This window comes from Amphiura filiformis, chromosome 7, assembly GCF_039555335.1.
Source record: "Amphiura filiformis chromosome 7, Afil_fr2py, whole genome shotgun sequence".
Classification (NCBI taxonomy): domain Eukaryota; kingdom Metazoa; phylum Echinodermata; class Ophiuroidea; order Amphilepidida; family Amphiuridae; genus Amphiura; species Amphiura filiformis.
The window spans coordinates 37827460-37899548 of record NC_092634.1 but is presented as its reverse complement, the minus strand read 5'-3'; the positions used below and the strand labels follow the sequence as shown (position 1 = coordinate 37899548).

General features: G+C 37.4%; 1 protein-coding gene and 1 long non-coding RNA gene across 2 annotated transcripts; one reads left to right on the top strand and one right to left on the bottom strand.

The window, feature by feature from the left end:
* Positions 1 to 18296: 18296 nt before the first annotated feature.
* On the bottom strand, positions 18297 to 18665 carry LOC140157830 (uncharacterized). Its single transcript, XM_072181077.1, has one exon. The coding sequence runs from the start codon at positions 18663 to 18665 to the stop codon at positions 18297 to 18299; it is 369 nt and encodes a 122-aa protein (XP_072037178.1).
* A 23847-nt stretch (positions 18666 to 42512) lies between these two features.
* Positions 42513 to 49085, top strand: LOC140157117 (uncharacterized). Its single transcript, XR_011859637.1, has 3 exons — positions 42513 to 43028; positions 48243 to 48320; positions 48653 to 49085. It is a non-coding gene; the product is annotated as an uncharacterized lncRNA (long non-coding RNA).
* The last annotated feature ends 23004 nt before the right edge of the window (positions 49086 to 72089 follow it).

Below are 72089 nucleotides of genomic sequence, written 5' to 3'. Positions count from 1 at the left end.
CAGCGCACCTAAGACAGAATATATGACTGCAAACTGTAATGCCCAACCAGCACTTGAAGTTTATGGTAGTTCCATCAACCATGTCACAGACTTTAAGTACTTGGGTTCCAAGATGGGCTCTAGTGCTGGAGACCTAAAAAGAAGAAAAGCACTAGCCTGGGCAGCTTTCTGGAAACTGGAACGCCTTTGGAGAAGCCCATCCCTGCCAATCGGAACAAAAATCAAGCTGTTTGAGACAACTTGTGTTACTGTCTTTCTGTACGGGTGTGAGTCATGGGTAATCACCAAGGACATGGAAAACAAAATCAATGCCTTTGCAACATCTTGCTACAGAGTCATGTTAAACATCAAGCGTGTGGATCGGATTCCAAATGAAACCATCTACAATCTGACCAACACCACTCCACTGGTTGCCAGAGTCAAGATTCATCAACTCAAATTTCTCGGCCATATACTGCGTCTTGAAGACGACGAGCCTGTGAAAGAATATGCCCTTTATATACCACCACATGGGAAGAGGAAACCAGGACGGCCGCGCACACTGTACTTACAGTATGTCCAGCACCTCCTGGGAGATACTGAAGGGATGTTGCAGCCAAACAAAATTGTTTCGCTTGCCCAAGATCGCAATAGTTGGAGAAAGCTTGTAGTCGCCTGCTCCGCAGCCGACTGATGATGATGATGATGATGGTTTATAGGCTATAATTTTGAAAATTGCATCTTGGACATTCAGGGTTACGGCGTATAATCTTTTAGCTTCTTGGCCAGCAGTATACTGTATAAAGCTATACACATTCTGGTAATTTTAAAATGATCTAATGCGGCATTTTAAGGTGCAGCTTTTCAATAAGTATACTAGTAAAACTGAGTGGTTAACAGTCGTTTTGATACAGCCTGTGATGTTATAGACATTATATTATGTTATTACTTCACACCAGTCTCATATCAGACAGGCGAATGAAAAATACAACGAGAGTCAAACATGACAAAGATATAAACTAGAACATAAAAGCTATATCAGATATATTATATGGGGAAATGGTGATGACATAATTGGATATAATCGTTACATGTAAATGACACTATTTCAAACCAATCCACGTATCAACCGACTCATCCCTTTTTAAATAATCTCACTATACCGTTCGTTTTCTCGCTTAATTTATTGAATTTCGATTGGAGAGTACTTGGCGCGTTTAGATGATTTTAATGCATTGATATTTAAATCTCTGGCGTAAAACACACAGTGTTGGTCACGATCTCGCCACACTGATGTGGTTACTCGGAAACGATTTGGAAAGAAAACTGTCCAGTGACGAGAGTGAAGGAGGAAATGCGCGGAGGTTGATCCTACTCAAGGGCCAGCTCTGCTAGCAAGCTTTTCTCTGCTGATGATCAAAATATTTCTCTCCAACAGTATAGTTCTGCTGCTGAACAAAGTATGCCCTTCTCAGAGGCAAGGTACGGTAAAACAGTAGAAACCGCGTTGTATGATGATGTGAATTATTGTGATTTGCTCGACATAATAGTCCATGCCAAGATTGAGATAGATCGGGGTCATATTCCCAACCTCTTTTTGGAAACCGACCCAGTTTCTTAAAAGTCGGACCACTCCCGATCCCGACCTCATGTTAAAATGGTGCCACATCTTATTCCAGGATAGTCATGATAGTCTTGCGACCCCATTGTTGTGAGTTCGCGCGTGACCCACTGTTTTTTAAAACCATGAGTTTGATGAAATATTTGCCTATTTAATGTTGTTTTTCAAATAAGATGCACGTCAAATGAACTTCTTCAGAGGAGAACAACACACAAAATATTATTGTCTATTTAACAGCGGTGCAAGTTTCCAAAAGTTTGAAAACGTTTGCAAGGTTTTGGTTTGGAAGTTATAGCAAGAGATGAAATATCAATTAGCTCGGGATTAAGCTAAGCTCATCTTGACAAAAAGGGCGTCTTTTTTCATGTTTGCACAAAGGTGCGTCATATTCATCAAGCGTGATGAAGATCACTTTTGTTTCTCACGTAAAAGATTTTATAAGAAAAAGAATAGACCAAGTGGTGTTGGTCATCGCCACGCCTTATGCATGAGAATTACAATTAAACGCAATTGTCTTCCAATTCAAATCTGACGCTGAGCTGGTCTCAAGTGGTCAGCAAACAGTCTTGGTCATTTCTTTGAAAGTGTTCGTCTTATGAAGAAAGCACTAATGAATATAATTGGGATGTGTTCAAGGTTTTGTCCGCCACAGTTCGTTAGGAGTTATACATGTAGAACAGTACACTTTGCAATCCATTCACAAGTTGCTCTTCCAACAGCCTCAACTCTTAGCGTTCAACTTGATAAGAATTTATGTGTGGTTCAACGATGGCATGTGTGGCAGCAAATGAAAATGTCTTGTCTTATTTAGCTTCAACTGTGGTGACACAAAACATAGGACCTATCATCATTTGGAAGTTATTGATAAACGTAGAAATAAACTTGTAACACTGTTAAAACTGATTTGTTTTTAAAATTTTATATTGCGCTGTTTACTAAATTAAGTTTTTCTTTAAAAAAAAACTTCGTTTTTGCCATTTTGAAAAAACGTCGTATTAAAAGAATTCTGGCCTCATGTGCCTTTATATATATATTAAAGGCTCCGTTTTACTAGTCATTGGACTAGAATGGGCAAGTGGACTACGGAGAAGTCTGTGGTGCATTAAGATAAAAATCGCTCTGGTCGAATTTTTTTTTCGACCATTTGAAGATTGCACAAAATCTGCCGCAATAGCATATATTTCGTACTGTATTGGCCTCCGTCATGTCTGTGAATACCATGTTGCCTTTCGCAGCACTTTTAGGTAAAAAGTATGATAATACACAAATTTGATGACCCGTCCGACATTATCTTTCGGTTATCAAGTGCTTACGCTTTGTCAGCATTATACTCAAGCACAAATTCGATTTCTGATCCAGATATAGCATGTCTAGTGAAAAATTATCAAATCTGTACTTTTGAAAGTTCAATAGTCATTGCAACTTTCCAAAAATTAAAAAAGTTCACGAATAATCCAAAAAGTATGATAACATTTAATCGATATTGATTTCATATGACGCCGTTGGCAATTCTCAATTTGTAAACACTTCATAAAATATTAAATTATTTCTTTATGATTATGGTTCAATCGCGGGTCGACAAACAAAAAAGGATGTTTTTCTCCTTCAATGTCTGTCTGTTCTCATACATACCTCAACATCTGTTAGATACAGGTGCGAGCCATTTAAGATTTATTCAGAAATCACGCCTATTTTTCTAGCTAACACCTATTAAAATTACTTGATCAAAAGTGACAAAAATAACCCATATTTCCGTGAGTTTATTCAATTCATGTATAATCAAAACAAGCAAATAAAACATGTTGAGGTCATATTTAGTTCCACATTTTTGTTCCAGTTGGTAAAAGAAGTAATTTAAAGACTCCCTTTCGTGCTGTATTTTGTTCATTTAAGAATGCTGGAATTTTGTTGTGTACTTTCATCATTTGGATAAACAACACTGTCTAGAAAACTGGTTCAAATAATTTATCAAATTGCGTGATTTTATATTAATCTGTCTGCCCTTATTATAATGGCAGTGGAAACAAAATAGTGTGAAACGACGCCTTTGCCTCTATATGGGGTACCTGTATCGATTTGGAAATCACTTTCCGCCCACTGCAATTTAATGACAAGGCGATGTAGTCCATGACAAAGACCTCGCATCCAGTTTCACAGCAAATTTACAACTGCGCGTCTCCAGGCACCGTAGACTTTGCCATAAAATGCATCTATATACATGATATAAGACGACCGTTGTTTCATATTTTCTTCAATTTCAGGTTCGACTTCCATATTTTCTAACATTGTTTCTTTTTAAAAACCTTTATAATCCTATAAAACTAAAATGATGAAATATACTTCAGCATTTTCAAGATTAAACTATTTTCTCCCAAATCGCACCAGCTATTTACTCGTACAAATAGAGCTTCAACCCTTGATACATTGCGTTTACACATGAACTTTTAATGACATCGACTAAGCTCTGTTTGATTTCAATTTTAAGTGATTCCACCACACGTTTATGAATGTCGCCACATGAGCGCCAATATGACTTGTCTTTTTAACAGGTTTTTCTTGCGACCTATTTTCCGTTTGTTTTCAGTTAATTTGGGTTGTGTGCCATCATGAATATCGTGAAAGTCTGGTTGAAGAGAGAGAAATGGAGAGAATTGCACATATGATAATAAAGAAATTCGAAGAAAATTGTGATTTCGGCGAGAGGAAAATGCTACAATCGTGAGCAACAAAGTTTTGTTTTAGCACTTTGCTTACACGACAATGGTCACTCTAACAAGTGTGCGTAACATGATATTGTGTGATACTCTGCTTTTGTGATCGCCAAGAAAACATGTACGAACAGGAAAATAAGGGGAAAACAAGCAAGAAACAGGGGGAAAGAAGAGGGCACTGACGAGACTTCAGTATGCAAATTGGCACAAGGGATGAATTGTTTTCATAAGAGCGAACAAAATGGGAAGGGCTAACTGTTTTCAGCAAAAGATGTTTTTTTAACAGAAGGAAAATGGACCTTTATTTCTTGTAACATTCTCTTCATTTGACCTTCATTTCTTGCAACTATACCGTATTACATGATAACTCTTTAGCTAGTGCCCAGCTCTAAAAATGTTTGCTAGGGCAGTCCGTTGAGCAAAGATCATCTCGGATCTCATTATTATGGACATTTATTGCAAGCTGCAACAATACATTTTTAGATCTGCCAGATGTATTCGACATTAGCATCAGCATGGAAATGGTTAAGGAAGTAACCGCGAAGAACTGTGGTTGCGATATTAGGACTACTAGTGAGGCAGTTTGTTAAATTTATGTGATTTTTGTTACAGTTTATCTTTTAAACAAACAATCATTCAAAAATAAAACAAAAGTTAGGGCTGTAAATTTGAATGTGATCCCACCTGTAGCGTTCTGTTACAACCTCTGTTCTCCGTAGACCTTTTTTTAAAGAATGATATATGCTTTATGCAAGCTTATCAAAATGATTGGTACCCACAAGTAATCTATAATTGTTTTGATCTTATGTTGAATTTTGATGTGTCAGACTCATCCATTATCAATTGATAATGGATGAGTCTGACACATCAAAATTCAACATAAGATCAAAACAATTTATAGATTAATTGCACAACAAGTCATAACCTACATTTTCTAGACATTTTAAGAGTATTCAATGTTGCATTTGGAAGAGGCAAGTTTTTCGTTAAACATCGAAATTGATGGGTACCAATCATTTTGATACACCCTGTACACAAGAATCAAGAAAGCTGTTTTGAACGTCCTGAAACTGTGTGAGGACAATAATTATGGTCACCACTATTAAAAATGTTCACCACTAATAAAATGACACCAAAGATTTAGAGAATCACACCCACAACCATGACAACTATATGCAATAGCATGATAAAGAATAATATAGGTGATTTGAGTTATCAGTAGATTTTTGAAGTATATTTCTTATGACGATCCGTTGGATATAGTTAGGTCCTATAACGGTTCATAAGTTTCATCTATAATACGGTGTACAAAAACTGGCCAAAATTTGCTATCATTAAGTACACTACAAGATTCCTATTGCTGGTACTGTGCAGTCAGGCGAGTACCAGTGCAATACCAGTGCAATACCACTGCTTGATGCTGGTGGGTCCTGTGCAACAGAAGCATTGGTACTGTTAGTGCAGCATATCAAACTTATTGAGCATTTTTTCGGAAAAGCACAGAAATTGGCACCACAGATACATGTAGCTCATTATGCTTAACAAATCTGCAGAAAGGGCCAAAATAATTTCTTTCCAAGATGGTGGGAAAAGGTCATCAAAGTCTATACAGGAGTCACATTCACTACTCATATCTGATAAGGTTTCGGCAAATAGTACAGTTTGACCTATCTGTGACATACGGTTCTCGGGGTTTAAACAAAAAGTTCAAAGGTCATATTTTGACCCCCACATGTGTCAAATCCTTTAAAATGCACCAATTTTAATCAAAATGGTTTCAAATTGATCCTCTTCCAAAAATAATTCAAATAAAGAATAGCTTTCCCATACTCAAATGTTTCATTATACCTATAAGTAACAGGGTAAATTCCCAATTCCCCATGATTTCTATTGACCGTCACCTATTTTGCGATGTTACATTTGTAACGACAAGCATACTAGATGGTACAAACTATTCTTCACTCGACTTGATTTTGCAAGACGAACAATTTGAGACAATTTTGGCTCAAATCTGAGCATTTTTTTGCAGATTTGACCACTGTGGAGGTCAAAATATGACCGTTGACCTTTTTTGCTTATAACTCAAGAACCGTACGTCACAGATAGATCAAACTATACTTTTTCTGACCAGAGAAGTAGTTAGGTGTGGTTTTCAACAAGATATGAGCAATATTTGAATGTAACCCCTGTGTAACTTTGATGACCTTTTGCCACCATCTTGCAAATCATTAAAATGGCCCTTACTCCAAATTTGTTAAGCATATCAAGAGATACCTTGGCGACGTTGTACCTATGCAGGTGGAAACAATAGGAATCTTGTAGTGTACAATAGAGGTTATCCACTTTACTCATGCATGACTTCTAACAAAAGGCACTGGTTCCCGTAGTATTCCTCATTCAAACTAATTCAATGCACGACCTCGGAATTACCTGCATGACTTTGGCGGGCTATTTTGAAATAGTCATGGTTGCACATGCAGGTACTTCTTTTGAAAGTCCTAAACAAGGTATAGGAGTCGCTGGTAGGATATGCAGCTTATAGAACACGGATAACCTCTATAGGTAGGCCTATAATATTTTTCCCACAAAGTGAAGGTTTGTCAAAGCTGTTACGACTACTATATATTTCAACTGACGTGTCTTGTTGTAGTATGTATGTTCTTCATTCAGCATAGAATGTATATAACAAGTAGACCTATGTTACAAATGAAAGTTGCAAAGTTTCAAATTATTTCTAGACAGTAACCCGATATGCAATAGACATGATAGACCCACACACATACCTAATCATTCACAATTCAAAAGGTGATTCCTAAATTAAAATTCTTCTAAGTCTGCCATCGAGCGGAATTTTTCTTCTTGAATTAATGTTAAAACATTGCACGCGATATAATAATGCAATTCATCCTGCAAATTAAGGTGCACCTGATGAGATGTTTATGCGATAATTATGTAGGCTATAATTTAGACCCAATACACTATGGATCACAAATGGCCTCATCCCAGGGGCATAGTTCAATAACCTCAATTAAACAATCATTGTGCAAAATTTGACCTCAAGTTGCAGACTATGAATTTTTGTACCCAAATTTTCAAAGGTCATTCAATGAATGTGCAAATGTATTGGGGTTAAAGAACTATGCCTTGGTAGATGAGTATGTTGTGGATCCTAGCGATAGCCCTATCCAAGCGGGTGCTGACTGCAGACGACAAGTCCCATATTTTCTTTAAAATAAAAAAAATGCCAGAATTGTATATTGGTATGACCATATTTGGAATCAGCATGATTAATGCATTAAAATGAGTACAAGCAAGCCCTGTATTGGTTCAGTGGTTCTTGAGATAGCTCTTGATATTTTGAGAAAATATCTCAAAGTTTGGGACTTCATGGCAGCACGCAAAGTATCACGTTATAGCTCAAGAACCACAGAACCAAAATTAGTCATGTTTATACTCATTAAGAACTCAAGTTTTACAAGATTCTAGATACTGTTACGGAAAATTTGAAAAAGAAATTGTGGAGAAATGCAATTTTATAGATGCCATAGATATTCGCGTGAAAAAGTTTATAAGTACAAAAGTTCAAAGATGTTTACTGGTAAAGTATATGCACCTTTATAAAATGATACTTCCCACGTGCGTCTTAACAGACAGAGTGTCCCCTGGTGTCAGGGATGACAGTAAATAGTTAACTATGATATATTACGAGAAGTTATAAACATTATCAGGGTCTGCATTAAATATATCTTTGTTTTGACATTTGGCAATTAAAATTATTTTCATACTTTTGCATATACGGTCAGACGGTGTGCCACGATGCAAAACTTCATTAATAAGCCAAGGAGGAATTTTAATTTTGTCTTTTCTTTCTAACATAAACAATGTATATTTTTGTACAAATATATTCGTATTATTTTACAGCAATGACATCTTCAACATGATCATTTTGCGAATGATATATAGTAGACATCAAAAGTAAAATTAAAACTGCACTGGTACGGTAAAGAACACTCTTATTTCCCGGGTCTCATAAACCTTGCAGAGAAACTATTCTCCGTTATCAGCGGTACAATAATGTTAAAAAGTTCGAAAAGTGAAAAAAAGCCATATACATAAAGCAAGAGACCAACCCACCCTATATAGGGACGGGTGCCGTGAACTTCCCCGAGTATATGATTGTCTACTAGAAACACCGTTCAAAAGGGCAAAATGGAGCTTGTCAACGTCTAGAAACACTAGTGGATCATCACTTCATCAGTCATTCGACCAATAGCATTAGACCACTGTTGACGGAGAATTGCTTTTCTGAAATATTGGGATAAAATGCAAGTGTTGTTGACCTTACTTTTGATAGCAAATTTTGCCAATGGTTGAACCTGGAGTTTTCTTAAGTACAATAATTTATTACTTAACATTTTACGCGACGGGTCATAGTCGGATCGCTTTCAAGAGCACACCTTTGTTTATGGTTCATTTTCAGTTGATATCATTGCTAGGATTTATGAGTAATACATCTGGACATAAATTATTTTAAGGTGATAGTTTAAGGCGCTTCAAATCAAAGATAATATATACTTAAACAGATGACCGCGCGGTATTTAGAATATATAGACCCAATATGAGAAGCATTTATCTTTTTGCAAGTCTATAGAGAGAAGAGGCCAGCGACCATGAGCGTCAATCAAATTTGAAATCATCTGCCCTGTCTACCAGACAGTCCGCAATAAAATACATTGTACCTGAAATTGACGGATACTGCGAGTCATCGATGACGGTTTCCCGTTCACTAAATAGATTCATCAGGTTTGTTGGTAAATATTATAAAAGACTAGTGCGCCTGTAGCTGTGGCCCTGTAGCTATAGGACTCCAGCTGCATGATAGAGATACTGCTTGATCCCTGATGACCCTTTATGACTTTATGACATGTTCCTGATATATCAATGATTCTTTTTACCATGTTTAAGCCCAGTGGACATACTCTATAGAACATTTGACCCCATGCGACCTTTGACCTCGAGTGACCTCAGTTTGATTTTGCTCATGCTCCCGTGATATGGAGAATACTTTTAGCCAGATTTGGTAAAGTTGGAAATTTTGACCCCAGATGACCTCGGATGTTATTTGTTCATGCTCCCCTCATACGAAGGATTCCACCGACCAAGTTTAAGCCCAATAGGGCAAAATTTAAATTTAGCCCCTAGATGACTTCTGACCTCGGTTGACCTTAATTTTGTTTCGCAGATATAATCCCCTCATATCAAGGAACCCACCCACCGAGTTTGAGCCCAATAGGACAAAGTTTGAAATCCATGACCTTTGACCTATGACCTCAGATGACCTCCATATAATGTTTTTCATGCTCCCCTCATACGAAGGATTCTACCCACCAAGTTTGAGCCCAATCGGACAAAGTTTGAAATTTGACCCTCCGTAATGACCTTTGACCTTGGTTGACCTCGATTTTATTTTGGGCATATATTCCCCTCGTATCAAGGATCCCACCCACCAAGTTTGGGCCCGATCGGCCAAAGTTTGAAATCCATGACCTTTGACCTTGACCTCCGATGACCTTTAAAACTACCCGGTACCCATCTATGTCTAAACTATCGGAACGATGCGTCGAAGCGCGGCGAAACGCATAGCCGGGCAGACAGACAGACAGACAGACACACAGAGCTCATTATTTTTATTAGTACTAGTGCACCTATAGCTGTAATGGACCTTTAGCTATTAGGGCACCAGGTGCATGATAGAGATACCGCTTGACCCCCGATGACCCTTTTTGACTTTATGACATGTTCCTGACATATCAATGTTTCTTTTTACCATGTTTAAGCCCAATTGGGCATACTCTAACATTTGACCCCATACGACTTTTGACCTCGAGTGACCTCGGTTTGATTTTGTTCATGCTCCCAGATGACCTTTGACCTCGGATGACCTCGATGTATTTTTTATGCTCCCCTCATACGAAGGATTCCACCCACCAAGTTTAAGCGCAATAGGGCAAAGTTTAAATTTAGCCCCTAGATGACCTTTGACCTCGGTTGACCTCAACTTTGTTTTGCACATAGATTCCCCTCATATCAAGGATTCCAACCACCAAGTTTGAGCCCAATCGGACAAAGTTTGAAATCCATGACCTTTGACCTCTGATGACCTCCATTTAATGTTTTTCATGCTCCCCTCATTCGAAGGATTCCTCCCACCAAGTTTGAGCCCAATAGGACAAAGTTTAAATATAGCCCCTAGATGACCTTTGACCTCGGTTGACCTCAATTTTGTTTTGCACATATATTCCCCTCATATCAAGGATTCCACCCACCAAGTTTGAGCCCGATCGGACAAAGTTTGAAATCCATGACCTTTGACCTCGGATGACCTCCATTTGATGTTTTTCATGCTCCCCTCATTCGAAAGATTCCTCCCACCAAGTTTGAACCCGATCGGACAAAGTTTGAAACTTGACCCCTCCGTAATGACCTTTGACCTTTGACCTTGACCTCCGATGACCTTCAAAACTATCCGGTAAACAGCGCCTGCCTGATACCCATATATGTCTGAAATATCAGAACCATGCGTCGAAGCGCGGCGAAACGCATAGCCGGACAGACAGACAGACACACAACGGCTATTATTTTAGTAGTACTAGTTCACCCGTAACTGTGAGAGCCTGGGTGTGAGAGTAACTAATAGCAATGCTGTTTGACCCCTGATAACCCTTTTGACATGTTCCTGTCATATTGAAGATCGTTTCGCGCATATATTCCCCTCGTATCAAGGATTCCACACACCAAGTTTGAGCCTGATCGGACAAAGTTTGAAATTTGACCCCTCCGTAATGACATTTGACCTCGGTTGACCTCAATTTGTTTCGTGCATATATTCCCCTCGTATCAAGGATTCCACCCACCAAGTTTGAACCCGATCGGGCAAAGTTTGAAATTTGACCCCTCTGTAATGACCTTTGACCTCGGTTGACCTCAATTTCGTTTCGCACAATATATTCCCCTCGCATGCATCAAGGATTCCACCCGCCAAGTTTGAGCCCGATCAGACAAAGTTTGAAATTTGATCCCCCTCCGTAATGACCTTTGACCTCGGTTGACCTCAATTTTGTTTGGCGCAATGTATTCCCCTGGCATCAAGGATTCCACCCACCAAGTTTGAGCCCGATCGGACAAAGTTTGAAATTTTGACCTTTGACCTTCACCTCCGATGACCTTCAAAACCACCCGGTCAACATGCTTTTCCCGATACCTATCCATATCCGAAATATCGGATCGATGCGTCGAAGCGCGGCGAAACGCATAGCCGGACACACAGACAACCGGACACACAGACAGACTTCGCTCATTATTTTAGTAGTACTAGTGCGCCTGTGGCTGTAATAGCCCTGTAGCTATTAGGGCTCCAGCTGCATGATAGAGATACTGCTTGACTCCTGAAGACGCTTTATGACTTTATGACATGTTTCTGACATATCAATGATTCTTGTTACCAGTGGACATACTCTAACATTTGACCCCATGCGACCTTTGACCTCGGTTTGATTTTACTCCCGTGATATGCAGAATACTTTTAGCCAGATTTGGCGAAGTTTGAAATTTTGACCCCAGATGACATAAGACCTCGGATGACCTCAATGTAATTATTTCATGCTCCCATCATATGAAGGATTCCACCCACCAAGTTTAAGCCAAATAGGGCAAAGTTTTAATTTAGCCCCTAGATGACCTTTGACCTCGGTTGACCTTAATTTTGTTTCGCAGATATATTCCCCTCATATCAAGGATTCCACCCACCAAGTTTGAGCCCAATAGGACAGTTTGAAATCCATGACCTTTGACCTTTGACCTTGGATGACCTCCGTATAATGTTTTTCATGCTCCCCTCATACGAAGGATTCCACCCACCAAGTTTGAGCCCGATCGGACAAAGTTTGAAATTTGACCCCTCCGTAATGACCTTTGACCTCGTTCGACCTCGATCTTGTTTCGGGCATATATTCCTCTTGTATCAAGGATCCCACCCACCAAGTTTGGGCCCAATCGGACAAAGTTTGACATTTTGACCTTTGACCTTGACCTCCGATGACCTTCAAAACTACCCGGTAAACAGCGCACGCCCATGTGTGAAATATCGGAACGATGCGTCGAAGCGTGGCGGAACGCATAGCCGGACAGATGGACAGACGGACAGACACACAGACAACGGCTATTATTTTAGTAGTATAGATAGATAGATAGATTTGTTTTGAACACAACCAAAATTTACGGTTTTCTCTATCATGGTCGGTAGACATCATCATAATGATGGTTGTTGATCTTTACTCCCGGTTGGACGTATCCCAACTGAAGAGGGTGTATAATTATAACCGTGTATTATTAGTCAAGAGAAGATCATAGACATGACTTAGGATCCTTTAATTCGTCTAGTACTTAGATATTTGCATCACACTTCTTACACAGGATTTTGGCATTGTCCAGTTGATGACATGTTTTGTTGGACAGCATCGTCCGCAATAGCTGACGTCAGACTGCTCGCTCACCGATCGGCGCAGGGTCCCACTTCATAAGGCATATGTATAATCCTCTCCTGGCTGATAGGCCCTAATACACCCTCTTCAGTCAGCATACGTTCAACGGGAAGTAAGGGTAAACAACCACCATCCTGGTCTACCAACCATGATATGCGAAACCGTCAAGTAAATGAAGTAAATATTAAAGGTCATCGGAGGTCAAGGTCAAAGGTCGTGGATTTCAAACTTCGTCCGATCGGGCTCAAACTTGGTGGGTGGAATCCTTAATACGAGAGGAATAAATTGCACGAAACAAAATTGAGGTCAACCAAGGTCAAAGGTCATTACGGAGAGTTCAAATTTCAAACTTTGTCCGATCAGGCTTAATTTGGTGGGTGGATTCCTACGTATGAGGGGAACACGTAAAAATATAATCGAGGTCATCCGAGGTCAAAGAACATCGAGGGGCTAAATTGTAAACTTTGCCTGATTTGGCTTAAACTTGGTGTAAGTAATTCTCCATAAGGGCGCATTACACCAAATCACTGCGCGAAAGGTACAATGGTGATGAGTTCCGGTTAAAAGTATATGGCTACTGGAGACAATGTGGTGTCCTTATGGACCATGTTCTTCGTGAGGTTGGCATGTTCTGATTTAAATGGAAGATGCCAACCTATTAATGACTAAAATAGATATGAAATTTACAAATCGATTTCACAAAAAAAGTAGGCCCTGTCCGAATTACTGCTAACGGCAGTTGAAATAGCGGCGTCGCTTTACAACAATTTTTAATAAAAAACTGAATCTGTAAAGTTTCCCAAAATTGAAGCTTAAATGAAATTTCAGTCCTTAATTAATACAGGGGTGACGTTAAAAAGTGAAAAATATTGTCTGGTAGAAAACGCCGCTTAAAAAGGTTGATTGTCAATGGAGAAGAATTGGTGGTTTACGCCCTTCAATGCAAAATCAAACCGAGGTCAACGGTCATATGGGGTCAAACGTTAGAGTAAGTCAGGCGGATGCGAGTTCATAAGGGCAATGTCGGGGATTATAGGTCACAATCGATGGGGAGAGATGAGGTCCGACCAGGTCCGACCGAGTCTCCTAAACAGGTTACGCTCCCTGTGGAGGGGCGGAACCAAACTGGCTGATGTGGAGACTAAGCCAGTTTGCGTCGGTCTGATACTCGTCTATCCTCATCTTTGACCATGCGCAGATCTGGCTGGTCAAGAAGATATTTAATATCCCGAATTTATAATATGCCTACCAGTTCCATCTATAACCGATTTGCTAGAGAATATTTGTTACCATGTTTAATAAATTCGTATTAATCGTATAATAAAATGTGGCCAAATGTATATTTGTGTACATAGTGTGTGGATCCACTCTTCTACGGACTTGGCTACTAAGCACGTCGGGAAGGATGTGGCGGTATGCTGACCTGGGTCAATATGTTCTGGGCAGATGATGTCCGACCAATTGCCTATACGACCTTGTGTGCGATCATGTGTGACAGGCAATTCCCGATAATAATAGAAGTTCCCTGGTATGTCGGGCTTAAAGTGGTACAAAGAATCCTCAATATGACGGGAACATGTCAAAAAGTCAGTAAGGTCATCAGGGGTCAAATAGCATTGCTATCAGTTACTCTCACAGCTAACGGGTGAACTATTATTAAGAAAATGAATATATAGGGAAAGTTAGATTTGGGCTTAACTTTTTGTAATCAGCGCGCTTGAATGACGTCAACTTTCCGTCCGATGAAAGGCCAATACGACCACGTAATTCGTACGAAATCTAATGGTTTCTAACAGTGAGTAACAGCAAGACGAAGACTTATGGGGGTGCTATGGGCATTTGACAATTCTACCAACATACGGCTGCGATGGTTTAATGTATATGGTGTGCGTTTCTTTGCCTGTTTGTTGCTAATATGGTGAGTCTTGGGCTTAATGGTTAGCGAATTTCCTGTTAAGTGTCTTTGTAATCAGCTAGCTCGATTTTATGACGACAACACGATGATAGAATCATTATAGAATTCCTTGTATTTTTCTAAGGGTGTCTAACACTATAACAGCAAGGCGCAGACTTCATAATTATTGGTTACTAATAAGCATTTGACAATTCTACCAACATACATAACATGTTCATAAACAACATCATCAAGTCAGTTTTAATAATACGTATAACTCAATTGCTGTTAACACCTCCTATTTCAATATGACATGTAAATGAACTTCTCTTTACGTTCTAGCACGTGTAGTGTTGATATGTTTATTACCAAGATGACTTATATATGCCATGTTATTCTTAACACTGACTTCCGATTTACAACTTAGACGACTGCTGTTGAACTTAATGCTCTATGTGCTTGCTATAGCCATCAACATAAGCAAGTTTTGAGATATTTTCTCAAAATATCAAGAGCTATCTTAAGAACCACTGAACCAATACTAGGCTTGTTTGTACTCATTTTAATGCATTTTTCATGCTGATTCCAAATATGGTCATGAAAAGTTAAAATTCTGAATTTAAATTAAATTTTTGAATTAATAAAATTGAAACTTGTCGTCTGCAGTCAAAACCCGCGTGGAAAAAGTTAAGGTCAGGTACGAAAGACACTATAATCTCAAATATGCTCGTCTGTCACGGCAAAGTTCCTAAATCCCAACAGATGTTTACATTCATAAAATAACATTTCCACGTGTTGGGTACAAAAACTCATCCCCCATAATTCGAGATCAACTTTTGAGTTGTGTATTGTCGAATGGATCTTAATGAATTTTGCTATTGTAGATGAGACCACTGTGGTTAAAAGTGAGACAAGCAACTCCCAGAATGATAATAAGAATGTTTAGCTTTCTCTTTTCGGTAAACATGGTAAACAGAGGCGACGATTTATTGAACAATTATCTTTGATGATTTATGATACTTATTAATCGTTATCAAAGTGAAGTCTCGAAAACAAAAAACAATTCATGTGATGCCAGAGAACGGTCAAATATATGTGAGTGCGCTCTTCTACTAGTTTGAAGGGGAAGATCATGGCAAGAGTTCATGGCTGACTGTCTGACTCCTCCCAGTGGCGCAGTCAGCACTTTGTCAGAGAGGGCAAAGGCGGAAAGGCAACTTTTAAAGTGAGACAAACGTTGATGAAAATTGACAAAAATAGGCTAAAAAGTACAAAAAAGATCTAGTGTGGCCAGCATCCGGGTGGGAAGGGGTGGGTGGGGTAGGGGGAAGAGGAGGGGGGAAGAGGAGGGAAAGACTTCTCACAGGGGAACAGCTTCCCCTTGCCACCTGACTACGCCTAACTCCTCCTCCTCAGAATAATACAGGGCTGTCAACTCTCACGCATTGGCCGTGAGTCTCACGCATTGCCATTGGGTCACTTTCTCACGGTCTCACGCCAAGGTAGTAAAATTTCACGCCCAGGTAATAAATCTAACGCCGCAAAAAGCTGAAAAATGAGTAAAATCTCACGCATCGTCATGAATAATTTTGTTGTTCCAACCCCCTCCCCCCATTACTCCGATGGGTCATTACTCTTCGTAGTAGCGAACATTCGGTGTATTGACCCTTCGAATAATGAACGTTGGTGTAAATTCGGAGTAATGACCCTTCGGAGTAATAAACCTTGGGAATAAAGACCATTCGGAATAGCGGTTCTATCGAATAACGACCTGTTCTCATATACTTATGCACCTAATATTTCATCTGAGGATGTACGTCGTTTTCCAGAAACATATTGCCTTTAAATTTGGGTATGATATAGAATTCTTTCTTTGTGCAGTTATATTAGGTTACGATTCGGTACGTTATAATTCTGTTTGAGAATGACATTATCATCTACAGTTGCTCGTCAATATATGCACTCCCACCGTCATTTCTCATGCCTATTTCGTCGCGGCGCTTTTTATCCTTTGAAAATTGAATTCTCTACCGCCGTGAGCAAAATTGCCGCGATTATTGTTATCCGACTTGTAAAACATCGTCTGATACGATAAATTTTGTATAAGCTCTGCGTTATTCTACTTCATGTCCAAGTATACAGTTTACTATTTCGTGAATAATAGGCTACTCAGATATGGTCAAAATAAATCTCGTAGAATTCGTGTTCCTCACGCGATTTTTTGCGTACTATATATAATAGTTTTATTATTCAACGTTTAGCCATGGACTTCTGAGTTATGAACACACTCGGGAATAATCTACGCAATGTAATAGGGTTTCGTGAGGAAAGTTATTGTTATATTTTTTTGCCCTGTCTATGACCTGAAGAAGACAATACATACATCTAAAATTACGTTAACAAAGCAATATATTTGATATTTTGGTATAATTACAATATCAGGAAAGCATGCCTTAGAACAGTGAGAAGAGATTATCGGAAATTAACAAGTAGATTTTAATGCAAATTTAACAATCTGAAGTCACTGCCAATACAGATCATTTACAAGGTTGCGTAGCTATTATTCTTCTATTGGCTTCGTGATTCGTCCACACCAAATGGACCGATTATATCGTCTAGAGATCAGTTGATGTTTCATTTCATTTCGTATAATAACGCTTTCAGAATGAATGCCAATTGGAGATATCACTCAGCTCAAATTCTATACCCTTCGTATCCTGTACCTTGTAATTTCCTCTGATTATGTTATGGGATATAATGTTGTATTTAGGTAATCAAGAATTTGGATTCAGGTCAGAATTAGGGTTATATTTGATCAAAAAATAACTTTTCAATGATTGGTATAAGTTTTAGATACAGAATCATATTGAGAAGTCTCTCTACCAGTATCCAATGTTGGATCCACTTGACATAATAAACTTTTCAACATATTCTCCGTGCATGTCTGTGACAAGGCACTTCTTTTACCCTCCTTATAGAGATATCCACTGGCGTTTTGTACCCTGCTGTACCTTTAAATGGGAATCTTATTCCAGGAACACATCATTCTACTTGTTAAAAACATGTTAAGAGATTATTCTGTAGCCATTACCAGATGACCACTTAGTGTGCAAACGTGACAAACAGGCAACATTGTGGCATTCACATCAAATGTCCGTCGGAATTCATAGTCGCGTCGCTAATGAGATGCGATCCGTTGTAGTCCAATAAATGGTGTCGATCTTTCTTGACCAATATTTTACGTTCCACCCTATTGGCTAATGACCTGTTGTTTGCTGTTAGCGGCTGGAGATATAGGTTTTACCTAAACTGACCATTAGCAATTATAGGTTTTGTTCTGATAAAATGTTAAATGTCATGATAAAGTCAGAATGCTTGAAAGAATCAGAGTTAATCATGCTAATTGGTCGGCTGTAAATGATATGTTATGGGGCCACATTTGAGACTTATCAGTAAGATCTCATTTGGCTCATTTATGATATGTCACATCAGCTGACCGTAGGCCTATATGGCGTATGATATGACACCCCCCCTACATGATCGTATGATCTTTATAAGTCACATGTGTAAAGGACTGTCATGATTATGACTGCTGCTGCTGCTGCTGCTGCGTTGCCATAGTCCTCATATCCCGTCGGCATTCTCTTGCGTGCTTTCTCTCTTGCCACGGCCATTCCACCATTAGTCCACATTCTGATGTTATCAATCCATCCTGTTTTCCTTCGACCTGGCCTGGCTTTTCCTTCTACTTCTCCTTCAATCGTTATCTGAACAATGCTATCTGGACGCCGTTTCCAATGACCATACAGGGATATCTTTCTTTTCTTCAGCTGACTGAGCAGACCTTGTTTCACTGTGATGCCCACTTTCTGACGGATCCATGCATTGTTTTTCCTATCTTTCCAACTGACCTGAAGCATTCTACGCCATACCCACAGCTCAAACGACTCTATCTTCTTGATATCACGTTGTTTTAGGGTCCAACTTTCTGCACCATACAGGGCTATAGGCCTACTCCAGACAAGGGATCTCACCCCGGGGATCTCACCAGTTGTTTCTTCAGCTTCAGGCTGATTGCTTTAGCCTTCCATAATCCTATTAATTGGCTGGTGGCATCTCTGTTTAAATCTATCTTAGTATTGGCTCGGTGTCATCTGGTACCCTCTGAAGAGTTTGCCTAACTTGCTCCACCAGAAAGGTGTTCTGGACCTCTGTTTTACAGAATCCTTGCAATGTACAATAATCATGATAGTGAAGTAGACTTTCCATGTTCCGGACCTCCATGTTTTACAAAATCTCTGCAATGTATATCGTGAACTTTGAGCTTTTAGTGAACGTGTTCCGGACAATTATTTTTTTCCTGCAACCATAATGGGCCCCAATACCTCAGGGGAATTAGGGTAAAGGTTAGGATTAGGGTCATGTCAGGGTTGGGTTATATTGTTTAGAGTTAGGGTCAGGGTGCCGCTTCGCTCGCACTATTCGAGAGTCGTCGCGGTCCGCGAACTAATCCATTTCCCGTTGATTTTGCAAGTACCATATTTCATCTTTTAGGAAAATGAAGACAAAAACAGTAAGTTCCAGGTACCAAATTCTGCAAAAATAGGAAATTTGAGGATGCGGTCCCCGCATCCTTCAAATTTCCTATCGTTGTTGCAGATTTTGAATTGCGGGGTCCTTTAAGAATAACAGCAACATTAAGTTAGTTTACGTAAGACCTCAGGGCCGCCGAGCCCTAGGGCCCCTGGCGTGCCACCCCGCATAATGGAGCAATTCTTTATGTCACAGTAAAGTATCGTCATTGCCCAGTCCATGCCATTGCCGTAACAGGACACGTGTGCCGCCATTCAAACATGTATACATATCACTTAAAGAAAAGTACAACATGAGTTCAATCTTCATTACGGGCCTTAAGCAAAATTACAAGACTCGCTTTTGAATATTGAACATGATTTGCAACTTTATGTATCTTGAAGCCATGCTCTTTGACAAAGAACGGCTTCATTTTTGTAACACTTTCAATTCTAAAGAGCGTATTAATGGGGGTGAAAATGTGACACAGCGATTATCGAAAAGCACGCCAAGCGTCAGAATGTTCAAAGTTTAATTGTTCTTCAATTTACTTTAATTTTGACGTACAATGACGGTTTGGAAGTTTTGATTGCTTCTTTTCAAATTGTAAAGCTCATTTCACTTGGTTCCTCTTCAGGCGATAATTATAAGCTCGCGGCCTCATTTAACAAGCGGACATCGCTTTCAGTTTATGTACGATACAAAATGAAAATGAAAATTGTTGCATTTTAATGCATATTTCGACATGTGCATGGTTCACCATACAGTCCAAACTATTTTCACACACAAATATCTAATTAACAAGCGCTAACTTTCAAATCATTAGTCCCATAATAATACCAAAATGGAATGTTAACCTTTGACCTTGGCTGTACAGCAGTATGTGTTGACCCCAATGGGAAACTGAACAAATCAAGAATTTATCAAAAAGGCCGTAACCATGTTATTTGGATCCATATGACTATAGATTTAGTTCTCCCCTTGGATTTTGATAAAGCTTTAAAATATTAGCCGTTGAATTTAGAAAGTAAGCAAATCAGAAAGGGATCTGCCGCAGTAAACGATATGGGTAGCGCCAAAAAGGCAGTAACCATGTTATTTGGATCAATATAAATGACTATATAGATTTAGTTTTCCTCTTGGATATTGATAAAGCTTTAAAATATTGCTCGTTGCCTTTAAGGAGTATAAACAAAGCAGAAAGGGATCTGCCGCAGTAAAGGATATGGGGTAGCGCCAAAAAGGCAGTAACCATGTTATTTGGATCAATATAAATGACTATAGATTTAGTTTTCCTCTTGGATTTTGATAAACTTTAAAATATTGGTCGTTGCCTTTAAGGAGTATAAACAAAGCAGAAAGGGATCTGCCACAGTAAAGGATATGGAGCAGCGCCATATCCTTTACTGTGGCACTGTAAAACTATAGGAGGGTATTATACGTATGCATGTTTCATTTATGGCATTCTCCTGGACTGCTATATAGGTTAATCATCACTGCATAAACTAGATGATTGGTGATTAGCTTCTATTATTATAAAGGTTCTCTTTCTGACATGTACTTCGATCAAACATTCTGTGTCTAAATCTAGCGAACATCAATATATACCATAGCTTCATGTGCTATATAATTCCGTTGTAGTTGTGATATAATTTTTAGAAATTTAGAAATCCTTCCAATAACGACGAAACACCGTATCATCATACGGGGTCTTCAAACATTTTTAGAATATTTTAAGTTGGGATAAGAGAAACTGAATGTGCATCCTTTCCAAGCCTAAAATATTTTGAATGCAGCTTAGAAAGAAACAGGTACCATTCTAGAGATGAAATGATTTGAAAAGTTGTTTTTCTTTCGATTGTCATATGAGTCTCCCCCTTTGCAACCTGCCATCTTCATAAAGTGAAAACATTAAAACATATGCACGGTATTGGGTAAAACTAGCTTGTAACAAAACCGATTTGAACTTGTATAATGCTTTTATGTTGTCGAGCAAGATGAAAAGTGATGTGTCTGCATAATGCAAGGCTATGTCGTATTGGGCTATTCCATTTAAAATCCACACTACCCCTGTGGAAGATTTAGCTAAAGACTTCCACAGAGGGAGTATGAGTTTCGAATAGAATATAGACAATTGGCCTGGGTAACTTCCAATTGAAATACTTACTCCAGCTGTGGCAGATATGGGTAAAGCAATAATACAAGGGGAGTATGGGTATCAAAATGATTAACTCTGACCAATTACATTTGAAAAACTTACTCCCCGTGGAAGGTATTTCCAAAATCTTCCACAGGGATAGTGTGGATTTCAACTGAAATAGCCCATATAGCAAGCACTGAATGGGTGCTGACAGATTGGTATTATTGTAGATCTAAATATTTCACATAATGAGATTTTAAAATTTATACTTGTGTGATTTGTTGTGAATTATGGAAAACAATACAAATTCCCTTTAAAAGGGAAAGCCAGCGAGGTCTTGTTTAGGATCACGCTTACATACATCATGTTTCATGACAGTCCACCAAACCATCAATGATGAGAACATGCACACTGAAACAGAAAAAACAATAACTCCTTTAACAACTCCTGTCAACTCTTTACCCATGCTTATTATTAAGAAATACACTGCAATTCATCTATTACATTATTTTCAGATACTTAACTATTTCCAACACTGATAAAAATATTTCCGTAAATTTACGGAATTTTCTGGCAGCAAAATTTCCAGAATATTTTTTTTGTTTCCGTTAAATAACATTTTATTTCCATAATTATAAGATATTTTCTGTAATGTAACAGACACTTTACGTATATTTTACGAAAATTCGTTATGAATTACAGCAAATGTATGTATTTCTACGGAAAAAATAAATACAGTGGAAAACGGAACTTCTGGAAATTTTGCTGCCAGAAAAATGTCAAAATTTCCGTCAACAAAAGTTATTGAAGCACATTACTGTATTTAACAAAATGTTTAACACTGCATGTAAGTATGAAATGTATGTTGGAAAATAAGAATACTTTAATCATAATCTGAGGTCAGTTGATATTTCTTTAATTGAAATGATTTTACACTAAAAACAGTTTCCGTAAATTTACAGATTTCTGTTACTTTACAGAAACTGTTTTTACGGACATTTTTAACAGTGAAAACTACCTGACCACTGGATGTCAAATGCTTGCTGTGGCGGACATGGACGAGAAGTCATCTTACTGGTCATAATAGTTTTAAAAAAAGGGAGGGGTACAAAATAATGGAAAATAAACTGCCCTTGTCGTGATATATGCGATTCCATAAACTTGGATTCTTTACTCAATCGATGTTGGTTAATGGTTATACGTTCGCATATCCTGTATCGCTATTGCTGATAGAGCCAGTGGTTTATCTTTTTAGCGCTCTCAGTCAATGAAATCGTCAGAAGATATCGAAAGAATAAGCATTTGCTGTGGATTCAAAACTATCATCTCTCTGACGTTACTGATTCCGTGCACGTTTCATGTGTATTCATACTTTAAAATGCATACGATTATAATACATGACACAATAGTGAGAAAGTCATAACATTGGACAAATCTTATCCCACAATTTTAGGACCTATGTAATAACCACTATAGGTACGGTATAGTTGTACTTGATAGCGCAATTTAATGCATTTTTCATGTAGATACCAAAATAATAATGTCCTGTGTGTAGGACTCCTAGAACTTTTTGTAAGCGTATATATACATGTAAGTGCTCAATGCATTCGACGGAGCTATTCCCGATATCTATCACACTGTCATGGTTGTGATGGAACTTTACTCATACAACATTGTACAATGCCGTACAATTTGATGTTAGCATTCGAGGCCTTCTGAACCAAATATGTCGATCAAATCCAAACTATTCAAATCAATGTTTATTTATTTCAATTATTGTCTGGATTCTGTCAAAAAAATAGGCTACTGGAGAATTAGAATGACAAAGCGTGGCCTAGTTGAGAATCGAGAATGAAGCATGCTTCTTTGTCATGATATATGAATGAAAGGGCTATCCAGATTCGGGAAAACGTACATTGGTATATAGGCAGGGTGTCAGCTATTTAATTTTTTATCATGGGTCAAATTATTAGACACGGTTTCAAACTTTAAGGGATTGGATAGCAACGTTTCAAGAGTATTTTTGTGGGACATGAGAGCACATCAGACACATGAAATTGCATTCCGAATACGAGGAATGTCCTTCTGATATCTAATAATTTTGATTTTTTTAAAATTTGAGATACGGTATAATACAAATTTTATGGCAAATTATTAACAATTCATATTTTTGTAAAGTGTATGTATAGATGTTTCCCCCAAACACCTAAAAATGTTAGGTCTTTTGGGGAAAATATGTTGATAAAATATATTTAAATATGAATTTTTAATAATTTACCATAAAATTTGAATATTATCGCGAATTTAAAAAAAAAAATCAAATTTATGTAATATCAGAAGGACATTCCTCGCATTCAGAATGCAATTTGATGTGTCTAATGTGCTCTCAGATACCACATATACTGTGCAAACGTTGCTATCCGATTCCTTAAAACAAATATATATCTTAAAATATTGAGAATAAAATCCATTATAACACAAACAAAAATGCACACAAACAAGATATCTAAAAAACAGCAAACAGTTGTGCAGAGCAGTTGTTGCAAACATCCACTGGTGACTGGTGTCAGGGACTGGTTTTGTTTTGGTGAAAATTGGTCAAAGGATATGGCGATTAAGCCGAACCGTTAAAATATGCTTTGACCGCTGATCTTGGTAGCATACATGATATATGTTGTTGAAAAGATAGAAGTGTGTTGCAGTATCCATAACGATGCTGTACTTCAACCATGGCAATGACAAGTTTATCATGTTTATGGCTGAGGTGAAAAAGTGATCTGCGATCATGTCAACTTGATTTACTGCAAGGAGCCCCTATAACTTTAAGAGTGGTGTTTTAACCACATTGGACATGTTGGAGTTGGATAGGAATTGGACACCCCATATCAAAGACTTCTCATCATTTATAACATAGTTAACCAAGCCGGCTATGTAGTATCCCCATGGGGGTATGCCATTTATTTCCGTTCACTTTACTTTTCCAAAAAATTCACCGTCACGGTGCATTTTAGCATCGGTTTGCTTCTCTGATCAGACCCCCAAATCTAACGCCGGCCCGGGTACTAAGCGCAAGTCACTGCATGCGCGCTAAACACATCGTATCATTCAGCTCCGTACCGTCGCAAGACACCCAACAGCTTGCGCATCTTTCAAATCACGTTTTAAGTGTGAGTTTACACAGGTTTCAGTTACCCCATTAAAAGCCATTTATGGCCTTGCTAACCCTTGAAATTTTCCCCGGTTTGGGCTCTGTTACGATACCATTTCAAATATGCCATTGTATGCAAGCTCAGGTTCTCAGCGCGTCATACCGGACGCAAAGATCGCCTTTTTTAGAAGACATTCTTTACAAGGTTTTACAGCATTTGCTTCAATTTTGATATGAAGTGGATAACACACAGCTTATTAATTGCGACTTAGTCTTTGCCCCCAACTACTTGTATTACTTGATATTTTCTAAGGAAATGTCTACTTCAGAGAGGAACAGTTTTACGGTATACTTTTGAGAGGACTCGTCATAACAGCTGAGTATTTTAGCCGAGCTTCTGGTAATATTTACTCTCTGATACACGCGTAGTTTATCGTCGATTGCATCAATGCCAGTTACGAAGATAGTTCCATTGATTCGGTGCATAAGAACGTACATTAATATGGGTGTCGCGTGCTATAATCGCTCTTAAGGGGACCTTAACGAGCTACCAGATCGCGCCTCTTGTGGCTCGCACACTTGAAATTGTAGGCAACCGATTTGTTCAGCAGATCACACTTATAAATGGTTTGTTGTAACTTGTAATGGACATAAATTACTGTCGAGAAATAAAATAAATGGAAAATATAATAACATATTTTAAACTATAGCTGTTGATTAATTTCACGGACTGGTTTCAAATAATTATAACCCTTCTATAGGTGAAAGGATGACCTACCATCTGTCAAATCGTTTTTGTCGTGGGTGCACTAAAACATAAGTGGAAGTTAGGTTAACTCTCTTCACGCGGGTGTCGACTGCAGACGACATGTTTCAATTTTTTTTTAATTCAACAATTTCAGAAATGTAAATTTCCATGACCATATTTGGAATCAGCATGACAAATACATTAAAATGAGTAGAAACAGGCCTAGTATTGGTTCAGTAGTTCTTATTTTTCTATTTTTGCTATCTTCGGTAGATAGCAAAGATAGTGTGCTTAATTGCTGTCTTCAGTAGATGTGACAGACCTTGACATGATGCAAATATTCTACGCATAATTGTGCGACTCATTTTTATTAATGTGGGCAGAGCAATTAATTTTGTTCCGTTTTATTTATTTTTGCTATCTTCAGTAGATAGCAAAGAAATTACTTAATTGCTGTCTTCAGTAGATATGACAGATCTTGACATGATGCAAATACGCATAATTGTGTAACTCCTTTTTATTATTGTGAGCAGAGCAATTAATTTTGTTCCGCTTTTTCTTATTTTTGCTATCTTCAGTAGATAGCAAAGAAACTGTACGTACTTTCTATCTTCAGTAAATATGACAGACCTTGACATGATGCAAATATAAGCATAATTTTGTGACTCCTTTTTATTATTGTGAGCAGAGCAATTAATTTTGTTCCGTTTTTCTTATTTTTGCTATCTTCAGTAGATAGCACAGAAACTGTACGCTTGCTATCTTCAGTAGATATGACAGACCTTGACATGATGCAAATATAAGCATAATTGTGTGACTCCTTTTGATTAATGTGGGCAGAGCAATTAATTTTGCCCCGTTTTTCTTATTTTTGCTATCTTCAGTAGATAGCAAAGAAATTACTTAATTGCTGTCTTCAGTAGATATGACAGACCTTGACGTGATGCAAATACGCATAATTGTGTGACTCCTTTTTATTATCGTGGGCAGAGCAATTAATTTTGTTCCGTTTTTCTTATTTTTGCTATCTTCAGTAGATAGCAAAGAATCTATATTTAATTACAGTCTTCAGTAGATATGACAGAACTTGTATTATCTTCTGGATTAGTGTGCCCATGGCAGTATCGTGAGTTAAAAATCTCACTTCATTTTTAAGTTTGATGAAATTTGACAAACCACCCAAAACATTAAGGTGTAGATTTCAGAAAAACTGTTCGGTCATTAACAGTATTAATTATTCGTGGTTTGACAGTTGAGATGTTACAGACATGTGTAAAAGATGAATGCTTTCTGCGGTATACACGTGCAGCAAAACACCACTATCATGTCAACCAAATTCGTAGCCATGCAGCATGTTCAGTGTTGTTGGGGTTTTTTTTCAAAAAGGAAGAAATGGACAGGAAATCATCTTCACAAAATACTTAAATAATGAAGCAATAGGGCTTAGATTAATTTTAGCATAACGAGTTTTGAAAATATCACTTTCCCTCTTAAGTATGATGGAATTTGGCAAATTATCCAAAATATTTAGTCAGGTGTGGAATTCACAAAAATGTACAGTAACACATTGTTTGACAGTTGAGAAGTTACAGGCATATGCAACTATACCAGCTTTGTAATGTGATTTCTAGGCAATTGCAGTACACGTGCATGCAAATCCCACCATGCCAAATGATTTCAAAGATAGGGCATGACCATTTGCCACGCTGCACCGCCGCATAGAAAGAATTAAAACTAATAATCTTCGCAAAAATATAAAAATATAACAACTAAAGGGTTTGGATGAATCCAAAACATTAAGATGTGGATTTCAACAAAAGAAAACATTGTTTGCATTACCAGCCTCGTGATGCTTTCTGGGCAATCACAGTCCACCTGCAAACTCGGACCATGTCAATTTCACAGCATGCATGGCCAGCGGTGCCGCGTAATATATTTAGGATTTTGTTTAAAATAGAAAGCAATTGAACTAAATCATCTTTACAAAACTAATAAAACTATAGGGTTTGGATTCATCTTTCAGTGTTCTGAGTATTAAAAATCTCACTTCCTCAAGTATAAATTTGACAAATTATCCAAAACATTTAGGTGTATGATTTCAGAAAATTAATTCAAATCACATGGTTTGACAGATTGATAAGTTACAGGCACGAGTATAAGAGGAATGAATAATGTAACTATAATACCAGCTTTGTAATACATTTTCTGGGTAATCATAGTGCACCTGTAAACCCCCACCATGAGAAATAAGTTCGCAGCCAGCATGGCCCGTGGTGCCGCATATTATTTGAATTTTTGGTTTAAAAAGAAATGGCAACAAATCATCTTCACAAAAAATAATAGGGTCTGGATTCATCGGGTATTGAAAATCTCACTTTACCGTTAAGTATGATTGAAAGTGACAAATTACCCGAAGCATTCAGGTGTGTTTATAGATTTCAGAAAAATGTGCTACCGTTGGAGACAGATTGATAAGTTACAGGAATCTTTACGAAAAAGGAAAGGAAATGCCGAGGGTACCTATAGGAAAGGGAGGAATGATATAGACATTTAGATAGACAGGCACACCCACCGCACACCCCTCCAAAACACACACCTGTTTGTAAATACGTTCAAACGAGGACCTCGACTTTAGAAGGATCTAACCGAGGACTTACACACCCGTTTTTAATCGACACACCGTGGACCTCACGCAAACACACCAGGCAACTTACTATCCAACTGAGACCCGTCCTATACCCGCCATGGGGGACCTATCTTATATGCTATCTTATATGCATATTTGCATCATTTACGTCATCCTGGGCATAGTTTCAAAACGAGGACGTCCTCGTTTGGAGGTGTGTCCTCGTTTACGGTGTGTATCCATATGTAGGTCCTCGTTAGACGGCATTTACAAACGCATCACACACATGTATCCATCCCTTGCACCTTGTACCTATACACTCACCCCTTCACAAACGTCAAGTTAGCGTTGCGTGTTCGAACCCTGGCGGTATAGTTAGTACGCTCTCATATATTAAAAAAAATGAGTTAGCTTGAAATTCTCCTGGACAAGGAACTTACTGCTAATTGTCTGCGATGGTCAATTGTGGAATGTTTAGGATGTGCGCTTGTTAGCTGTAAGTTCCTGTGTTGTTGTTTAATGGTTTGTGGAATGATACATGTGGCCGTATTGATCAGCGACAACCTGTAAAGTGTGCTGAGGCTTAGGCCTATGGCCTATGTTACGGCAACTAAGTATCAACATTATGAAAAACAGATATTCCTTCATTTTCATTATAAATTGGAAGGACCCTCTTTTCTAAAAGCAATATTGGATTTGTTTGAATTGACTGCATGCAGTGGAAAGCGATGTCTTCCAACCACCGGATCAAGGGTTAGATTTAGGGTTATGATTATGGTTAGGGTTAGGGTTAGGGTTAGGGAATGGTTAGGGTTAGGGTTAGAGTTAGGGAATCATTCTGTATCCGGTGGTTGGAACACATCGCTTACCGTGGATCTCATATTGCATTTCGATATATGCTAACTGTCTTATACTAAATACATAATCTTGATGGGCACCGCTCATTTTGATATAGAGTGTAATCTATATATAAAAGGGGCATTTTCACGATACATCTCTTAATATATCTACTTTGATTTCACCCAATTATAAAACAATATAAAATATATTATCTGCAACCAAGATCAGGTGTACCATGTGCAATGTCAAGGCAATAATCATCAGATCTGTCCATTTCTTCATCAATTATTATCCACTTGCTATCACGCATGATGTTGAACAAGTAATACCACTATAACCAGTCTGCCTTTATTTGATAATTAATAACAAATAATACGCACCAGCGATTTCTATCGATGTAATCAATCACGATGTCGAAATCTTTGTTTAAGTCAAGGCTTTTTTGGAACAAAAATCAAGAAAATGTAGCAAAACGCAGGGTTGTTAAGAAAGAATAGTGAGCAAATTTTGGAGCGTTTGTATATAGATGTATGTAGTGTGAGTGTTTATTTAACGTCTATTAGTTTTACATAGAAAAATGGTGTTGAGCTGTCGGTTTGCGAGATAGGTTGAGAGATGAGAGGTGTTATACCACAACAGGCGGTTGGTTACGTTATACAGGGTGATTCAAAAAGACATGCACCCAACTTACAAAAATCCTAAAAATATTTAAATCTAATACAATTGCAGTACAACCTATATAATTGTGCATAGTGGTAAATGTTTTATGAATGTACGCTCTTTTAGTTTGCAAAATCATGTAATTTCAAAAAGATACCACGAAACCAAGTTACACACAATGTTCAATAGAACTACAATGTATATGACCTCTGCCAATTTTGTACAAAAATCATTCCATACGATGCCTGGAAGTGCTTTCAGTATTCTTTTGAATAAAATATATTGATTATCAAAATTTAACCATTCATACCCAAATATTGCAAATAAAGTCGTTCTAGTGATTTAGAAGATCGTAAATAGGCCTAATTATAAAACATCAAATTACAAACTGAAGCACAGATAACTGAAATATGCATAAAAAAAATCCAAATAAATAATAGCATTGAAACATAAACCATATTGCACATAAATAAGCCTATCACCCCTTTCAAAAATCGTCTTTTGGTCCAAGCTAACCCCTTCCTCACCCTCACCAATAGCATCTTTCCATTAACACCCCTTCCAAAAGTCAAAAGTGCTGCACGAGGCATCAAGTATTGCCGAGGAGTATTGCATGGCAATTAAGGTTCCTTGCAAGAAAACGGATAGTTATATAAAATTGCCTTATTTGATTTGAAGTAACAAATTTCTATAATTCAAAATCCATGTGAAAGGAGAAAACAAAACTATATAAGCGCAACTTGAGTCTTATTCATACATGCATGATTCCAGATATAAATAGTAAAGTTGGGTACAGATATTTTTGACTCACCCTGTATGTGGTACACCAGTTCTTATTTTATTGTGTTATAATGAAACTGTTGCAGCAAGTGAACATAGCAATAACCTGTTAATCTTTTATGAATTGAGGTTGTTTGCAAATGATTAATCATGATGCTGGTTTCAGTGATCCATTCATTGTATTAGAATTAGCTTGGGCCAATGTTACCAAAATTTATTAAAAGCAACTCAAAAGATATTTTGTGGTGTTTTTTTGATTTTGAGATTGGCAAAGAAAGATTTTGTTTTAATGTAAAGAATTTAAGATTTCACGGTGTGGCAAATATTCGTTCGTGTGTTGTTTAACAACCTACTCAGTACATCATGATATGCATGTGTTTAAAAGCCTAAAGGATCTCTAACGTTTACAGCGAGCCTAATTCCTTCTGAAGTTTGAATTTTTAATGAGAAGAGAAGATTTATCATATTTGCGGATTCTGTGACGAAATTTCCTTGTATATTCGTTTTATGTTTATTTTCATTTATTTACTTTATGTTTAAATTTTTACAATTAACATTAATTTGATACACTCGTGTCGTGTTATGAAATATATTTTGCTTTGGAATACCAACTGATCATATTCTGTGGCTTGCATCATGGGCATCAGCGAGGATAAAATCGGTATCCGCTATATCAGCATTGGATATACCTCCCATACCAACACCAATATCCGTTATACATGGAGAGTGACTTTACTGTTAATACTTGTATACCAGTGCATGAACCTAAACCGATATTTCAGTCGTTTATTTCAATAATTTTCAGTTGAATGCAGCAATTCGTTGGGAAGAGAATGATAAGCAATATATTGACCATTATCAGTGATCATAGTATATCATGGAATCTCCTTTCCCACTGCACTGATCAACTTTCACCACAACGTTATTTTTACATTTGTGATCATTTGGCAAAATGGACCAAAATTATAGGTTAATTTTTGCTCCAAAAACGGGATAAAAAAGATACAAACTCAGTACATTTTAGCAATTATGTCTCCCCTTCCCTGGTCGGTTTGCCACTGACCATGCTGACAGAAAGAAAAAAAATATTAAAGGCTACCATATCATATATTTTAGTTGTGGACAAAACGGTCAAATTAATTGTCTGCATGATCTGCAGACTTTATGGTAAGTTGCTGAAATGTACGACGTAGTTTCATTTTACGAAAAATGTTTGCGAGTCATAATCGAATTGAGAAACTTGTTTTGGAAGTATCAACATGATCAATAAAAGTAGATCGAAACACGTTTGGTTCCGCAAATATGCATGTGTTTTTACCAATTATATAGGTCTTTGATGTATATAATTACACAATTTTAAATAAGTTTCGTTTCAAGAAATGTAAAATGTGCATATCAAAACCTACACACATACCTTTGATGGGTAAACAACACGTCGTCCAAAATATTTTGGACGAAGTGTATTAGACAAAACAATTTTGGACAAAATTTCGTACACCCCTTTCGACAAAAATGTTCGATGTAAAGCGCCGAATGATTTTCACCCATCATCCCGTCCATAAATCGTATTTAAAAAAAAAAAAAAGCTCTACATGTACCGCCATGGTCAAACTGCAGTGAAACAATCTCTCTAATTTCATTCTAAATTAAGAAATAACCATGAAACTACTTTAAATTCTACTTAATTCTTCTTGGGAAAAACAATAGCATTGTCATCGGTCGGTACTATTTTCTTTCTTCAATCACTTAAGCGACCCCCCATAGATGAGATATGTTTTTGTTTTGCCAAACCTCCGGCGTGTAAGGCCCAATAACATGTCTCTTACACCGGGAGTCCACGGCCATTACTACCCGGTGTCTGGTGCCTTCCTTGCGGGGGAATTTTAGGAATATTGTGATATCCATACCTACCCTCCTGTAGCGATCAAGGTAGCTGACAGGAATTTTGAACTCATTGTTATATACGGAAATTTGAGGTATTTATTGGTTTAATATACGACGTATGTTATATATTCATATTATTGTTTCACATTAGTAATTTCTAGTTTATTTTTGTTGCTTGAAACTAATCTTGAGAATAATTAATTTAACTGTCCTTTTACATTTTTACATATTTTAGGTAAATGAGTTTTCTAAAACATAATCCGCGTAAATGGTTCAATGTTACTCTTTTATAGATTGCCTAGCCTGAAAGGTCACTCAAATGAAGTGAAACTTCACTCTTTTAAGAGTCAATGAAATACTTATTCACTCTTTCCAGAGTGAAATTTACACAATTTTTACTCATGTCATTTCGCTCCATGCATTAGAGTGATCACCAATATTTGTCACTCGTTTACTCTTTTGTTTCACTTCCTTTACATTTAGAGACAGGAGCTGCAAAACATAATACAAATATGTTCAGCCTTAATCAAAGGTTCTTCTTCAAAGTTCAAACGTCTCCAACCACTTATCTGACCGTATGCATGTTACGTCCAGCAGTCAACTTTCCAGTCTTCGGATGCACTTTTCTGGAATTTCATGAGAAAGAAGAGATAGCGAGTTTATTTACCGCAAGTCGCCAAAGGCACGCGTACATCATAGTGGACTTATAATCGGTCATTAACCGGTAATACAACAGGGGTAATAAGTAAATTATGATATTATAAATCGCCACAAGAGGGTTCAGATTTTACCTAAGAAATATCAATCTCGTGAATTGATATAGTAAGTGCATCTTTGTGGTTGAGAATGTTAGCTTATCCACGAAAGTTAGAGAGTGTGTGATAGCCTGGCGACAGAGGCAGTTTCAGAAAGTCAACTACCGAGGGCTTCTTGGGAAGGGGGCAAAATGAAGCTGTATTTGTGGGGACTTGTGGCCTTTGCTGGGGTAAGCCAGAAAATGTTTCAGTTTCAGTTTCAAACACGCCCCATACTCCCCCCGGAAAGGTGCTGGGTAAAAATGTTATCACTAAACGAATGCAACACTGAAAACCAAATCCGAGTCACAGTGACTCATACACATGAGTCCGACCCTATGTCTAAAATGACCCAATTAAATGAGTCAGTAAAATGTTTCATTGACTCACTTAACTGGGTCATTTTAGACATAGAGTCAGTGTGACTAACAAAGATGAGTCCAGCCTTGACTCACATGGGTGAGTCAAGCTATGTCTAAAATGACCCAGTTAAATGAGTCAGTAAAATCTCGAGTTTGTGCGACTAACAAAGATGAGTCAAGCCTTGACTCACATCCTATTGACTATGGTGAATGAGTCATTTGATACAGATTGACTAATCTAGATTAGTCGCATCTGGTTGTCATTGTTTCTGTACTCATATTGATGCGTCCATGTGACTCCCTTATTCTAGTCAATATCCGTTTGACTATGCTGAATGAGTCATGTGATACAGATTGACTAATCTACATGAGTCACATCTGGTCATTGTTGCGGGACTCATATTGATGAGTTCACATGACTCACTTAGTCTAGTCAATATCCCTTTGACTGCTGAATGAGTCATGTGATACAGAATGACTAATCTACATGAGTCACATCTGGTCATTGTTGCGGGACTCATATTGATGAGTTCACATGACTCACTTAGTCTAGTCAATATCCCTTTGACTATGCTGAATGAGTCATGTGATACAGAATGACTAATCTGCATGAGTCATATCTGGTCATATTGATGAGTTCACATGACTCACTTAGTCTAGTCAATATCCGTTTGACTATGCTGAATGAGTCATGTGATACAGAATGACTAATCTACATGAGTCACATCTGGTCATTGTTGCTGGACTCATATTGATGAGTCCACATGACTCCCTTATTCTAGTCAATATCCGTTTGACTATGATAGGCCTACAGATTGACTAATCTACATGAGTCACATCTGGTCATTGTTGCGGGACTCATATTGATGAGTTCACATGACTCACTTAGTCTAGTCAATATCCCTTTGACTGCTGAATGAGTCATGTGATACAGAATGACTAATCTACATGAGTCACATCTGGTCATTGTTGCGGGACTCATATTGATGAGTTCACATGACTCACTTAGTCTAGTCAATATCCGTTTGACTATGCTGAATGAGTCATGTGATACAGATTGACTAATCTACATGAGTCACATCTGGTCATTGTTGCGGGACTCATATTGATGAGTTCACATGACTCACTTAGTCTAGTCAATATCCCTTTGACTATGCTGAATGAGTCATGTGATACAGATTGACTAATCTACATGAGTCACATCTGGTCATTGTTGCGGGACTCATATTGATGAGTTCACATGACTCACGTAGTCTAGTCAATATCCCTTTGACTATGCTGAATGAGTCATGTGATACAGATTGACTAATCTACATAAGTCACATCTGGTCATTGTTGCTGTACTCATATTGTTGAGTCCACATGACTCACTTAGTCTAGTCAATATCCGTTTGACTATGCTGAATGAGTCATGTGATACAGAATGACTCATCTACATGAGTCACATCTGGTCATTGTTGCTGGACTCATATTGATGAGTCCACATGACTCCCTTATTCTAGTCAATATCCGTTTAACTATGCTGAATGAGTCATGTGATACAGATTGACTAATCTACATGAGTCACATCTGGTCATTGTTGCGGGACTCATATTGATGAGTTCACATGACTCACTTAGTCTAGTCAATATCCCTTTGACTATGCTGAATGAGTCATGTGATACAGATTGACTAATCTAGATGAGTCACATCTGGTCACTGTTGCTGGACTCATATTGATGAGTCCACATGACTCACTTTGACTCACTTAATCTAATCAATATCCCTTTGACTATGCTGAATGAGTCATGTGATACAGATTGACTAATCTAGATGAGTCACACCTGATTGTCATTGTTGATGGACTCATATTGCTGAGTCTATGTGACTCACTTTGACTCACTTAGTCTAGTCAATATCCCTTTGACTAACCAAGATGAGTCATGTGATACAGATTGACTAACATAGATGAGTCACATCTGGTTTACATTGTTGCTGGACTCATTTTGATGAGCCCAAGTGACCCGTTTGAGGTAGGCAATATCGCCAGACCCGGTTGGATGAGTCATTTGACTCGGATTTGGTTTTCAGTGAAAGGATGGATCTACGATTAGTTCAAGTCGTTTCCGCGTTTTTGTTTTTATGTCGGATGAAAAACCTTATAGAAGTTCGGTGGCGGCGACACGGGGGGCATAGGGTATTCCCCCAGCCGGAACCTTTGCTCCCCTGTTCCCCCCAGTAAAAACCCAAAATTCTGCGCAATTTTGCGCAAAATTTGTTGATTTTGCCCCCCTGAAATTTACTTTGCCCCATGCCCCCCCCCCAAAAAAAAATCACGGCCCCGCTACTGTAGGGGGTTGGTACAACATTACATCATAGTATAGGATTTAAATAAGTATCGATCCGGAAACAGCCTACAAATTACAAAACTGCCCTTCTTTCATGACTGTAATTCTTCTTTCTTGGTTCGTTCTTCTGTTCCTACATGTATCACTCATTTCTGTTCTATAACAACCACAATCTTTACACAAAATTATTCTTACCATTATATTTATATAAAAAGAAATCTGATGATACTCATTGTAATTCATCCTTTGCCGGTTCATCTCTTTTTAAAGGGATTTTTATTTGTGACATCTTCTCAAATCTTTCCTCAAGCTCCCACGTAGTTGGGCTACACATGACATTAGTCCTCCACATAGGGAATGTGAATTTCAAATGGATCTACCTGAATGGGTGACTCCATTTGAAATCTGCACCCCTGTGTGGGAGATTAAGGTCATGTCTTCCATATATAGGGTGTATGGATTTCAACTGGAATAGCCGATTATACCTCTGCTGGATTGTGCACTTTTCATGAAAGAATGTCAAAATACACTCAATTTCGATATCATTATGGACATGTTTGACATTTATTTAAGCATAATGTTAAAATAATTTATTCATGAGATGTTTTCCAATATCAAGATAGAGCACACCATGACAATATTTTCATTGTAAAGGTATATCGCTGTTGCCATCTTTTCAAATTAATGACCACTTGTAAATTAGTGGTTCATGTCCCGGGGGCGTTTTTTTTTTCCAATCATATAAATGGGCCGCAATACGCTATAGCTCTATCCCTATAACGCTAACCTTAAACCTATTATAATCCTAAGTCCCTAACACTAATCCTCACCCTAATGCTAACCCTAACCATAACCCTAACCCTTAGGTAAGGTGTATTGCGACCCATTATAGTTACAAATAGAAATTTTCCCGGGGGCACTCAACTTTATAGGTGACGGGCCTACCGACGTCGGGAAGTAGAGGCCTATCGGTATAAAATGTTGTTTAAAATAAGGGAGGTCATTGGGTATAAAAAAAAAATATGGGGTCATTGGGGAAAAAAAAAAAAAAAAAAAAGGGTCATCGGGTAGAAAATTTCAAAAGAATTGAGCAATTTTTGTATTTTTGATCCAAATTTGCCAAAATACATATTTGCTGAAATAAGGGAATTTGGAAGTTTCCGCATTATTTTATGGTATTTGGATGATAAAATTCAAGAAAAAAGTGGGGTCATTGGGTAGCCGAACCTAAACAAAGAAGGTGAGCGGGTATATATTCGACTTAGGATCCTAATGACAGGCACATACCGTCACTTCTAAAGCTGAGTGCCCCCGGTACATATAATGGGAAATGAGTCAAATTCAAGTTATTTTACATCAAACTATGCATTCAATCATGTTTATATGTGTTGATACAAACCTCATAAAAATGTAATTCCAGGTTGTCAAGTAATAGGCAAGTTTTCAGTTGCTGAAGTTTCGGTTTAAGAAGCAAAATAATTTGACAACCATTTTTGCTAATAATTCAAAATCAATTAGCGACTCATTCGGTTCATTCCCCTTCTAGCGTCACATGTCTTACCATACTAAAGTTTATGTACACAGAAACTTTGTACTTTTATTTTTAAACTTCATCGTGAACTTCCTAATTATTCGGACGTGACAACTGGTCAATACAAGATGGTGTACGTTCATTAATCTAAATTGGACTCACAGTGTGAAAGAAGGAGGAAAAAACAATATTTAACAAAGTTCAAGTTTTTATCTCTATATCGTCAACTCGGGGTTATCTGTGCATTACTCATGAATCCAGACCAATCCAGACTAACGAAGAGACGATCCGGATTTGAATATACGATGAATTTTTTGTTGTTGTTTAGGCCTAATTATTGCTTTTACTTGCTTTTACTGCTTCTATACCCGCATTCTTAGAAGAAAAAAACCGGTTCTAAGTAGAACCTAAGTTGGGTCTTGAGCTCTCCTTTAAGTGGAACCTTAAATGGTTCTAGAGGAAGGGTAACTGCAAGGGTTCTGGAAAGGTCAGACAGAACCATTTTAGATGTCCAAGAAGGGCAAAATGCGTTTGTTCCGCTGACCAGAGCTGAGCGTGGAGAATGCATGAAGTTGGCACATTTGAATTTTTGAAGTGTATTTAAGGTAAAGTCGTTCCGGATAAATGCTCACAGGTGTCGGCGTTTGGGCTAGACACTCCTGACGTATAAACTTGTTGTGGGGAATGGGTACGAGTCGCCACTCCTTCTGTACAATTAATGAGCCCGTTTTACCTTCCAATCAGCATTGTATTATGCCAATACCCATTTATGCACCTTGGTGGAGAGAGACAAATTGACAATAGAAGTTAAGGGCCTGCTTTGTCTATAAGGAAACATAACGATAGCACCCCCGCCGACGGGGTTCGAACCCATACCCCCCGATTATGAGTCAGAGCCCGTACCACTATAGGCAATGATACTATAGGCCATACACCGTGTCCTAATTATGAGTACTTAAAATTGGAAACAAAACAATTTTGCCACCGAAAGCGCTGAAAAAAAACCGTCGCACCCAAACCTCCATCCCCTAAATGTTACGCCCCCCGGTACGCCCCTAAACTGAATGGAGGTGATTTGGATTCAGAGCAGAATTCAAATGTTTCGTCTGGATAACCCCAAAAACTTAGGGTTAAGGGCTGGGGTATGAACGTTTGGACAGTATTTATTTTGGGACATTAGAGCACATCAGACATATCGAATTGCATTCTGAATACGAAGAATGTCATTCTGATATCAAATAATTTTGATTTTTGAAATTCGCAATTTAATACACATTTTATGGCAAATCATTAAAAATTGATATTTTTAATATTTAACAGTACTTGAAGCAAACTTTATAAATCTGATGATTTATACTTAAAGTGTATGTAGGTGGGATGAAAAGCCGACGATCAATTGAAAATTTTGACCTTTCGTATTGAAGATATGGATTTTTTTTCCCAAAACACCAAAAAAAAAATTAGGTGTTTTTGGGAAAAAATCCATATCTTCAATATGAAAGGTCAAAATTTTCAATTGACTGTCGGCTTTTCCTCCCTGCTACATACACTTTAAGAATATATCCATAGATTTATATAATTTACTTCGAGGACTGTTATATATCAAAATTTGAAAAATATCAAATTTTTATAATTTGTCATAAAATTTGTATTATATTGTGATTTTCAAAAAATGAAAATTATTTGATATCAGAAAGACATGCTTCGTATTCAGAATGCGATTCGATAGGTCTGAGGTGCTCTCATGTCCCACAAAAATACTGTCGAAACGCAATAAACGCTCATTTTAGATCCCTTAAGAGTAAGTGCTAATTAAAATAACCTGGTCAACAGGTTGTCGATATAGGTTTACCAACACCAGCAGGGGCTGATAGAAAAGTATAAAAATAGTGAGAATTACGGTTGAATTTTTACCTGTGTCTCACCTATATAGGTGTACAATTGTATATAGCCTTCATGCCCCGAGATAACCCCGTATGGGCGGCCATGAGGGCCAAAAGGGTCTCAAAACCACACAAGGGTCTCAAAAGTACAATAAGGTCTCAAAAACACATAAAGGTCTCAGAAATAAACACACAATAAGGTCTCAAAAGTATAATAAGGTTTCAAAAACACATAAAGGTCTCAGAAATAAACACACAATAAGGTCTCAAAAGTATAATAAGGTCTCAAAAACACAGAAAGGTCTCAGAAACAAACACACAACAAGGTCTCAATAGTACAATAAGGTCTCAAAAAGAGAGAAAGGTCTCAAAAAGAGAGAAAGGTCTCAAAAACAGAGAAAGGTCTCAAATACAGAGAAAGGTCTCAAAACAGAGAAAGGTCTCAAAAACAGAGGAAGGTCTCAAATACAGAGAAAGGTCTCAAATACAGAGAAAGGTCTCAAAACAGAGAAAGGTCTCAAAAACAGAGAAAGGTCTCAAAACAGAGAAATGTCTCAAAAACACGTTATGGTCTCAGAAACACGTTATGGTCTCAAAAACAAGTTATGGTCTCAAAAACATGTTATGGTCTCAAAAACACGTTATGGTCTCAAAAACACGTTATGGTCTCAAAAACACATTATGGTCTCAAAAACATGTTATGGTCTCAAAACACGTTATGGTCTCAAAAACATGTTATGGTCTCAAAACACGTTATGGTCTCAAAAACACATTATGGTCTCAAAAACACGTTATGGCCTCAAAAACACATTATGGTCTCAAAAACACGTTATGGTCTCAAAAACAGAGGAAGGTCTCAAAAACAGAGAAAGGTCTCAAAAACAGAGAAAGGTCTCAAAAACAGAGAAAGGTCTCAAATACAGAGAAAGATCTCAAAAACAGATAAAGGTCTCAAATACAGAGAAAGGTCTCAAAAACAGAGAAAGGTCTCAAAAACAGGGAAAGGTCTCAAATACAGGGAAAGGTCTCAAATACAGAGAAAGGTCTCAAACACAGAGAAAGGTCTCAAAAACAGAGAAAGGTCTCAAAAATAAGAGAAAGGTCTCAAAGACATATACCTCAGAGACATAGACTGCACATAGGATAACGGTCGGTTGACTTTGTAATACCTGATTTGAGACCTAGACGTGTTTTTGAGACCAAGATGTGTTTTTGAGACCAAGATGTGCTTTTGAGACCCTTTTTGGCACTCACGGCCGCCCATAGTATTCCTCGGCGTTGACCCTTTTGACCCCGGCGGCCGCGCCGTGAGTGCCAAAAGGGTCTCAAAAGCACGTCTTGGTCTCAAAAACACATCTTGGTCTCAAAAACACATCTTGGTCTCAAAAAACACGTCTAGGTCTCAAATCAGGTATTACAACCGACCGTTAAATGTGCAGTACCGCATACAGTACTGCAATATCCGCTTGCAGTTCCGCATGCAAAACTGCACATTCCGTCACGCACTTCCCCATGGGAAACTGCAATATATTTGGTGTATTTCCGTATGGGGAACTGCAATATTTTTGGTGTATTTCCGTATGGGGAACTGCAATATTTTTGGTGTATTTCCGCATGGGGAACTGCAATATTTTTGGTGCATTTCGCATGGGGAACTGCAATATGTTTGGTTTCCTAGCAAGCGCTAGGAACTATAATAGAATATGGTCACAATGTCAAGTTGATTACCCCGGTATATTTAATATTATATAGTCATCATTATTAAAGAGGCGTGTGAAATTTGTAATAACATTTATATCATTCAATACTATAATTATTGTAGGCCTCTACTCTATACTATGCCGTCCTTTCAGACAAGAATTTCCCAAGACTTTCTTTTAATTGCAAAAAATGAAACAAAATGTAAAACGATAGTAGGCCTAATATTGAATTGAATAAATTCATAATCTGCAATGCAACATTAATTTAATTATTCTCCGCAGCGAGATTACTCTTCCCGCGTACCGTACATCTCGTCTTCAGTGAGGGGGGATGAGTGCAGTTCCAGCCCTCGAATTAAGGATCTGAAGGGCATAGACTTCTCCGTAGTCCACTTGCCAATTGTGCACTACTCTGGCTATTACATTTAAGCTTAAAACTCTGATTTAATTAATGAGTGCACAATTGATAGATTTTCACAACTGATCTTTTCAGTCACCGTACGCCCTCTGTTAGCTTCGGATGGCAGATTCTAAAATTAGAATTGTTCAGTATTGAAGTGTCATTATAATTATGCCATTATGATATGTTGCATTCAATAATATAAGCCTACGTAGGGCCTAGATACTTTACTTTTACTGTCACAAATATAATTATATAGCCTAAACTTTTTCATAACCATTTTATACTAGGCCTATAGTATTTTGATGTACTAAATATCAGTATAATTTCGAGTTCAACTGAATGCGTTCATCATGTTTAATAACATTTTTATTTATCAAAAATCGACTATGGCATAGTCTAGGGGATTGCTGGATCTTGATCTTAAAGGTAGGCCTAGCGCCTACTGCGAGGGCTCTGATCAAGAGCTACAATTGAAACAAAAAGTAAAACGATAGTAGGCCTGATATTGAATTGAATACATTCGGACATGCCACATTAGGGGCTGTGCAATAATTATGAGCCCTGGGGAGGGTAAAATTGGGGTGGGGGTGGGGCGCCTTTTAAATAAAACGCTCTAAAAAGGCTTAGGAAAACCGTACAGAAACGCTTAAATATGCAAATTTTCCTGCTCGCTGCGCTCGTAACACTAACAGGTATATAGACCATTTAGGCCTAAAGTTTGCAAATTGGGATCTCAAAAATTTCGCATGTGGGGCAAAGATTTTTTGCGGGCCGGGAGGGGAGGGCAAGCGATTTTGGCGGGCCGAGAGGGGACAAGCGATTTTGGCGAGCTGTTTGGAAATTTTACCCCCTCCTCCCCGGGGGCTCATTATTGTACAGCCCTTAATCATTAATATAAATTTAGGCCTACATGCGACATCCCGGTGCGACATTAATTTAATTAGTTTCCACAGCGAGACTACAATAACATGCGAAAGGGCAAGCGGACCGCATGCGGTACTGCACAAGACCGCTGTTTATTTTGCGACTAATTGACCTCGACACCCTGCTCGACACATTAAAGATGGATGCTGGCGGTCTGCACGTAAGCCATACATGAGTCAAAATATGCTAAGGCGTTATTTTACAACCAAAGAAATATGCTTATTTCATTTCTTTTTTTCTTAATGTTATGAGTAAGGAATTGATTTATTTGTAAGTTCAGAGGCAAAATAACTAATAAAGACACAACACACACAGTTTTGAGTCGATCTTTTCATTAAAAATTTGAAAAAAAAAAAAAAGTTTTCTGAATTCCACGTTTTTCATCATTGATTTTTTGAACATGCAGTGACGTCTCTTTCCCAACAGCTCATACTGTTTTATTGTGATTCCCAATAGAACTACATGATAGGTGGGTCAAAAGTACATAAAAAATAATTTACAAAAATGTAAATATCGTGGTCCTAAGTAAGATTAATGTTATAAATAAAACAAATTGAAATTCACCCTTACGTACGTCAGGTATGTCTGTCAAACTCGTGGTTCAGTTACAAACGATCGTAACTTCACTAAACAGTGTCTACCATGAAAACCACAATGGTCAACCTATAACGAAATGCATTTTGTCTTGAACTATATTCATTTTTTTCTTAGGCTACAATTTGTTTTGATTTTATCATGGTTTTAAAAACTTCTTCCTTCTATCTGTCAAAATCTGACGTACTTAAGATACGACCATATTTCTTGCTCAAAGCCAGACCAGCCTTTATAATACAACGTCACATGATGTAATAGGTGCCCGGATGTTGAACGTCATCAGCTCTTGGCAAAATTACAAGCAATGGCGGCATGACAAGTTGCATAGTGACGTCTGTCAACAAACCTGACGACCGACTATTCTGACGTACGTGAGTATAAATTTCCTTGAAAATATATTACAACTGATAAATCGGTATATATAGACAAAACTGAGCCAGTCCATGTAAATTAGAGTAATTTAAACCACGATTTACGCACTGCCTCGGGGCTTTGCCTCGAGGATGTTTGTGTTTATACTCGCACCAATGCTTTTGTACGGACACGTTGCATGCGTACGTTAGATTTTTACAGACTTTCTGGGCGTGCGTCAGGGTTTGACAGCCATTTTATTTTTAAACTTTGATATTTGCTACCTCGCTAAAGATATTGTTGTCGTTTCTCCACCAAGATGCTAGATTTAGAACCCCCAATATACACGATGTGCTTTAACGAACGCATTTGTGATTAAACTGGTGTAAACAAAAATTAAAGCTTATTCCGTGTACGTTCGTCAGATTGTTGACAGATGTGCTGCACGTTCGTCAGATTGTTGACAGACGTGCCACGTGCGCCGGCACCCAAGCCAAGCCAGCCAAGGACAGTTTTTCCAATCTTCTTTTTTTTTTTTGCGCTACCTCAAGTCTAGTGGTGCACCAGGCTTTGTTGATCATTGGCTCACTCTGCTTCAACAGGGTTGCCAAACTCCTGATTTAGTAGCCCAATTGTGCTTATAGCCTTATCGTATAAAGCCACTTCTGCCATAAACAAAAATAATGAGGACTTCTTTTGAAATTAATCGGGCTGCTTAGGTTTTTTTTGGGGGGGGGTTGTGTGCATAATTTGTTTGAGTCTTGAATTATTAAGCTCCAAAACGGAGCCTGGGGGGGTCTGTAAGGTGGTCTCAGTGGTGGGTAGTCCGGCTCCATAACTCAAAATGGAGCCTCCGGCGGGGTTCACATGAATGGTTCTGATAGGTCTCGGAAAAGTGGTCTCGGTGGTAGTCGGGGCTCCATAACTCGAAACGGAGCCTCGGCAGGGGTGTTCACATGAATGGTTCTGATAGGTCTTGGTAAGGTGGTCTTAGTGGTGGGTAGTCCAGGCTCCATAACTCAAAAATGGAGCCTCCAGCCGCGGGGGTTCACATGAATGGTTCTGATAGGTCTCGGAAAAGTGGTCTCGGTGGTAGTCGGGCTCCATAACTCGAAAACGGAGCCTCCGGCGGGGGTGTTCACACGAATGGTTCTGATAGGGCTTGCAGAGATGTCACACTTCCGGATTTATCCGGATTTCCGGATTTTTTTATGTGCTCTGGAATTTCCGGATTTAAAAAAAAATAATAAAAAAAAAAAAAAAAAATTTTTTTTTTTTTTTTTTTTTTTTTTTTTTTTAAATTTTTTTCGGTTTTGGAGTGTCCCTGGACCTAGTACTAAATGCTAGGATCATTCATGGTTGACCTACAAAAATGTTTGTGTTTTTAATATGCAAAGTGATAATTTGTGTTCATAGTATGGCATGAACACAAATTATCACTATGCATATTAAAACACAAACATTTTTTTTCCCTTTTTGTAGGTCAACCTACCGGGTGTTCACATGAATGGTTCTGATAGGTCTTGGTAAGGTGGTCTCAGTGGTGGGTAGTCCGGCTCCATAACTCGAAACGGATCCTCCAGCGGGTGTTCACATGAATGGTTCTGATAGGTCTTAGTAAAGTGGTCTTAGTGGTGGGTAGTCTGGGCTCCATAATAAAAAACTGAGCCTCTGGTGGGGATGTTCACATGGCGAGGTTTATTTTATATTGCTTGGGAAGTGGGTAAAAAATACAATAAAAGTAGACACAGGGCGTCCAATCACATCATTTTGCATTTGTTTTTGACATTTTAAAAGAAAGCAGTGACACTTGTGGTAATGTGGGTTAAAGAATCGCCTGTGTTCTAACACTTACCTTTTTTCCCCCCTTTTTTTAATATAGGCTAGTGTTGTCAAGATGGTGTTGAGTATTCGGATGAGGAGTTTCAATCGTAAAAAACCGTGTGATGTTGCCGAGCGTGAGAATGATTCGCCTGAAAATGATGAAGATACACCTTCTACATCTTCTGCACATACACCTTCTACATCTTCTGCACGCTGGGCTAGAAATAGGCGAGAAAAATTAAAGCAAGATCCTGAAGCAAGGAAAAAGTTTTTAGCATCGGAAGCTGCACGTCAACGTGAACGACGAGCCAAAAGAACAGAAAAGCAAAGAGAACGAGATAGAGAAACAGGCCGTATTCGACAACAACGCTATGAAAAACGACTCTCTGAAGGAGCTGTAGAATCTGCCAAAGGAAAATGTACAACACAAGGAAAAAAGTCAAAAGTACTTACTCGCACAGAAAAAAAAAAAAGAAAACTGAATATAATCGGATTAAACAACAAGAACGCAGAGCTAGGATGAACCCACAACAGAAGAGGCGAGCAAGGAAAATAAAAACAAAAGGAGAAGTGAAAAGCGAAAGGAAAACCAAGGAAAGCAATGTCCAGTCAATAGCACTCCTCCCCGGACATCTAGTGGTTTCATATCCAAGTCTGCACAACGGATGGCATTCAAGAGATTGTGGGAACGATTTCCAATAAACGATCCAGAAAAATTTGCGTCCATAGTAGAAGACTTTGTGTCAGGAAAGCACACAACACCGAGGAAACAAGCTGCATTGCAAAGACGTGGTATTGGTGTATTAAGTGCAAAAAGAACCCTACAGTTAGGAAAGTGCATGACAGACAGTGTAAAAAGGAGAGTCCAAGAACTGAAGAAAAAGAAAGATTCCGCTTCCCTTCACGAGAGACGACTACTGGTGAGAGCAAATCTAATAAGTAAGAAATACCGTATGCAAAGTCACTTAGCCAAACAATTGGATGTGCGCCCCAAATTACCTGTCGGAGCTTTCAAAATCACTTGATGAGGATATGATGTCAAAGTCATGGAAAAGACGGCGATGCTACAAGCATGGAGGTGATTAACGAAATACAGTCATTTTACAGATTACCGAAGGTATCGAGGGAATTGCCGTACATGAGAACAGTGAAACAGCAGACACAGAGAAGGGTTATGGAAGTCTCTATTGATCAGGCATACACAATGTGGAAGGAAGAACACCCAGATCATGTTACCGTTGTTAGTCGCTCGTTGTTTCAAAAGCTGAGACCTGAAAATGTCCTCCTTCAACACAGAAATAAACTTAATCAATGTCTCTGTGAGTACTGTACTGATATTCTGCTTAAATTGGAGTCATTGAACAGGGCTGCTCAGGTGTATGAGATGCCAGACATAAAAGTCAAAAATAAGTATGAGCTAATTGGTCTATCAATGTGCCCAAAGAACGACGGTGACAACTATGCAAAACCTGACTGCATAAACAGGAGTTGCCCAGAATGTGGAACTGAAAAGCTGCGTAAACGATTTACACCACTGATAGCAGCTCATGGTGACTCTATGGTACAGTGGCGAAAGTGGGCACTTCAAACTTATGAACACAATGGGAAAACAAAAGCAAAAAAAGTTCTGATCACACAGAGAAAGACCATATCCGAGCTGGTGGAAGAACTATTGAATGAAACCAAACTCTAGCCAAGCATGTATTTGTTGCTAACTGGCAGCAGGACATGTTTACAGAAATTAGTACAAAGCTCCCACAGAACTGGGCCTTGCTGGTACTGGATTTTGCAGAAAATTATGGATGCCTATCTCAAGATGAAATACAGTCTGCACATTGGGCGACTCAACAAGTGACTGTTCACCCTATCGCTGGCTATTATAATTGTGTGCACTCTGATGCAACTCAGTCCCACATAGTCCAAGAGGCGATGGTTTTCATAAGCGAAGATTTAGGGCACGATTTCCATGCAGTGCATCATTTCGAAGAGGTCGCTGTAAAGCACCTCAAGGAAAGTAGGGGACTTCCTTTGGAACACATAGTTGAGTACACGGACGGCCGCGGCTGTCAATATAAATCCTGGCCCATTTGGTGACATAAGCTATGCCACAGAGGATTATGGGGTCGACGACTTTGAAAGACTATATTTCGGATCAAGGCATGGAAAGGGGCCTAGCGATGGGGTTTCAGGGGTGGTAAAAAGTGCAGTCAGGAGAGCCGTTGTTTCGAGAAGAGCTGTGATTAATACAGCAGAAGAAATGTACACCTACTGTAAAGAAGAACTGTCAAGAGAAAGTTGCAAGGGACAACGCCGTACGTTCTTCTTCGTCAGAAGAAATGAAATCCAAAGAGAAAGAAAACGAGAAGTTAAGAAGCCAGTAGCAGGAACCCGTGCCTTTCATGCCATCAAGTGTGTGTCGCCAGGTGTGATAAAACTCGTTTACTGGGGTGCTTCTGTGAAGGGTGCATTTCAAGTCCCCAACCAACTGTGCCAATGCAACTTACGTTAACCCGTGGCAGAGACAAGTATTGAAGATGGATCGTGAAATACCCACTTCTCATGAAAACCAACCATCAGAAGAACCTTCCCCAAATGACACTGCAGAAGAGCTTTCCCCTGGTGCAGATGAGCCTCCCCCTGATGCAGATGAGCCTTCCCCTGGTGCAGATGAGCCTTCCCTGGTGCAGATAAGCCTTCCCTGATGAAGAAAGTATTGAAGACTTGTTCAGACAGTTGCACGGTATGTCAGCAATGTTTTTATTTTGACTGTCATTAACAGTACATGTTGAATTTATTATTTACAAAGTGGAAACTTGTTAATACAAAATTGCTGATAACATCATGACCTACAAAAAACGTGTAATGCGATAAAATGCAAAGACTTAATGTAAGGACAGGAAAATGTGTGATGCACAAAAACGCAGGAATTTGCGCATTTTGGGTATAATCACGCATTTTGGGTCCGACCACAAATTTTAAGATTTTACCAAAATAACCATTTTTCAAGTACTAACTTTGCAAAAACCTGAAGTTTTTACAAAAATCAAAGAATCCACAATGACCTGCAACACAATCCATGCTATTTAAAGTATAGAAAATAGGCCGTCGCAAAAAAATTCATAAAAATATAGAAGGAAAAAAGAATAAAAATTTTAATATTGCATGTATTTGAACTTTTTGGGGAGAAAAATTGCGCATTTTGTTAAAAAATGTGCAAATTACGCGAAAATAGCACATTTTCAGAAACTGGCGCGCGCATTTTACTCTGAGAAATCGCGCATTTTCCCTGTGCTTAACTTAATGTTACTTTTAATCACAATTGCAGTATATTTCTTTCTTACAGTATGCTATCAACCCTCCCTGCTTAAGTAACATTATTTGGCATTTAATGTTTGCTCTAATTCAGGTGAACGTGACGAATCGGATGAATCTGAGCCAGACCTGGATGCATCTCTCACTAATCAAGTGCAGAATCACAAGACAGGTAAATTTGTACACCCTGTGATTAAAAGTTGGTTCATATTGTGATATAATGAGTATCTACTTATGACAAGTCTGTTTGAGGAACCTTTATGAAATATATGCTTATTATATAACTTTAGATTACAAAGTTCAAAGATGCATGAAACATTTTCTTAAGTAGATGCTGAGGTAAGATTTGTCTTCAGTAATCTTAGATTGACATATTTATGACAAGTACTACTACACATGCATTTATTTCATATCAATGTACACTTAAAATATATATTTTCTCTACAAGTATAAGAATAATATTATATTGTACATTATATTACAATTATTTTCATGCATTTTCAGATTATGAAGATAAGCAGTGGAGAATTGGTGACTGGGTGTTAGCCGAATATAAGGGAATGTATTATCCTGGGATAGTCAAACAAATTGTAGGAGATGAAACAGAAATCGATTGCCTAGAGAAAGCTGGCAAGTTCTGGAAGTGGCCAGATCCCGCAGATCTTCTTTGGTATGAATCACACAAGGTTGTAAGAACTCTTTCTGCCCCATTCCCAATCAGCAACAGAGGACAGTTCAAGTTTGCAGCAGAACTTTAAATTACACTGCCATGCACGGCTTAACATAGTGCTTAGTTGTATACACCTAAATGGTTGGGTAAATTTGACTTGCTAACTATAGCACATAGATGTGTAAATAAGTTATTTGTTCTTATGACTGATGAATGCACTCATATTGTTGTGACCAGCGAGTGTCTTCTTTGTTTTACAGTTGACTTATCTGTGTAAGAAAAAGAAAGAAAAAAAAAGTTAAAACCAAACAATGTTATTGTACAAATTCCATTATTATTATTGGAACAACTTGAACCACATTTTCATGGTGATTCTAGATTGGTGTTAAAGTAGCTGGCTGTATTGTTTGCAAAATGGAGCAACTTGGATGATATAACTTACCTACATGTACATGTCCAGTCAGCAATCTATGGCACGATAGGTTCTGAAAAAATTGACTATGGAAAGCATGAATTCTTAATTTTATATGTTAAGAATTCTTATTATGTAATAACAAACTTGTGAAATTTACCATGCAATGTACATCTACATGTAATACTCGGAATTTAAAGGCAAATACACTTATTGTAAGCTGGTCATTGAAAAGGGATTGAGTTTGGAGGAGTGCGATCACATATAGAATCAGGAGGACAGATTTATTGCCCACTGTAAATTGCAGATCTAGGCTAGAAAATTCAAGTAAATCTGCCAAATCACACTATATACAGCTCCTTTTAAGCAAGGGATTTGTAGCACACCTGCACTTTTTAAAATTCAATGTCTTTTCTAATATTGGCCAGGTTTTGTGATATTAAATTGTGCAAGTGTCCGTCAAAACTGACGTGACGCACACATGTGTCCGTCAAACTGACGTCGTCAAGCACATCTGAATTAATCCTCTTATTTACTATGTTCTATCTTTAAACTTCATTTAACCTCTGCAAACATGTTATACTTAACCTTTTTCAAAAATTTACAAATATTCTTTGATATCCAGTGGCTGTAATGAGGTTAATTGTAGTTGTACCTTACCTTTTTGTAGTCGTATGAACCACAAACCAATTTTCAAAGACATTTAGAACTATTTGTTTATTTATTTGGATTGTTTTTTGACATTTATTCATAAGAACTATATTTGTTACATTAAAATAAGTGCAAAAGAGTACCTCCTGATGATAAATTTATTATTTATGCCACAAAAATTGAAATATTTTGTCTGTCAAATCTGACTACGCACATGTGTGTCCGTCAAATCTGACGTACGCACATGTGTGTCCGTCAAACTGACGTCGTCAAGCACATCTGAATTAATCCTCTTATTTACTATGTTCTATCTTTAAACTTCATTTAAACTCTGCAAACATGTTATACTTAACCTTTTTCAAAAATTTACAAATATTCTTTGATATCCAGTGGCTGTAATGAGGTTAATTGTAGTTGTACCTTACCTTTTTGTAAGTCGTATGAACCACAAACCAATTTTCAAAGACATTTAGAACTATTTATTTATTTATTTGGATTGTTTTTGACATTTATTCATAAGAACTATATTTGTTACATTAAAATAAGTGCAAAAGAGTACCTCCTGATGATAAATTTATTATTTATGCCACAAAAATTGAAATATTTTGTCTGTCAAATCTGACGATCACATAAGGTTGAAGTTCCAAACCGAAAAAATAAAATCTGAAGTTCATGTACAACAACTTATATTTTGCTTTCTATATCATTGTAGCTAATTATGTACACTATCATATGAAGTTAGTTGCAGAGAAAAATAACCAAGTTTAGAAATTGACCCCTGTGTTCACTTTTATAACACCTTAGCATATTTTGACTCACATGCATAGCCGTGATGGAATAAAAATGCTGAAAAAAGGTGTTCATATTGCAAGAGTAACTACATTTTCGAATCGAAGGTAATTATTTGATCTAAAATATTCTTAAAATGAATTCGGTTTCATCATCAGCGATAAATATTTCCTGAAATTGTACATTACTTTGCACCCAAATCCCGGGACCCAAATTCTGTACTTGTTTCCGGAGCTCTGCATAAGTGATTCATCAGTGCCGCATGCGCTGCAACAAGGCAGTAGCAGCGTAGGATTTTCAAATCTTTTGAACTTTTCCCATGATTTTGGGCACTTGGTACACCTTCTAATTTTATATCTGATCTTGTATGCAAGTGAATAAAAAACGCTGTCAATTAATGAATGGCCCAAGGTTAAAAAATGTACTTGTTAAAAAATAATATAAAGTAAACGATTTCAATATCATGCATGGCCGCTACCGGTATTAAAGGCGGTATACATGATTATATACATGTACAGCATCCAGCATGCCAGCATGCATGTATGTCTGAGTGCTACATGTACATGCCATGTAAATAGGTAGTCTTGCCAGCAAGACTTCAGTCTTTATCATAAACATAATGACTATGGTTACACTCAGTTACTGGAACTATGTAAATGGGCATGATGGGTATGTGTATGTAAACATGTACCGGTATGTTAGCAAGGGCCAAGGCCGTGGATGTACCTACTACCTGGCATGCTGGAAATACCATTGCACAGTCAGAGATGCGCAATATTTAGACAATAATAACTGCACACCATCTATTTTGAGGTCATTCAGCATTGCGGTAACCCACATAACCCTTTGCGAGTAGGCCTACACCTGAGACCTCGCTCATTTGACGTCCACGCCAATCTGCGCGCCGATGCGCACATCGTTTATCGAACATGGTTACTGCGCATTGCTAGTCAGCGTGACATCAAATGACAAATTCTCAGGTGTACTCGCAAAAAGGCTTATGGGATTTACTGAAAAGGTGAATTAGTGAAATTGTTTTGGGCTGAGGTATTTTTCCAACCGAGGAAAAATACCGAGGCCCAAAACAAAACCCAACAATTTCACACAATGACCTCAAAATAGATATTATTGTCATTCATTACCGTCGTATCTAATATTTTGAACAAATCAAAATGGCATTTTATGTTATTTTATACCATAAAACACTGTTAAATATAACCAGTTTTAATCATTGTTGTAACCTACCCTACAAAAAAATCAACCAGGCGAATATAACATTCGCTACCGACAACAAGAGCTACCAATCACAGAAGCGCCGACGGCATCGCAGTAGGTGTGTGCGCTTGCCATAACATGTAGCTTATACACTCACGCAGCTGCGCAGAAGTCATTGTTGCGCGTCCGGAGTCATTGTGAGTTATTATTAATGCAATTAGTGCGCGGTCAGGCAATCAATTTCTTTTGATTGGATTACAGGCTTCACGTATAAAATGAGGTTATGAATAAATATTAGACCGAGCAGCTGGCTTCTGTTGGGTTGAAGTAAGCTTACTGTCTGTTTGTCATTTGATCTAGAAATCGTCTACTATCCACGATGACACAGTGTGAACACTGGACAGAGATAGAGCATGGAACTATAAACTACTTCAGTCGCTTAATCATCGCCAATTTTCAAACACATTAAGGGGGTACTACACAGGGCTTTCAACTCTCACGCATTGGCTCACTTTCTCACGGTCTCACGCCAAGGTAGTAGTATAATCTCACGCCAAGGTAGTAAAGCTCACGCAAAAAGCTGGAAAATGAGTAAAATCTCACGCATCGTCATGAATAATTTGTTGCTCCTACCCCCCGCTTTTCACATTCTCGAGCGCCAGTACGCCTCTGTCTCACGCCAAGCAATTCCAAAAGTTGACAGTCCTGGTACTACACCTGCCTAATTTTGTGCCTATTTTGCATTTTTCTCAAAAATTATAGCGCATTGGTGACAAGTAAGATATATTATAGGGGCAAGGACTACAACTAAGTACTGCACTGGAAATTTTATTTCAGCACAGGCAACAGTTGTGGAGTTATACAGTCAAAAATGAGGGAAAACCAATATTTGATCAATAAATCAGTAACTACTAGCCTTGAGTTGCTGAATTTTCAGTGCAGTAGTTGTACATTGTAGTCCTTGCCCCTATAATATACATTCTTACTTGTCACCAATGTGCTATAATTTTGAGAAAATGCAAAAATAGGCTCAAATTGGCCAGGTGTAGTACCCCTTAAAAAATTCTTTATTTTAAAAGTTTATATATATTACCAGGGTACCGAAATTTATTTTGATGACTTATCTGTATCTTCAGAGTTTGCTCATTTTTATTTTATGAGATTAACCATGCTAACAATTCGCTGATGATATGTGTCATTTGAGCAACTTTTTCGGGGTGCTGTATACCCATCGTGATCTGCGTTGTTGTTTAATACTTCCAAATTTCCATTGCTTTAAACGTGGTGTTATATGCTTGACTGATTCTGACATGATTTGAGATACATGTAACTCCAAAGCTCAGTCCATAATAATCAATCGTCGGTTTCTACATGTATAATATCAGTGGCCTGGAATGGATTAAGGATCGACTTCTCGATCAAATGTGTTATGTGTGCGACATGCGTAATCATGATAATTATGCAATTCATTTCAAGTAGGCCTACTTACCCCCATCATCCCAGAAAATGTGGGGCTGTAAGCTGGGTTTACATAGGAATTAAACTGTTGGTGTGCTCTAGGGGTGGAATGTGTAGCATGTTGGAACATTTCCAACCCTATACATTTTGTACAACCCAGGGATTGGCAATGGTACTAAGAATGCACCCTGGTACTCTGGTAGTCTAGCTTCGAATTTGCTCACCAATAGCTTTTGAGGCTAGAGACCTGAGCTATCAAAATCTAGCAGAAATTGATGAAGCATGACACCGTAATAGCAAGGGAAGTTTGGAAATAAACATAGCCGATTACGACAGGGTGATCGCATCAAAACTGTAGCTAAAATTGCACTTAATTAACTAAATTGACTTTAACATTTAACCACAAATTACAAGTGCTGTCATTTTCCCACATTCCGCGGGAAAGGTGGTTAGGAAAGTACTCGAAACTCACTCAAAAAACACAAAGAGTTGGTGCACACAAAAACACAGATGATGCTCATTGCTTTTTAATAGAAATGATGGACATCAATATTGTGTTGTTGAAATTGGGAATAGGCAGGCTGCTTTTGCCAGTACGGTCTGTCATTTTGTTCACTTTTCCTCCACGATTCTTCAATTTGTACACTCAAATACGATGGAAATAAACCTGTGTAGGTGTGGTCAGTTGAGCATTTTTCTTGTGCAAATGACCTTAAAATACCTGTAAAATTACTAAGATAGATAAAATTTTTGCCATTTTTTTTAACTTGCTCCATTCATAGTTTTTTTCTAAAAAAAACACCCAAGACACAAAATCTAGGTCAGATGGGCCTGTAGAACAGGGGTTTTTTTGTCACCTAAACCTAGCTGTAATTTCAGCTTAAGTATCAAGTTAATCTTTTAATTTTAATTTTCGCTTTATTTGCTCTATTTTCACAGAAAAAACATGGATGTTCAAGAGAAACTGGCCAAAGACATGTAGTTCCATTCATTAAGAGGGTTGGTGCTGGTGTACATTGCGACAGTGTCATCGCATGATATGACTTAACGACACATCAAGGTCACAAATAATTGTTCCTGTATTACCACGGGCTGTGAATAAGCAAGACGAATCATGACAGTTCGGCCTCGACAGTTGGTTAATTTTGTGAAGGGTTTTCTCAAATTGAGAGGTTCAGTGCCATTTAACCAGAGGTATAGACACAGGATTGGAGGTAGAAGATTTCAAGATGCAGGACAGAAACCTATAGAGAGCCATTGTGATTCGGGAAAACCCTGGGGAAAACTACCCGCCAAAGTAGTGGACATTGTTAGATTAGATTCACTCGATTGTCGCTAGTGATGCACAGCAAGTGCACTAGTTAGTAATAGTAGCATGGCTAGTGCATGAATCTGGAACACGATTCAAAATACATGTGAACGTAAGTACACTATTAATAAGCTTAATATGTTCTATTCCATTTCTCCAAAATTTAGGGGCTGTCATTTTCTTTGGAAGAGGGGGGGGGGTCAAAATGTTGTGAAGGAATTTTTAAGAGGGGCCACAAGAATATTATAATATAAGCACTTTCGACTTTGATGGGAGCGATTGCCGAATAGGGTGCAACTCTACTAGTCTTATTACAAGACTGCCCTACCCCAACCCTAAACCCTAACCCTAAACTCCGTCAACGAGGACTGCACTCAAGTCTAGCAAGTTGCACCCTATTCAGTAATTGTACCCTTTGATGGCCAGATTGGGGGGTCATAATATTTTACTGCATAAATATAGCACACTGTAAATTAAACAGAAGTTTTTGCCCTCCTATGAATATTTGATCAAGTAATTTGCGGCACTTAGGGTCCAAAGGGTGCGCAGTTTACTTTTTGCATGCAAATAAATAGCCAAACAATGACTTGAATGCATTTTTACCCTGCTTAGTAAGTGCACCATGGAGAAGCCCAATTTCAGAAACCTGGAGGAAAACTTCTTCTTCTGGATAATGTCCAACACCCTTTTATTTAAAAGGAGTCAACCGGACAGGATTCGGTGCGAATGCAGTTTGCTTGTTATTTTCTTGCTGTTCTTGACTCTTGTAAAAGCTCCATTTTAAGACCTTATTTTTTGTATTTTCACAACTTGGTTATATCAGTGATGTCAATTTGTAGTGAACTGTATGGTTACAAACTACTTTCAGATGTTCATTGTGACTTCAAATCATGGTGTATAGCTTAACTCAACCGTGAACCATCAAAAATCTGGTATGTACAATGTACAATGAGTTTAAGGCAGGCATTTTCGGTTGGGTTTAACTTTTTGGGTACCGACCGAGATTTCGCTACCCGGAAAGAGAGCCAGCATCGGGTTACCGTTTTTTTGTTTTTGTTTTGATTTGGAGTGTCCATGGACCTAGAGCTCAATGATAGGATCATTCATGGTTGACCAATTTTTATTTTAATATGCAAAGTGATAATTTGTGTTCATATGTCATACTCTACCAATGATTGCAAAATTGATACAAATTCAATGCATTTTGAAATCATTAAAGCCAGGGACACTCCAAAACTGAGAAAAAGTTTTTAAAAAAATTGTTGCAATTTCGGTATGGTACCGTACCTGATGCGAAATCATGTGATTACCCGCACAAAACATCAGGTACCCGGTACAAAATTACCCGAAAATGCCTGCCGTAAATGAGTTTAGTAACTTTTTATTGGTTAATTTAAAGGATTCTAAAGGCAATAAGGTCCAATGCAAATGAATGTGTGCCGGGTACCTCAAAATGGTCCAGAATGATTGAAGGCCCAGAATACTTAGTCATGGATCCCAGTCTAGGTTTTACAACTTGCACTTGCAGCAAGTACCTACTAGCAGCTGATTTGTACTTACTCTCTGTATAATTATATGCATAAAATGTGTCAATTTCAACATGTAGTGGTTTGCATAAATCAAAATCAAATGAGAGTATTCAAATTTCATGTAATTATTCTTTTTACCACTGCAATATCTCAGGTTCAATACGGAGCCCCAGAATGTTGGAAAGAAAAAAAATAATCTCAGGAGACTCAGGGCCCTGACTTAGTAGCTTCAGGTCCTGACATAGTAACACCGCGGGGCCCTGACTTAGTAATTTTGGGGCCTGGAGATAGAAACAAAGGGCCCTGATATGTGTACATCCATATCAAAATGAGGCACTTGCTATATGTGTCTTCCTTTACATTAGTAGCAAGGAATAAATACCAGACTTATCTCAAGTGTAGGTCACTTCAAATCATTCCTGTTACCATACATGGTTTAGGAATGTTCGCAGTAGGCCTATTCCTAAACCATCAGTGACCTCTCACTTGAGATGAGTCTGGTATTTATTCCTAGTAACTTGGGACCCCGAGATAGTAACTTATTATCTCAGGACCCCAACGGGCCCAAGCTACTAAATTGGGCCCCAAGATATTTTTTTTCTTTCCATGCCACTTTCTTCAATTTAAGGGATCTAGAATGTGCGTTTATGGCGTTTCGACAGTATTTTTTGTGGGACATGAGAGCACCTCAGACGTATAAATCTAATGATATATTCTTAAAGTGTATGTAGCTGGGAGGAAAAGCCGACGATCAATAGAAAATTTTGACCTTTTACTTTTATATTGAAGATATGGATTTTTTTTCCAAAAAGACCTATTTTTTGTTGGTGTTTTGGGAAAAAATCCATATCTTCAATACTGAAGGTCAAAATTTTCAATTGATCGTCGGCTTTTCATCCCACCTACATACACTTTAAGTATAAATCATCAGATTTATAAAATTTACTTCAAGTACTGTTAAATATCAAAATATCAATTTTAATGATTTGCCATAAAATGTGTATTACATTGCTAATTTCAAAAATCAAAATTATTTGATATCAGAAGGACATTCTTCGTATTCAGAATGCAATTCGATATGTCTGATGTGCTCTAATGTCCCACAATAAATACTGTCCAAACGTTCATACCCCTTCCCTTAATCTTGATAAGAAAAATGTATTAAATTTAAATATTTTTAATTGTTACTTTTGGTTTATTTTACAGATGAAATTTGAACTGGAACTGGAAGGAACCACCTGTAGCAACAAGCTAAAGCAAGATATAGATCGAGATAGTGATAGTGATGATGATGTGAAAAAAACAATTGACATAAAAAGACAACTTGTCAACACCATGACAGATAGGGTCTACATGTAGGCCTACCTATCATTTAGGCTTGGATCACTAGTAGACATATCCTGATGTTCATTTCATATCTTTACCCTGGTGGGGATTCTTCAAAATATTTTGTACAGGGATGTGCCACTGCCATACAGACTTATGAATGCTGACTTTCTCTATACCTAATTTTTGTTTTGCAACCCAATTTTTCACAAAAATCACTCAAATATACCTCGATTGGGCACATTTGTCTCCATTGAAAACCACCACGATATACCAAACTCACTGAAAATGTATGCAGGAAGAACCCCCCCTGGATTTTACAACAGTGGAAGTTGTGGAAGTGAGTCCTAATGTTAATTCAATTACATTGAAATCGAATTGAAATGAATTTTGGGCGATTTTCATTTCAATGCATTGGAATTGAATTCGAATCAAAATGAGTGGGCTTGGGCATGAATTGAATTGGATTGGAATTGAGATGATTGTTCTCAACGAAAAATTAAATTGGATTGGAATTGAAATCATGTTGAGTGATGAAGAATGAAGTGGAATCGAAATGAAATTCAGCTTTGATTTCAATTCAGCATTTCAATTCACAAGCAGATGTCTGTGATTCCAGATCATTTCACCTGTAAAAGTGCCCTTCCCCATTCTGAATTCTGATACACTTCCAGGTCTATTCACACAAGAGACACATTAAAAACTTTTGGCACTAATCATAGAGCCCCTATTTTTCTCGAGCTCCTAATTTTTATGCTCAAAAGTCATTGTACATTAATTTGAAAAATTGTGAGAAAACCATTAAAGAAAATGCATATATCTTTGACAGCTTTTCTCACACTTTTTTAAAAGTACAAGGATTTTGGGTGTAAAATCTTTATAGGACTAGGAGGAGCAAGAGACAAGTAGGGGCTATCTATAAAAGTATCAAAACTTTTTGACATCTTTGAGGTCAGTGTGGGGACAGGGTCCCATTATCGATCGTACCACACACCTTAAGTTTAGACAATAATGTGCATGGTGGACAAGAAGTTAAGACAAAATATGAAGTCAGTCACCAAAGAACTAAGAATTTCCAAAGTTTCATAAAATAGGACCCAGAGGTCAAGGATCACTCGTGTTGTTTGAATGTGAAAAGTGAGTTAACATAACAATAAAATATCTTCTGTTGAAATGCTTTTGTGATGCAGTTTGATCAGCTCGTAATCGGCGGGCCTTATAACAATCCGAAATCATTGGATTTTTTTTCTTTTGTATGAAATAGGTTAATAAATGTGTATCACTTGTTGCTTGAGAAATTGTATAAAATAATGCACTTGTACTGAGCTAATGCAGTTCCCCCTGGGGGCTTGTGCATTTAGACGCATCAACACCTTAGTATGTGTGCATTGTTTTGTTCAATATTTCACTCCCAACAAGACTTGGTGATATGCATTTATTAACCTAGAAGTATGCACATATTACATACTCTAATTATAACTTTATTATAGCTCTAGCAAAGATGGAAGTGCTGTTGGTTGGTCATGTATGATGTACCTGTGGACTGGACAGTGTTAAATATTGGTAAATCAGCACAGTGTTGAGCAATTTCCTGAAAATGTGTTCAGAATTGTAGATTGTGAATATATGAAATCAAAATTTATATTAATTAGAAATTAAGAACACACTTATATAAATATAGGGTTTTAACTAAATAATAGGAAGGGGTAAAAGTAGGCCCTGCTTATCACCTTTGTATAGTGGTCAAAAAATTTAAATGGTTTCAATTGTTTTAAAATCCTCATTTCTTCTTCTAGCCCTGGGAATTAAAGGAGGATGGTATTATCAACCATCTCATCTCCAGCTCCACTTTTCTCCATCAAAATGGTGATTTTGGTATCAGTGGAAAGTCCATATTTTTTCTCATTGACCCTGTGAAATATTAGGGCTTAAAGATTATATATTTTGTTTGGAATTTACATTTCCTAAAATTGTTATGAATATGTTATTCTACTACTTCTGCTGAATTGTAAGAATGTGAAATGTACATTTGAAAGTCTTTGAATTTTGCCATTTCCACAATGCTGGCTGCTTTGTTATGATTCTTGTAATTCGCTATTGATATTCCTTAAATCAATTAAAAATTGACAGACAAACAACCCATCTTTTATTTATTTGTTTATTTATTTATTTATTACACTTTATCACTGGTACATGTATATACAATAATTATAATATAACATCAAAATATATTGCACATGAATATTCAAAAGTACATACAAAAAAAAAGGAAGTATAGATAACATTTTACACCAGTGAAAGGCAAGGACTAACAGCACCTCTAGGACAGTCCCACCATGGATCAAAACATTGAGGACACCACCTCCCCCTCCCAAAAATTTGAAAAAAAACCCCATACACAAGCCTACAACCAGAACACTGGCAACATGTAACCCAAGAGCATGTGTTGTAAGGATCAAAACTCTCCTCTAGTTTGTTCTTGTACCACTCAGAGAGCTGGCCCCTAAAAGAGGGCATGTTGACAGTGGATCTAATGTTAAGTATGCATATTCAAAATAATACAGACACTGCCAGTAAAATTTGATAATTTTAAATAACAATTGTATTAATATTATAAAATGTAACACTTGTTTTAGGTTTTACAACTTTGTGTATTTTTGTTTGCATAATACATGTATACTGACCACATGTTGGAATACTTTTTGTGTGTTTAGAAAATAAAATGACAATAAATAAGAATACAATTTAACATGTATTTATGTGTTTGTTTTCATGGTGACTTGTGTAAGGGCTGATCAATATTAGACAAGTTAATTGTTGAGCTTATTTAAGAAAGGGTACTACACCCCTGGCCAATTTTTGCCTATTTTTTACATTTTTCTCAAAAATTATAGCACATTGGTGACAAGTAAGATATGTATAGTATAGGGGCAAGAACTACAACTACTGTACTGAAAATTCAGCAACTCAAAGCAAGTAGTTATTGATTTATTGATCAAATATTGGTTTTCCCTCATTTTTGACTGTAACTCCGCAACTGTTGTCTGTGCTGAAATAAAATTTCCAGTGCAGTAGTTGTAGTCCTTGCCCCTATAATATAAATATCTTACTTGTCCCCAATGCGCTATAATTTTTGAGAAAAATGCAAAAATAGGCACAAAATTGGGCAGGGGTGTAGTACCCCCTTAATGGCAATGGGTGAAACAAGAAAGAAAAAAAAACGCCAAAATTTATCAGGAAAACAATTTTAAGCACAATATGTTAATGTTTTTGAGCTGAAAACAATTGAATTAATAAATTGCCTCAAAATATTCTCTTTGTGATGCTTTTTATCTTTCACATTCACCCCTTGCACAAAGGAGATTTTTTTTCTGTGGTATAAAAAAGGCATTGGTGTAAAACTGCAATTTTTGCCAAAAGTTTTGTTTTGATGAGGGGAGGTGCAAGTTGTTTTGAAATGTCCAAATCCGTGAATGCAATGCCTGCTGATCGAATTCCAATAAAACTCAATTTTTGAATAAGATTCATCCTCCACAGTGATATACCAACATGGATATGGGGTGGACCCTGAGTGATCCCATGTTCCAAATACCTGGACAAAATTGATAAATGCACTGATGTACATCTTCTCAATAGACCCATTTCATACTACATTTCTATTCAATTCATTACACCTCCAGACGCCTGAACTTATCAGGGGTGGTGCAATAATTATGTGTACCCCCCGGCGGGGGGGCGAATTATAGGGGGGGGGGCAAAGATTTTTTGGCAGGCCAAAGGGGGGAAGCATTTTTTGGCAGGTCGAAAGGGCGGGTCAAGCAATTTTCGGCAGGTCGGTGGGTGGGGGGCATGCAATTTTTGGCACAGATATTTTGGGCACCATTTCTATATTACACCCTAAAAAGGTGTAGGAAAACGTTAGGAACACGTTCAAATATGCAAAATTTCTTGCTCGCTGCGATCGCACTATATGATAAGACAAGGTTTTACATTCAGGTTCCCAAAAATCTTTTTGGTACGTCAAAAAAGGGGGGGCAAAGATTTTTGGTAAGGCCAAAGGTGGGGGGGGGCAAGCCATTTTGGCAGACCATTTTGAGAATTCACCATCCTGGGGTACACATAATTATTGCACCACCCCTCAGGAACGGACACATCATGCAGTGGTGGCGCCAAGGGCGTGACATTTGGGCTTTGTCTTCGGTACTACACAGTTAAATGTTAGAATTTGAACTTTTTAAGTCCAACTCGTAATTTTGTAAGAAATTTGGACCCATTGATATACCAAAAGTTTTGGCCAAATCTAACACAAATTAATTGTCTTAGTTTTACAACTTACAACCAAGCATTTTGAGAAATTTCAAACATTTTGGCTACAGTAATGCAAAGTTGATCTATTTTCCAAAAGGAATTAAGAAAATTTTGAAAACAATGACCCATCCATAGGCCTATTTTACAATCCGAGTGCCTACTTTAGGGGCATTCGTTTCTTTGAAAGGGGATCCCGATGTGCATCACCGCATGTGGAAATGCAATTTGGGATGTGTAGTTCCGCATGCGGATGTGCGTGACGGAATGTGCAGTTTCTCATGCGGAACTGCAAGCGGATGTGTGCAATACTGCATGCGGTGCTGCACATATAACGGTCGGTTGTAATACCTGGTTTGAGACCTTGACGTGTTTTTGAGACCATAACGTGTTTTTGAGACCATAACGTGTTTTTGAGACCATAACGTGTTTTTGAGACCATAACGTGTTTTTGAGACCATAACGTGTTTTTGAGACCATAACATGTTTTTGAGACCATAACATGTTTTTGAGACCATAACGTGTTTTTGAGACCATAACGTGTTTTTGAGACCATAACGTGTTTTGGGACCATAACATGTTTTTGAGACCATACCGTGTTTTTGAGACCATAACGTGTTTTTGAGACCATAACGTGTTTTTGAGACCATAACGTGTTTTTGAGACCATAACGTGTTTTTGAGACCATAACATGTTTTTGAGACCATAACGTGTTTTTGAGACCATAACATGTTTTTGAGACCATAATATGTTTTTGAGACCATAACGTGTTTTTGAGACCATAACGTGTTTTTGAGACCATAACATGTTTTTGAGACCATAACGTGTTTTTGAGACCATAACGTGTTTCTGAGACCTTTCTCTGTGTTTGAGACCTTTCTCTGTTTTTGAGACCTTTCTCTGTTTTGAGACCTTTCTCTGTATTTGAGACCTTTCTCTGTATTTGAGACCTTCCTCTGTTTTTGAGACCTTTCTCTGTTTTGAGACCTTTCTCTGTATTTGAGACCTTTCTCTGTTTTTGAGACCTTTCTCTGTTTTTGAGACCTTTACCTGTTTTTTGAGACCTTTCTCTGTTTTTGAGACCTTTCTCTGTGTTTGAGACCTTTCTCTGTTTTTGAGACCTTTCTCTGTTTTTGAGACCTTTCTCTGTTTTTGAGACCTTTCTCTGTTTTTGAGAGCTTTCTCTGTTTTTGAGACCTTTCTCTGTTTTTGAGACCTTTCTCTGTATTTGAGACCTTTCTCTGTTTTTGAGACCTTTCTCTGTATTTGAGACCTTTCCCTGTTTTTGAGACCTTTATATACTATTGAGACATTGTTGTGTGTTTGTTTCTAAGACCTTTCTCTGTTTTTGAGACCGTATTGTGCTATTGAGACATTACTGTGTGTTTGTTTCTGAGAGCTTTCTGTGTTTTTGAGACCTTATTATACTTTTGAGACCTTGTTGTGTATTTATTTCTGAGACCTTTGTGTGTTTTTGAGACCTTATTGTACTTTTGAGACCCTTGTGTGGTTTTGAGACCCTTTTGGCCCTCATGGCCGCCCATAACCCCGTGATGTTTTTGACGCCCGTATCCCTCTAGGCCGGTTCTCACTGTCCGTGCTTGTTACATTTTTCATGGTGGAGACGCATGACCTAAATTCTCCGGCTACTTTAATACGGACTGCAAGTTTCAGCCATCACGCCTGGGGTCCGGACCCTGTATTTTGAGCCATCTATAACCCGCACCTTTAGGCCCAAGGGGATTGAGATCAAATCGAATCGGATCTCACGCTTGTTTTTTCGTTCTACGGGTTTGCTTCCGTAACGGAATGATTGACTCGAGGGGGAAATTTGAATTTATTGATTAGCACCTATGCATCTTCAAGATGGGGTGAACAATTTCAAATTATTCACGTATATTGTCTAATCGCACACATTCAAATTCAAAGTATAACCGAGGAATGTGTAATATCGTACACACCCCCATCCAGCGCGCTTTTAAAATGTCCTTTACATTGAAAGGAACGGTGTGACTAACGTAAAGCCTTCCGACATGTTAGAGCTTATATCGTTTTGGATTTTCGGCTTTTACATATATGATATGTCACCATTCCCATTATCTTGCTGCTGATGTTAATTATGTGACTTTGATAGAGAAAATAGTCCAATACCGTATTGTATTACATAATAAATTATATACACGTAATTACCGTGATAATATTTTCTTATAGATCAAATTTCAGGAAAACGTAACCATATCAATGTAGATATTGTGTGATGCATGTATGTTTGATTTATATTAAGGTATGAGCAATTGAGCATATATTTTAGATCCTCAGAAACGTACAGTCAGACATCCAGAGAGACAGACATAAAGACACACAAGCAGACACTAATATACACACAGTCAAAAAGACATGTGCTTGGCCTGTCAGTGCTTCTATAACATATTGCAATGCCATCGGAATTGTAACAATTATGGCCCACTCTTAAATAGGGGCCTACTGCACAGAAAACAATGCTATCTTTCCTGTAAAGGGCATTGCGTTTATTACGATTTTCACGCTTGAATGTAGTGCTCATCAGATGCAGACGTACAAATAGATATCACAGACAGAGAAACAAACGGATGGACAGACATGCAGAGGTCTTTATTGTCTCAAATAAACTTAACCCTGGTCTTAATACTGATTTGTCACACGGTTGACTAAAGTGGGGAGTGACCAACATATATCTATGTGGATTTATATGCCAAACTTCCCACAATACTACTCTTCTATTTAAGCAGTGACGTAGCGTCATAGAGGCGCAGGGGGCATGTGCCCTAATCGATTTGCGAAAAATGGCTTGTTCCCCCCAATCAGACCCGGTTCCCACCCAAATCATGGTTCCCCCATGGGACGCGCCACTGATATTTAGTATATCCAGTGATTCCAAAATAAGTACCAATAAGTTTTATTGTTTCATGACATGTCATTGTTGATCAAAAGAAATTCTTCCCATCAGAAAAAACAAAGAAACTATTATGCAATTATAATATATTTTCAAATATATGTCACATTTAATTACAAACATACAATGATGAATGAAGATGGTAACATTTCAGAGCTATCAATAACTACGAATTTGGTTGACTAATATATTCTCTGTAAAATATACACGCGTCAATGTTTAGAGAAGTAAACTGTCCACGTGCGAATTACTTATGAAAATAGGTTAAAATATAGATTCCCAAACTGTTGGTCACGTCGAGATGGATGACAAAGTTAACTCACGCATGACCTTTACCAAAGAATTTGTTACATTTTACAAAATTATATTTTAAGCATGATTGTTGGCTTTTGTACAAGTTATAGACAAAACTTGTGTGGGGGTGTGCGCGCAGAATGTCTGTTGGTGCATGGTGTACAACTGAAATACTGAAAGAATAAATAATACAAAACAAAGTGAATTCTCATAAAATTTGCTTCCTTTGTGCATTTTTAATTGAGGGTAGGACAGAAAAGTTTCTAGGATATTTGTAGCAATTGCGGCACTGCGCATATTATGTCATCAATATGAACGGTGAAGAAAGTTATCTGGAAAACTTAAACTAAAAATTAAAAACTAGGAATTCTTGATAAACTTTTTGTAAAAATTTCAACCGCCCGAGATCTTCAAACCCACGTAACTCTCGCACAATTTTGCCGCATAAATATGAATTTGTTTCCGAAATGTAACTGTTTCAAATTGATTCATACAATGATTTGCAATTTTTGTTACCAATTATTTGGAACAAAAATTCTTCATATTCTTTGAGCTACCTATAACCAAATTAGTTCCGCTGTGTATTTTGTAACAATGAATAAAGTTCAAGGTGTACAATCTATTGAATGCTATAGTTCTCTATTCAATAGATAACTTTTTATTAACTTTTCTTAATTTCAAGTTCAGGACGTCGAGTTGACCGTGAACCGAAGCCGATAATGACCCATATCTCGTCTCTATTCAAGAACTTATTAGACATTTTTAAACACTACTTATGTTAACACAGTTAAGGGACAGGATAAACACTATATTAAGCACTTTTAACACTAAATTAAACATATAACTCTAAATATAGTTAGATATTAAACATAAAATACATGTTTGCTTTTAAGATTAAACACACAAAATACATGTTTGTTTTTAAACACTTAATGAAGTGCTTAACTTTGAACACTACTAGATACGTAAACAGTGTGTTTGAAGAGGAAGCCCTTCCAGAGCAGTTCTTTTGGGGAGAACCAAACCTGCCTGGTTATCAAATTAATCAGTAACAGGTTATCTCTGAATTTGACAGGTGTTAATTGAAGCAATAACATTAAAACATCAATTAGCACCTGTCAAATACAGAGATAACCTTGTCACTAATTAATCTGATAACCAGGCAGGTTGAGGTTTGGTTCACCCTAAAAGAACTGTTCTTGCGAGACTTCCTCTTTAAAAGTTCTTAAAAGCAATATGTATTATGTTTACTATCTTAATTACTTTGATATGTTTATCACTTAGTGTTTAGGCACGCCTATAGTGTTTAATCATTAGGATTGAAACTTTTTTTAATTTAGTGTTTACTACGCAGTGTTTAAAAATGGTTGCAAGTAAACATATTAAAGTGTTTAGTTTTTGAAACATTAACGTTTGGATTTACAGTGTACAGGTCTATTCAACAGATAACTTTTCATACACTTTTCCAAGTTTATGACATAGAATTGACCGTGACCCTAAGCCGATCATGACCTATATCTCGTTCCTATTCAAGAAGAATCTATATTTTATATCCTTTATTATATTTCTTTCAATTTTGTGTTCATTTTCCTATTAAGCAATAATAATAAAGACTCCATTATTTTTTGACAGCCAAATCCACCTACACAGTAGTTAATACTAATTTAACATCATACTTCGATGAATTTAAACAGGTAAAAAGTTCAGGTTATTATTATCTACGACAAAAGAGTCTATTTTCAAATTCCAGTGTTTCTGTTGTAGTAAAAAATGACCGATATATCAGTGCTGATATCATTAGCCCTATGCATGCAGAAACTCTCACATAAATCTTTATGAAAACTTACAAAAAATGATGATAATAATAATAGTAATAGAAACAAGAGAAAATAAACAGAATTTTATATTTTCTGGTCCACATTTAATTTTCATTAAAAACCATTCAAATGAGTAGACGAATTCCAGCTATTCAGCGGTACTTTGGTCCTGATATTTTGGGTTGTAAAATTTCAAAATTGGTGACTTTTGTACACATTATAATTTGTAAACCACCGCGTATGCCCGCCCACTGGATTTGCACTCATCTATACTAAGGGAATGGGACATAATTAAAAGAATAATTATATTGTTGAAAAGAAAGTCTTTTTTATGGAAATTTGCCAGAAGTAATTTGAAAGTCATTCTAGTGGAAATATTGTCTGTGGTTTGTTGTGACGACGAAGACATTAGGACTTGATGAGGAAAAATGATTGTCTATATTGAATAGCAATGTTCAACAAGTGAGTCCTGCCTGTTTGAAAGTTAGCCTTGATGACTCCTTGATAATTGAACGTACGTGCGTCATAACTTTTCATTATTGTTAATTTTTATAGGCCTACTACTAAAAAAAGCGCAATGATCTTTAGTACGCTACCGTACGTTTAGGCACAACGCCTATAGATTTTAAAGGTCTTTAACACGTCTTTTATCGCAGTAACTGGATGGTTCGTGCAATCTTCAGTAAAGAAACGAAAAACATACATTGATAGCTAATTTCCAACTTAAGTAAAGCAATCAAAAGTGATGCTAAGATAGCAAATCAAGCATTAGAACAGTGAAACCTAAGATAGCTATCTTCAGTAGATAGCAAAACAAATGCAACCAATCATAGCTATTCTTAGTTGAATTAAGTTAATAAATACCCTCGCATGCATCATACTTTTAACACACATCCATTCCACACACCCCTACCTCCGTAAACACCCGACACACCTCACACCCATTCACCCCCAAAATACACACATGTCATCAATATCATCACCAACTTACCCCTTACTTACACCACATCACACCCTTACCGATGTCGAAATACCTAAGTCGATGGCATATATTGCTAAGTTATGAACTTTTCATACGGTCATTTTTAATGTTGTTTTTTTTTGCTGCTTATTTTGGTCTATATCCATGTTTGTGGGTGGGGGTGTGTATTTGTAGAGGGGGTTACTGAGCATGAGAGTAATGGTAACAACTGAACTTTCAAAATGCCCTACTTTGGTCTGAGTGGATCAGTTGTGTCATGTGATTGCAGGGATAGGGCATACTGAAAGAAGAGCTATCTTCAGTAGATAGCAAAATAATATATAGGGTACATGTATACACACAAAATTGATTTGTAATAGTAATACCCACTGTTCTGTTCTGTAGTGGTAAGTAGAATGAAATTTTGTAAGGATATATTCCAATTACATTTCCAACTGGATAATGGCTTAAACTTGAAGAATAAAAACACAAAACATTCACCTTAAACATAATAGTCTATGGCAGTTGACACTACCACTAAAGACATACAAGTGTTAAGTTAAATTTTGACAGTTGTACCTTATATATAGAATTTAAACTTAAATGGAAGTTGAGTTATATGGATTCAATTGTTGAAACAGATTTTTACAGGAAAAAGAAAAACAGAAATGTATATACAGACCCCAACGGACAAGCAAGCCCTACTCAGACCAGGGCAGATGTGATGTCGCGTGCGCCACACATGTCTCACACGGCAAACATACGCGCAACTTTTTGTTTAACTATTTGGCGACTTTGGACGTTATAAAAGAGCTGATTGCAATTTGAAACCCATTTGCAGATAATTAAGTGAAAAAATACTGTTTTTTCCTAATTGAGTTACATAGAACACATAATTTAATTCATGCTGACTGGGCGGAGAAGGGCGGGCCAGTTCATTACATTGTTTTCATCTTTTCTCTTTTTTCTTCCGTCCGCCTGTTAAATTAACAAATTAGTATATTTTTATAGCGTGGCATTATACCCTTTTCGGACAAGCCAAATTTTACTTGCTATATCATGGCACAGTGGGCTGGTAAAGAAAATATAATAATCTAATTTGATGTGAGTTTGTTGAATTTGGAATGAAAATTCAACACTTGAAATATAATTATCAACGGATTTCGTGAAATCGACACTGAAGTCAAAACGTGTTTGCTCAGCGGTTGTTCGAAATTGAAAACTATTTACAATTTTGTTAATTTGTTAATGTACACATTTATATTTGATTTAAAAACATTAAATTAACAAAATACTAATTTTATTTTCATCATAATTATATAAACGTTAGAATTTTACGGTATTGTCTGTTCCATTTAACAATCACTGCATTTGAATTGTTCGCGTTTAGCGAGTAAGCAATACGGGCGGTTATTATTTTGGTGAAGGTATAATATTAGGCTTTGAAATTTGCCCATAGCGATGATCAAAGCGGGTACTTGCTGGTCAACTTCGTGTGTCGTTTCGGGGTTTTATTATTCCAAAATGTAAAATTCAATTCATTGAACTTTAATTTATTTTATTAACATATGTATTTCATTAATATAATGTAAATTGATCCCTGGTTTATATTTCAATTTCAATTTATCTAACTGTATCTAAGCGGCAACAATCACACTACCTTGAACAGTGTTATACACTCTGCTGTGATGTTGGGTGGGAGCAGGTCTCTACGGTAATAGTTTTACAGTATCATCATACCCACACAATTTGTAATTTTTAAAAAACGATTGCTTCCGCACGTTACAGATCATATATTATAGACATCGATGTTCAAATATTACTTTTTGCAAGTTAGAGCCAGAAAGAAAGAAGAGAAAACACGAGACTTATGTACATGTGCAATATTGCTATCTTCAGTAGATAGCAAATTGTTGTCTTACCGTGTTTTTTTTGTGTGTTTTTTTGTTTTGTTTTTAACTCTTAGAGAATATTTTGCCTTGGCAAGCGGCATTTTTCCTTTTTTGTTTTTGCTATCTTCAGTAGATAGCAAATTCCAGATTGTTGCCTTAACACTATACATTTCTAACCCTTGCAATGAGTAATTTAGTCAATCAATATTGAAAGAAAGAGTGAAAGAAAGAAAGAAAGAAATAAAGAAGGAAGGAAGGAAGAAAGAAGAAAGAAAGAAAGAAAGAAAGAAAGAAAGAAAGAAAGAAAGAATGAAAAAAAAAGAAAAGAAAAATAGAAAGAAAGAACGAAAGAAAGAAAGAAAGAACGAACGAAAAATAGAAAGAAAGAAAGAAAGAAAGAAAGAAAGAAAGAAAGAAAGAAAGAAAGAAAGAAAGAAAGAAAGAAAGAAAGAAAGAAAGAAAGAAAGAAAGAAACAACGAAAAAAAGAAAGGAAGAAAAATAGAAAGAAAGAACGAAAGAAAGAAAGAAAGAAAGAAAGAAAGAAAGAAAGAAAGAAGAAAAAAAAAAGAAAAAAGAAAGAAAAAAAAAAGAAAGAAAGAAAGAAAGAAAGAAAGAAAGAAAGAAAGAAAGAAAGAAAGAAAGAAAGAAAGAAAGAAAGAAAGAAAGAAAGAAAGAAAGAAAGAAAGAAATTCAAGCAAGAAAGAAATGATATCAGTATATTGTGGAACTGTGGTTCGAAAAATAATTATCATTGAAAATGTGGATCATTATCATTAATCATCTATATTAGAAAATAAGATTATATAATGATGGGCAATTCTATAGTACCCGTCTACATTTCTGATTTTTTCCTCCTTTAATTTATTGGAAATTAACAACAACCCTACAACATGTCTCGCGTTTATATACGATGGTGCATAATTCGTCACATTTGTGTCGCTTTTCTTTAAGCAACGATATAACAACAGTATATGCTCGAACTGATAGCAAAATAAGTCGCATATAATTAAATTAAAGGTGCTTTTTCAAAGACGTTAATAGCAAAGAAACGGACTGCTAATAACATTTTAATATTACGCTTTTAAATTTAACCCGTGTTCTCTCAATTCGATAGTCTTACAAATTTAGACGTAAATTCGCCAGTTTGGTGAAAAATCATGCACAAGTTTTGTTGTCACCACCGCGTATTCTCTTCTTCAATGCTATCGCATAGCAAGTAGGGAGAACTTGCAAGCTTCTTTAGTATTGCTGATGCGTTGAGCACGTACAACCAAACATAAACGTGATCAATGTCAAAAATTATTCATATAGCTTGAAAATGGTGAGTCCAAATTGAATCAGTAGAAGAAGACATCTATTGTTTCCACGTTATATCGGTTTACAACATCCGTATGTTAACTTACTATTTATATCAAGGGGCCGCCATCGACTCTTCAAGTGTAAATTCATGGTGCTTTCATCGTTCTTGAAATACTCGCACCAAAAATATGATTTTAAAGAAAATTAATAAGGGCTATGAACTATTAGTAGGTTGTTCGTACTCAGTAGAATACATTTTTCATGAAGATTTCAAATATTGTCATTCTACCGTAAAAGAGTGAGATATTTTGCAGATTTTACACATTTTCGTAGCTTTTGGTTTCGTTCGCCATCAGCATTGAGTGGGTTATACTCGGAAATCAGTAATAGCCGGGGCTTTTACAAGGTGTTGATGGTTATTACATGTACTATTCGCTATTTTACAAGGTTCTTGAGTGTTTTGTTACCAAAATGGTATGAAAAAGGCTATTATCAAGAAGCGTTTGAGATGAGACTTAGACCGCCGCTGTTTACAGCTGTCGTGGTGCAGTGTAAAAACACGGCGGTCTCACAGGCGGGATGAGAGCGATCACTGGAAGGCAAAATGAATATTTAAACGTGGTCAGATTGTTGGTAGAAATATGATAACGCATTAATGCATTGGTCTGGATGCGATTTAGTTAAAAAAGTAAGTTTCACTTAGCCTAAGTCTTGTTCCGAAGTCCAGATATCTTTTCGAAACTAACCGGTGTGAGACTTCATCATAAAGGTTTTTTATCAACCACTGTACATCATATGTAAACCTCCACCGCCACACACTCTTCAAAAATGGTTATTGGTTGTCTAAAGTGGTTCTGTCTAGCCATTCCAGAACCTTTTTCTGGTTCTGCTGAGTGACTTCAGCATACAGGACTATCCTTCTATCCTTTAATCTGAACCATGCATGAAATGGTATCAGTCTATATTAATATTAGTGTACCGTATGTTACGTGTTTACTTACTAACTTACTTTTTTTACTAATACTAACCGTTTGGTCTGAAATGGACATGTCTCAAAATGCCACGAAGGTATGACCCCCGA

What these genes read in the sequence shown, in the direction of transcription:
- LOC140157830 (XM_072181077.1), bottom strand. Translation starts at nt 18,665, where the DNA reads ATGCTTCAGGTCAGTTGGAAAGATAGGAAAAACAATGCATGGATCCGT.